We start from the raw sequence: 65,129 nt of genomic DNA on the forward strand, positions 1-65,129 counted from the left end.
GCCTAATGCGTATGAGCTTAAGTACCAAGAATGTTCCAAACGAACAAACCTGTCTTGGAAGAAGCACACCCAGAATGCTCATTAAAAGCAAGGATGGTGGGACTTGGGCTCACACACTTTGGACCTGTTATTAGGAGGGACCAGTCCCTGGAGAAGGACATCACACTTGGTAAAGTAGAGGGTCAGTGAAAAACAGGAAGACCCTCAATGAGATGGACTGACACAGTGGCTGCAACAATGGGCTCAAGCATAACAAGTGTTGTGAGGATGGTGCAGGACTGGGCAGTGTTTCTTTCTGTTGTATGTAGGGTCACTGTGAGTTGGAAGCAACTTGATGGCACCTAACAACAACAACCAAGAATGTAGACGTACGGACAAGAGGCTAGTAGGTCTGGCTCTCACCAGGCATCACTCTAGCACTGCTTTTTGGATAAGAGACCTTTCTCATCATCCGCCTTGTCTTTTGTCTGCAGCGTCTCTTATTTGGGTAGAAGGTCTAGTGCAATGACTTGGATATCTTCCTTTCCTTCCTTGTATGATATCTTTGGTGCCATTTCTTGAATTATGGGGATCGGCTTAATCTATGCCTTGATTCCTTTACTATGTTGACTGATCTCCAAATCTGGAAACTTTGCTGTCGAGTCCTTTGGGGTGAAATGTGCCTTTGTGAAGGACTTTGAAGGGGCTTCAGGTGACAAAGAAGAATTATTGAGGTTAGCACTGCTGCCAGGCTAGGTCTTTGTCAGATCAGATTTTAGCCCTGGTGGTGCAGCGGTTAAGCTTTCGGCTGCTAACCAAAAGTTGGCAGTTCAAATCCACCAGCTGCTTCTTAGAAATCCTAAGTGGTATTTCTACTGTGTCCTATGCGGTCGCTATGAGTTGAAATTGACTCAATGGCAATGAGTTTGTTGTTGTTTTTTTTTTGGTTCAAGTTTGAATATAGGTTTTCCTAAGCTCAGTGGATTGACACAGTGGCTGCAACGATGGGCTCAAGCATTAACGGTTGTGAGGATGGTGCAGGAGCAGCAGTGTTTTGTTCTGTAGTACCTAAGGTCGCTGTGAGTTGGAGCCGACTCTACACCTAACAACAACAAGCCATGTGGACTGAAGCTTTCAGCCGCTGCTCTGGCCCTCTCACCGGCTCTTTCATCTCTGGCTCGCTGGTTGAAAAAACCACTTTTTCCCGAACCCATGATTTCACCTGGTTGCCCCTAACCTCATAGGCTACCTCTTTTTCTTTCCTCCGTGACTCAGGGTCCTCAGCCTCTGGCCCGTTTCCTTCAGTCCTATTCAGTTAGTTATAACCTGGTGAAAAGGATGGCTTTCCTCCAGTGTGACTTGGCTTCTTGTCCCTGAGTCTCGGCCAGCTGTTCTTATAGGTCCTGGAAGCATGTTAGACTTGCAGATATTCTGACCCACCCCAGAACGACTGAATCAGAAGTTCTGGGGCTAGGGCCCAGCTGTCCGTGTTTTAACAAGGAGCCCTGGTGTTGCAGCGGTTTATTAAAGCCCTTGGCTGCTAACTCAAAGGTTGGCGCTTGGAACCCACCAGCCGCTCCTTGGGAGAAAGATATGGCAGTCTGGTCCCCTAAAGATTACAGCCTTGGGAACCTTCTGGGAGCAGTTCTACTTTGTCCTATTGGGTCGTTATGAGTGGGAATCAACTTGACAGCAATGGGTTTGGTTTTCCAGGTGGCTGGGATGAGAACTCAAGCTTTTGAACCTCTGCTCTGGGCTAGTATCTCGGCCCAATCTCACCAGTCGCCTTGTGGGCCCTTATCAGAAGAGCCAGCAGCCTGGACTCCTCTGCCTTTGTTCAGAAGCAGGGCTGTGTTTGCTCAGCAGGTGAACTAAGTGATTGTGTTCCCTGTGCCTAAATGTTTAGGTTATTTGCAAAGCAGTGGTGATTGAGACACCCAGAACTCAAACAATGTTTAAGCCATTCTGTCTTCAAATTTGGAACCCTGGTGGTGCAGTGGTTAAGAGCTTGGCTGCTAACCAAAAGGCTGGCAGTTCGAATCTACCAGCTGCTCCTTGGAAACCCTATGGGTCAGGTCTACTCTGTCTACAGGGTTGCTGTGTGTTCAAGTTATGGCTTCTCGCCCCACTGGGGTACTAAGCTGACTCCTTTCAGGACTGGCCTTGCCAAGGTCTAATAATTACTGTCTAAGTTTCCAAAACTCCTAAACATGCACAGACCCTAACAGAGGAAGAGTGAAAGGCTCATCCCCGCACACATTGCATTAGCCTTTGGTAATAAATCTCCTGTGCTTCCTTTATTGGAATTTCACTTGAAAGAAGGTTTTTTAAAGTTATAGTCTGTTAAGAAGATTTTTTAAAGTTATATTTTTCCTTTTTTAAATTTTTGTTTTCCTACCTTCCTCCCAGTCCCCCCGTCCAAATACAGGCAATTCTTTCTTTATTCTTCACTGGAGTGGGATATTTTAGGTTCGTTTAGGTCTTCCTCATTTTTTAAATAACAGCTCAACTGCTTGCGAAACAATTGGACTTCCCTTTGGCAGAGACCTCGTTCCCGTGGCAGATGGAATTAATTGCTTTCGCTTTTTCAGTAATGGGCTTGAACAAAGGGAGCCCTGGTTGTGCAGTGGTTAAAGCGCTTGGCTGCAACTAACTGAACAGGCTTTGAAGGTTTTCAACAACGTAGTACTTACTTGCAGGTCTTTCCTAAATCGGGCTCATGTGTCCTGCGCCACCTCAACACTGTGTCAGTATTCTCCTGCAGCAACCGGGTGAGAATCTGACCACATCTGATTGAGAGAAAAGAAGGGTTTGTTTTTTTTTTTTCCTTCTTTGAGAAGGTATTGTTTTACCTTATCTTTTCTTTTATGGATACAGGTACTTCTTACTTTGTGCCTTTCTTGGCTTTTATTCCTCACTGGCTCTGCAGTTGGAGTGTTCAGGCTCATTTGTTGTTGTGGGGTGCCATCAAGTCAGTTCTGACACATAGTGACCTCAGGTGACAGAGCAGAACTGCTCCATAGGGTTTTCTTGGCTGTAATCTTTACGAAAGCAGATCTGCACATCTTTCTCCCACAGAGCTGCTAGGTGCCAAGCACATCACAGCCTGCCCCTTTCTCTTACCTGGATCATAGTTCTGGGTACCTCACCACTGCTAAAAAACCCAGTGCCATTGAGTCAATGCCAACTCATAGAGACCCTATAGGACAGAGTAGAACTGCCCCATGGAGTTTCCAAGGAGCACCTGGCAGATGCAAACTGCCAACCCTTTGGTTAGCAGCCGTAGCACTTAACCACTACACCACCAGGGTTTCCGCTCACCACTGGCACTCTCTCTTAATACCTGCTCTTATCCTTCTGTGTTGGCCTCCTCTGTTCACGGATGTGCTGGTCTTTACCTTTCATTCCCAACAGACCGTAAGCTCCTTGGGAACGAAGGCAGTAATCCCTTTTCCCCTTCTATTCCCTGAAACACTTAGCCTGGAGGAGAATCATACGGGCTGCTTGAGTGAATACATCCTTCCCTTTTTCCTTTATGACAGTTTTTAAAGCTGTATTTTTGTAACACTTTAGTCCCTGTGCTGAGTGACAGGTGATACAGGAAAAGCAGATTTGTCTCCTTCCAATGGGAAGCTCAGCATTCCTTTAGGGACTTCTCACTTTTTTAATGAGAGAGCAGGGTACTGCCGGGGGATAGAATAATTTTAAAAACTATAAACTAACATGCAAACATAAAATATTTTTATTACCTTATTGAAGTATCTAGAGTCATCACTATTTTATATATTTACTCCAGTATTTTGATGGCTTAGTACCTGTTCTTATGTAAAATCCTAACTAAAATAGCCAGTGTCTCGGTCATCTAGTGCTGCTGTAACAGAAATACCATAAGTGGATGGCTTCTACAAAGAGAAATTTATTCTCTCACAGTCTAGTAGGTTACAAGTCCAAATTCAGGGTGTCACCTCCAGGGAAAGTCTTTCTCTTTCAGCTCTGGAGGAAGGCCCTTGTCCTCAAACGTCCCCTGGTCGAGGAGTTTCTCAGGTGCTGGGACCCCGTGCCCAAAGGATGCACTCTGCTCCTGGTGCTATTTTCTTGGTGGTATGAGGTCCCCAACTCTCTGCTTGCTTCCCTTTCCTTTTATCTCTTGAGAGATAAAATGTGGTGCAGGCCATACTCCAGGGAAACTCCCTTTACCTTGGATCAGGGAGGTGACCTTACTAAGGGTGGTGTTACAATCCCACCCTAATTCTCTTTAACATAAAATTACAATCACGTAGTGGAGGACAACCACAGAATTCTGGGAATCGTGGCTTAACCAAGTTGACACATAATTTTGGGGGACACAGATTGGTCCATGACAGCCAGTAAACCAACACACATTTTCTACACTCCAAATAGTCCTGTAAGACTTGCTTAAATTAGCAAACTCCTGTTTCTATTGCCAGGCACTCTCTCCAGCCGTCAGACGTAACCTCATGGTTCTTCGGTACATGACCAGGTTTAACGACCCATCTCCGTAGATTTCCAGTTCCCCCTTTGACTGAGAAGGAATGCGTGCGGGCGTTCAGTGTGAAAGGAAAGCCTTGTTGCCTTAGAGCCATCCGGAGGGATCCTTGGCACTGAGGATGGCGTCTGCGTGTTTTTGTTTGTTTATTGTTTCATTTACACGGTTGGCTGTGCCCATCATTGAACAGATATTTACTGAGGGGAGAGCAGTCTGCTTTGTTAGTCCCATTTAGTTTTTTTTTAAATTGTGGTAAAATAACAGATAACATAAACTTTAGCACTTTGACCATTTTAAAGCATACAGTTCAATGGTTTTAATTGCATTCACAAAGTTGTGTAACCAACACCACTATCTAGTTCTAGTTTGTTATCACTCCCAAAGAAATGCTACACCCACTAAGCAGTCACTCTCTGTTCTTTCCACCCCGCCAAAAAAAAAAAAAACCAAACTAAGCCCACTACTGTCGAGCCAATTCCAACTCGTAGAGACCGTGCAGGACAGAGTAGAGCTGCCCCATAGGGTTTCCAAGGTTGTAATCTTTATAAGGAAACCCTGGTGGCATAGTGGTTAAGTATTATGGCTGTTAACCAAGAGGTTGGTGGTTTGAATCCATCAGGTGCTCCTTGGAAGCTCTATGGGGCAGTTCTAGTCTGTCCTGTAGGGTCACTATGAGTTGTAATCGACTCGACGGCAGTGGGTTTTTGGTTTTAACCTTTGCAAAGTAGACTGCCACATCTTTCTTACGTGGAACGGCTGCTGGGTTTGAACTGCCTTATGGATCAGAACAGAATGTTGCCCCGTGTAGTGCTGGAAGATGAGCCTCCTAGGTTGCGAGGCACTTCACAATAGCCGAAGCAATGGACTCAGACACGCCAACCATCACTAGGAGGGCGCATGACTGCGTAATGTTTAGTTCTGTTATACAAAAGGTTGTCATGATTGGAGCCAACTCTTCAGGAACTAACAATGACAACAAACTTGGGTGTAGACGCCAGCCTCCCTGATGACCAGCCGTAACGCCTTCAGGGGGTACCTACCCTCTCCAAGTCTCACTTTCCTCATCTGCAGAATGCTGCTTATTGTGAGAAACAAATGAACGGCCCTCATATAAAGCACTGATCGCCGTGTATCGTTTATATCAAAACATATTTATTATATATTATTGTTGTCAGGTGCTGTCAACTCGGTTCCAACTCATAGCAGCCCTGCGTACAGCAGAACGCTGCCTGCTCCTGTGCCGCGCTCATGATCATTGTTATGCTTGAGCCCATCTTTGCAGCCACCATATCAATCCATCTCCTTGAGGGTCTTTCTCTTTTTCACGGACCCTCTTCTTTACCAAGTATGATGTACTTCTCCAGGGACTGATCCCTCCTGACAACATGCCCAAAGTATATTGTTAACTATTATTAAATTATATATTGACAATTTATAGTATACAATTTATATGTTATGAAATTATGTATTTATAATTTATAATATACAAATCGTATATTATTACATTACATATATTAAATAAACATATTATTTATTACATAATTTATTAGAGTCATTGTTATCATCGGTCATTTCCTGGACGCTGTGCACACCTTGGTATTATTTGCACAGCTGTGCGTACTGTGGGTGTGTGCACATTTTTCTGAGGACTCTTACTGGTTCTCATAACCCCACAATCAAGAATTACTTACCAGGGTCCTTTCCAGCTCTGGGATTCTAGTTTTGAGTGGAAAGAATCTGTGTTGCCTGTGTTTGAGACAGGAAGTTGGATGAGAAGGAATTTGCAGATATGGACCTACTTATGAAATTACCCAGATGTGGATCAAGCAGGGCTAAGGGTTGAAAGAATGGGATTACTGACTTTGGTGATACCACGAAGCAAGATACCGTATCACTCTGTCCTGAAGCAGCCATGTAATACCAGGGGCAAGGCTCCGTCTAAGGCTGCCCTGAAGTCTCTGTGCTTGAGGGTGGAGGACGTCAGCCAACAACGGGGGATGAACGGATGGTGCAGAAGATAGCCTTGGAACCTTCCCTTTCTACTGAAAGGCATCATATACACATATATATTTAAAGAAGACTCTCTTTTTATCAGACATCTACCTTTTTGGTGTTTGTATTGATTTTGTTTCTATCCTTATAAAGTTTTATTAAGTTGGCCTTGAAGTCCTAGGATAATTTTTGTGATAAATAGAAAGCGAGCTGCTGGAAGGCGGCAGTATTGAATCAAATGAAAATATTTTCTGAAATTTAAGAAGGAAAAAAAAAGATCTCTAGCAAATTGTTGATATAAAGCAGCTGCTCATATTGTACTTGCTGCATCCATCAACACAGCTTTGATTAGTGTGTTTTCCCTTTTTTAAAGCCAGGCAAGTGGTTTTCAAATGCTCTTAATTAGGTTTTCCCCCATCTGTGTGCAGACTTTTCTGCCTAACAGGCTTTCCGTAAGCTTAGTTTGCTCGGCAGCCCTGCAGAGGGTCCAGAGGCAAGGGGCCATCGATAACCCAGTCCTGGGGTGTTCCCAAGGTGACCCGTACGCCAGGCTCAGCCAGGGCACACAGCCCGGCATATGGCCATGAGGGCATCAAGTGACTTGTGGAAAGGGAAGAAGACAGGGGAATTCTAAGAAAAAGAAGAACTGGAACTCCAGGAGGGGATTGATGGTGGGAATCAGAAATCCAAAAAGTAAAACAGACTCAATGAATACCCATTATTTCCCCAAAACACCAGAATAAGGTTGATATTCCAAGGATCCCACTGGGTGTGAGCGACCCTGGGTCAGAGGAAGCTGGTTGGGTCAGGAAGACCCTAAAGAGGAGGAATTAATGGAGGTTCCGTGTATGGGGTCAGGCACCCCACAACAATGATGCAGGGAGCACGGCCATCCCCATCTAATAGATGAGGGAACTGAAGTTCAAGACAATTACGGAATTTTGTCTAAAGTCCCTTAACCTGTTGCCCTTAAGTCAATTCTGACTCATAGCGACTCTATAGGATGGAGTAGACCTGCCCCATAGGGTTTCCAGGAGCACCTGGTGGATTCAAACTGCCAACCTTTTGGTCAGCAGCTGTAGCTCTTAACCACTGTGCCACCAAATAAACATGAGTTTCAGGAGTTTAGAACTAAGCCGCCTGTCTCTAACTTCATCCCACATTCTCTGCCTACCTCCTGTGCTCTGTTTTTTCCCATCTAACATGTAATCGCCACCCAGGGCACTGTGTGTTTTGCTTGTTTAATTTGTTTAGTGTTTTTCTCCTAGCACCTCTCAAGGGTAAGGATTTTTCTCTGTTTTATTCCTTGCTCTACCGCTAGATCAGAGCTTAGTATACAGTAGTTAGTCCCTGGGTGCTGAAAATGGTGAACACACTGCTGTCAAACCCAGAGGCACCTCAGAAGAAAGGCCTGGCAATCTACTTCTGAAAAAATCGGCCATTGAAAGCGCTATGGAGCACAGTTCTATTCTGACACACATCGTATTGCCACGAGCTGGTATGACTCCATGGCAACTGGCTTGCAATTAGTATCTGCTGAGTGAATAAACGATAAGCATTTTTGTTTTTTTAAAGAAAGGAGAGCAGTAATTTACAAAGTAAAGCTGCTCTACGACAAAGTCCCGAGGAAGGCTCCCAAAGAACTCAGTAAAAATCTACGGGAGCCGACATGTTTTCCCATTGCTTTTAGTGTTTTAACTGTCCGGATGGCAGACAGTCCCAGAATCACTCAGTTCACATCTCTTTGAAAGGAACTACGCATTTTCTTGGAATTAGGCATCTTGTTTCCTTTAAGAAATTGAAAGAAAAATGATACTGTTAGTTCAGTGGTTTAAATCTAGTCATAATAAACGTCTTACTTGGCATGAACATTAAAAATTAGCTACTTTCAATTGAATCTTTCCCTATGCCTAAGTTATCCTTGGGAGGCCTGCTGGTACAGTGGTTAAGAGCTCGGCTGCTAATCAAAAGGTCACCGGTTCGAATCCACCAGCCGCACCTTGGAAGCCCCATGGGGCAGCTCTCCTCTGCCCGATAGGATCGCTATGAGTTTAAATTGACTTGATGGCAACAAGTTTTTAACTTGTTCCTCAATAATGCCTTCTGAATTCGAATAAGGGGGATTGATGGTCTTTAAGGCATTTTTTAAAGAAGTGGTTGAAACTCGATATGCAAACATTTTCTGGATTTTTGATAAACTTGCTGAGTAAATTCTACAGGCCAGGATGGGGCTAGATGCTCCAGGTAGTCCTTGGCCTCCTCGAAACCCTGCTCTGAAAGCAGCAGTATTTTACTTCAAGTGGAGACAACATTCAGTTAATCGACAAATGTATCGAAGACGTATTTATTGATCAACTACCTTCTAGTTCTAGGTACTTGGGAGGCATCAGTGAAACGAAACAAAGGCCCCTGCCCTCATGGAGTTTACATTCAAACATGTAGTGAGGGAGAGAGTGTGCTCAGAGGGGGATATGGAATACAAATAAAACATCTTCCTGCCTCTTAGGAGACGGCTGCTCCCTGTCTCTCATTTTTAAACCAGGAGGAGCCCTGGTGGCCCAGTGGTAAAGAACTCCACTGCTAGCTGCTAACCAAAAGCTTGGCAGTTTGAATTCACCAGCCGCTCCTTGGAAACCCTATGGGGCAGTTCTACACTGGAGGCCTGGTGGCGCAGTGGTTAAGCATTCAGTTGCTAACCAAAAGGTTAGCAGTTTGAATCTACCAGCTGCTCCTTGGGAACCCAGTGGTCCTAGTCTGTCCTATAAGGCTGCAATGGGTTCGAGGGGAGATGAGAATAAAGTAACGGTGAATAAAACGAGTCACCTTTGGTAATCCTCAGGGGCTAAACTGCATGGAAGAGGCTAAAAAGTTGTAGGTATTCAGAATAAGTATCAGGAAAGAGGACAGGAGAGAGGAGGTGTGACTGAGCGGGGCCTCTCAGGATCCCTAGGTTCAGATACTTTGAAGAGACACCGCAGGGCTTTGCAAGTGAGGGGGACTCCGTGAGCGGGAATCTGGAGAAGCAGTGCTCGTGGTGCGTGCTGTTTAAGCTGGAGTCCCCGGTGCTGCAAACGGTTAATGGACTTGAATGCTGTCTTCATTATCTCGCACTCCTGTAACAGAAATACCACCAGTGGGTGGGTTTCACAAACAGTTAAAAAAAAACAAAACCCTGTTGCCATCGAGTTGAGTACGACACGCAGGGACCCTGCAGGACAGAGTAGAACTGCCCCATAAGGTTTCCAAGGAGCAGCTGGTGGAGTCAACTTGCCAATATTTTGGTTAGCCCATTGAAAAAAATCCATTGCCATTGAGTCGATTCCGACTCACAGAGACCCTATGCGACAGGAGTAGAACTGCCCCATAGGGTTTCCCAGAAGCACCTAGTGGATTTGAACTGCTGACCTTTTGGTTAGCAACCATAGCTCTTAACCACTACGCCACCAGGGTTTCTGAAGCAGTCAAGCTCTTAACCAGGAGACTAGAAGTTCAAATTCAGGTTCCAGGGAAAGGCTCTCTCTCTCTCTCTCTGTCAGCCCTGGAGGAAGGTCCTTTTTGCTTCTGTTCCTTGGTGAGCTTCCTGTGCCTTGGCATCTATTTCTCCCATTTCTGTTTGCTTCTCTATGCTTCATCTGCTCTTTTTGTATCTCAAACGTGATTGTTTTAAAACCCAGCCTACACTGATATGGCCTTTTAGCATAAGAAAGAAAACCCATTCCCAAATGGGATTAGAACCAGAGTAGAAATGTTAGGATTTATAACACTTCTTTTTGGGGGACATAATTCAATCCATAACAGCTTCTCGCTGAAAAGTTAGAGGTTCGAGTCCACCCAAAGGTGCCTTGGAAGAAAGGCCTGGTCTATTAGCCCTTGAAAACCTTATGGAGCACAGTTCTATCCTAACATACCTGGGGTTGCCAGGAGTGGGAATTGACAGCAACTGGTACTGTTGTTATGAAGCAACAGGTAACTGAAATGATCTAAACTGGCTGGTGGATTTGAACAGCTGACCTTTTGGTTAGTAGCCATAGCTCTTCACCACTGCACCACCAGGGCTCTGCAATGTTTACTGCTATACGTGTATGTGAAAAATTATTTTTAAAATGAATCTGAAGGGCAAACACCTAATCATGAAAGTGGTTACCTTTGGGGAAGAAGAAATGAGAATAGGGTAGGGAAAATGAATAAGGAGGTCAAGTTTATCCTTATTAAAAAATATTATCCTCTTATTAAAAAAACACACCTGGATTAGAAATCACAAAACATTAACCTTTGTTAGTTCTTGAAAGTGGAAACAAAGGTGTTGTCTGTTAGCCTCTGTACTTTAAGAAATTCCCAGAAGCAAAGGAACAAACATCCTGTAAGAAGACAGGAGGGTTAAGAGGTACTTGAGGACATCGAGACATGCTGAGTCCAAATAACATGGCCCCACGGAGCCAAGGAGGATGCATCAACACCAGTTCAGTAGAGAAGTGAAAGTGTGTTAAGATTAGAAAAGAAGCCACTGGATTCAGAAATAAGCAAGTCATCAGTGACCTTGGATAGCAGCTAGCTTCTCTAGAGAAGTGGGTGTGAAAGTGAGATTGCAGGGGAAGAAGGAGAAGGTGGATGTGGACAGAAGTTTGGCTTTAAAAGAAAGGAAGTTGAGAAAGAAGATGGTAGCTAGAGGGAGCCCAAACTCAAAACCCATTGCTGTGGAGCCAATTCCAACTCATAGCGGCCTCACACGCTTTCCAAGGTTGCAAATTTCTGCAGAAGCAGACCACTACATCTTTCTCCAGAGGAGCCAAGGGTGGTTTCGAATCGCCAACCTCTTGGTTAACAGTCGAGTGCTGTAACCACTGCACCATCACCAGGGATCCTTCCAGAGGGAGCAGTGGGGTCAAATACAGACTCCCCCCCTCCGCCATGTAGAAAGACATTTCTTTAAAAAATTTCAAAGAGAACCTCCAACTGGCTTTTTTTTTTTTTTCTTTTCAATGTGGTGAGCATAAACTCTTGTGCAAAAAAAAAAAAAAAAAAAAATTAGCTTCAGGCAAATTATTCCAGACTATAGAAAAAAAAAAGGAGCCCCGGGGGCGCAGCCATTGGCACTCTGCTGCTAACCAAAAGGTCAGTGGTTTGAACCCACCAGCTGGTCCGAGGCACAAAGATGTGGCACTCTGTTTCCGTAAAGATTACAGCCTTGGAAGCCCTATGGGGAAGTTCTACTTTGTCCTACAGGGTCGCTATGAGTTGGAACCAAATCCACGGCAAAGCGTTTAGGTTTTTTGGTATTGTTATTTGTTTTGGGTGCCCAGGTAACTCCTAACATTTGTTTAGGGCTTTATGTCTTAGTTATCTAGTGCTCCTATAACAGAAATACCACAAGTAGATAGCTTTAACAAACAGGTTTATTCTCTCACAGTCTAGTAGGCTAGAAGTCCAAATTCAGGGCTTCAGCTTCAGGAGAAAGCTTTCTCTTTGTTGGCTCTGGGGAAAGTCCTTGTCATCAATCTTCCCTTGGTCTAGGAGCTTCTCCATGCAGGAAACAAAGGACACTTTCTGTTCCCAGCACTACTTTCTTGGTGGTACGAGGTCCGCCTGCCTCTCTGCTTGATTCCCTCTTTTATATCTCAAAATAGATTGATTTGAGGCACAACCTAATCTTGTAGATTGAGTCCTGCCTCATTATCATCAAAGAAGTAGGATTTACAACACACAGGAAAATGTCATCAGATGACAAAATAGTGGACAGTCACACAATACAGGGAATCATGGCCTAGCCAAGTTGACACACATTTTTGGGGGACACAATTCAGTCCATGACAATAACTTGACAAGCACTTTCACATACCCTCTCTCATGTGCGCCTCCCACAACCCACGAGCTGGCAGCACTGGTAGGACAATTTGTAGTAGAAGCAAAGTGAGGCCCAGACCTTCAAGGAGCCCTGGTGGCACAGTGGTTAAGTGCTCGGCTGCTAACCAAAAGGTCAGCAGCTGGAATCCACCGGCTGCTTGGAAACCCTATGGGGCAGCTCTACTCTGTCCCACAGGGTCGCTCCGAGCTGGGTTTAGACCTTCATACCTGCTTCCCTCTCTAGGTCTTGAAGAGGTGTTAGTTACACTCGGGTGCCCTGAGTACTCAACATTTGGCCAACAGCTTTGTTCCTCTGGAGGCCGTTGGTGTTGGCCGGAGTTTGAGATATGGTTGCCAGGTTTTGAGTCCTCGATAACTAAGATTCTGCTGCCTCCTTTGTAAAATGAGAACAATTGCTACCTACTCACAACATTGTGGCCATGAGTTAATTTGTTTATACCAAGCATATTTATTTTCTATTTTATGACAGAAACGTGTGGAATGCAGGAGCCAAAACTCACTCATTTTTTTATCCCCACAGGGCTGACACTGTAACTTGCACACAACAGGCCTTCGGTCGGCATTGAATTGAGTTAAGCTCTGTTCAGAGGAAGAGAAGCCTAGAACACAGAGGAAAACGACTGAGCCATTAGTGAGCCTCCCACATCCCCTGAATCTTCACTTCTCCTTAAATCCCAAATTGTTCAGGTCTTAATAGCCTTGTAGTTTATGAAACGCTTTCATGTTTCCACATTTGAGTCTCAGAGCACCTAATTATGTAAGCGATCAGTCCTCTTTCCCTTTCACGGGAAACTGAGAAAATACACAAAATTTGACCTGTTCAGGTTCATAGACCGATGGTTTTCCAAGCGAGGCCAGTGGCCTCAGCAAACAACGCCTACACGTGTTCATGTGTTCAAACTAGAGCAATAAGCTTTATATAACATCTTCTCTAAAATAAATATGAAATGAGACCTAACAGTCATCATTTACCCTAGACCAAAAATGAGAAGGTAAGGGGGGACAAGGAAGCTAGGTTAAGGAAAACAGAACCACCACAATGAAAATGATGAGAACGCTGACTCATTGTGAAAAGTGTAACCAATGTCACTGAAGAGTAGGTACAGAAATTGTTAAATGAGAACATAATTTGCTATGTAAATTTTCTCTAAAATCACAATATTTTTAAAGAATAAAACAAATACTAAATCTCAGATGCTTCATAATTTGAAAGCATCTCCAAGTTGACTCTGTTAGAGAAGGAAGGAGGAAAGATTTTGCTAGTAGTCATTGCAGTTGCAAAAACTTTTAGAAATTTTAAATAGCAATGGCTGTCCACTTTGCTGATTCAAAATGGCATAGCTGGTTTCTTGCAAATTAAAACAAAACAAAACAAAAAAACACTATAAAGTTCCCCTTCAGAGAAAGCTTTCCTTTCTCTCCCAGACTTTTCAATATTTAATATTGAGTCTTTTTTTTCTCTCACAGATGTTCATTTAAGGTAAACTTTTTTTTTAAAAAAAATAATAACCTTGTTTTGTGGCTACAGTGGTACACACAGATAAGTAAACTGACACAAGCTAGGAAAATGCTGGCTAGATTGTAAAAGGAAGATGGTTTTTACCAAAGAAAGAATGAAATAGCAAACGTGGAGGGGGGGTCCCCATTACTTGCTCTGGGACCAGACCCTTCTGTAGTCCCTAATACTTCCCCCCACCTCCCGCCTCTGGTAGCACTCAGAAGGAAAAAAGCATTCCTTTCGGATTTAGGACTCTCCAAAGCAGACCAATGGTTTGGCAGAGGAAGTGGGAAAAGCTAAGTAGATTTCCCAGGAACTTTCATTTTCAGTCCTTAAGCGGTCATAAGCTTTATGCCTGGCCGATTCCGTTTCCTGCCAAGGTTTCCTCGGTGTCCCCCCGGCCAGAAAGCACCGGTCGCGTCACCCGCCGCCCACACCGTCTGCTCCGGGTGCAAAGAAGTTGCCATTCTTGCGAAAGCGCAAACTTGGGTGGGGGGGTGGGACTCAAGGGGTCCTGGCAGCCGGGGGCAGGGGCGCGGCGGGGGGTGGTGGCCCAGGAGGGGTGGGTGCAGGGGGGAGGGGGGCGCCGGCTCCCGGGGAGTAGACCCCAGGGGGGAGACGGCCGGGGAGTAGACCCCCGGGGGGGAGGTGGCCTGAGGCGGGGGTGCCGGTGGCCGGAGGCGGGAGTGCCGGGTGGGGCGGTGGCCGGAGGCGGGGGCACCGGGGGGGCGGTCCGCCGAGTGCCCAGGCCACCCCACGTGGGCTCCGGCCGGCTCTCCCGCTCCTGCCCCTGCGCTCCGAGCGCGCTTCCTCTTCCGTCCTCCGGGCGTCTGGAGGTGAAAGTCCGGGCGCTGCGTGGACCCCTGCTGCCCGACGGCTTGCCGGGCTGCGAGGTCCCGGGTCTCCGGGGTCCCCCGAGTCCGAGGCGCCGAGCCGGGTCGGCGGCGGGGAGGCGTCCCGGGCACCAGCGAGGCGTCGCGTGGTGAGCTGCGCGCCCCGGGGGCGCACGGGCGGGCGCGCGTCGTGGGCAGGGCGCGGACGGACGGGAGGTGCGGAAAGCTTTCCTGCGGGAAAATGAGGAAGCCGGACGTGAAGATCGTGCTCCTGGGGGACATGAACGTGGGGAAGACGTCGCTGCTTCACAGGTACATGGAGCGGCGCTTCCAGGACACGGTCAGCACGGTGGGGGGCGCCTTCTACCTGAAGCAGTGGCGCTCCTACAACATCTCCATTTGGGACACGGCAGGTGAGGCCCGGGCACTCTGTCTCGGCGTTTACCCCCAATGCCCAGATTTCCTCTGGAGAAGGACTGCAGAGGCCAAGGGGCAGGGGGCAGGGAGAGGAGGGCCTTACAGACCCGAAAGACGCGTCCCCAAGGGCAGGGAGTCCCGGGCCTTGAACAGGGTCCGGCCTTTGCTGGGCAGGTGGCTCTGTCTCGAGGTCAGGCCAACAGTCCCTGTGCTCGCGGCTACCCTTGGTCCCTCTGTTTTCCCTCTCGTCCTTGCTTGATAGTTGGGTAAACTCTCTGCCAGTTTAATCAGTAGGTGCGCCTTAGCCACAATCCACGTGAGTCCGGCAAAGCGCGCCTCGCTCCAAAGAGAGAATCTGCTGGTCGTTTGTCTACTCTGCGTTGCCCTTTCGCTCCAGATCACTGCGGTTCTAGCGCAGAGTCTGCTTATTGTAACCAGGAATGTCTCATGCCCCCGACCCCCTCCATCCCTCCTGTATTTTCAGTGAACATGATCTCGTTTGATATCTACAACAGCCTTGAGAGGGAGGCAAAGCAAAGGTTATTCGCTCTTCTTTGCAAAAGAGGAAACTGAGGCACAGAGCCCATTACCCCTGTGAGTTTAGTCAAGACAGTGGGAACTAGAAGGAGTCTCTCTTCTCCTAGATCATATTTGCATTTCCCACTCAATATTTCTCATGTGCTCAATTTTGGCTTCTATAAGTTATGTGGGTTTGGAGTAATTTTCTGTAGAAGCATTTAAGATAGTTAATGGATGATTTTTGGTGCCTGTAGTATTTGCAATTTTTCCAAAAACACAACTTATCAGAGGGTCTTAATTCAAGCTTTCAATTTGTTAACTCTGCAAAATAACACTGGCGTTTACAGTGTTACAGTGTAAATATACTTCCTTCCCCACGAAAAAAGAGTAAGTTTTTGTAAGTAAATAGGGAAACTTGAAATAGTAAATTCGAAAGCCTGAAACTGTAAGGTCTGGTTTCTTTTATGTCAACAACTTAAAAAAGTGATATACCCAGAGGTCCCGTCCAGAATTTTTCCACTGACAACGTGGGTGCAACAGTGTGCTGAATCAACACGGTTATAACTAATTCTCTATTTAAAACGGAATTAATGGAGTTGCCTGACATGAATCCACCCTGTGCCCCCGCTGCTTTCCTTGTTGCTTTGATGGTTGACATCCTGATGAATTGTTTGCCAACAGGCTTCGAAAACTGGTCATCGAGGTAGTAACGTGCCTTTCGCTGCTCTTTACTCCACCTCCAACGCCTTCCCCAGGCTGCTGGGAAAGGTTCTCTAAGATCCTTTATTTTCCCTAACTCTCTGTTGTTGTGGTTGTGCTGTGCCATCGACTGGATTCCAACTCATGATGACCGCACGTGTTACAGAGTAGAACTGCTCCATAGCCTTTTCTTGGCTGTAATCTTTATGGAAGGAGATTGCCAGGTCTTTTCTTCCATGGTGCTGCTGGGTGAGTTCAAACCAACCTCTCGGCGATTAAAACCAAAAACCCAAACCCATTGCCATTGAGTCTACTCCAACTCCGAGTACAAACCCTTTACACCACGCAGGGACCTGGCTAACAGTAGGCGTTTGGTAACGGTAGAGTGTAGGCACTGCCAATCAGATAACAAGAACTCATTGGCTGCCACTTCTGTACCTGTAAAAGCTGCCCTTTTGTTAAATGGCCGGACTTCCCTGCTGCATTTAGTTTACAAGAGGATAATAGAGCATTGGCCCTGGGGGGCCCACACTGAGACCCCGTGCACCGGCCACCATAAGATGCAGGCTTTTACCATAGGTCCTGTTTCTGGAACAGAGGTGAACCTGCTGCCTTAGAACAGGTTTCTCCTGCCTTAGAGGCTGTGAGGTAGCAGTTTAATTTCAACTGGCCATTTTCTACTTGGGTGCCAAGGACTTGATGCAGCCAGAATCTTGATCACCAGAGGGTTTTGTAATACTGCTGATACGATGTCCTAGATATCTTGTCGGGTTCCCAAAGGCAGCGACTCACTTCCTGGTTGCTAGGCGGCTGCGTTCTCCTTTCTGGAATGACAAGTGTGAAGTCAGCAAGGCTCTGATGAGCTGTGGGGGCCCATCAGGCCCCCTTCTCCACATTCTTGACCTCCTGTGTACACATTCTCAGGGCGACCTTGGCTCAGAGTAAACAGTGACTCAGCTCACCTCTGTGCATGGCTCCTCAGAGGCTGTGGGGTTCTGGGGCACTAGAAGGGAAACGGAGCCCTGGTGGCACAGTGGTTAAGAGCTAAGGCTACTAACCAAAAAAGCTTGGCAGTTGGAATCCACCAGGCGCTCCTTGGAAACTCTATGGGAGCAGTTCTCCTCTGTCCTGGAGGGTCAGTATCACTATGAGTTGGGATTCACTTGATAGCAACAGGTTTGAGTTTTTTTGGTAGGAGGGAAACAGTGGTATGAGTACTTACCTTTTCAGTTCAGTGGAAATTCGAAATTTTAACTTTTAGGGGACCCTACTGTGTTTTCACCTTTTGCCCTGCTCTTAAACTTTCTGTCCATTCTGCAAACATTGTTAAGTAGTTTTAGTTCTAGTTCCCACAGCCAAAGCAGAGAGATGAGGACCAAACAGAGGATGAATCTTTTTTTTTTTTTTTAATTGTGGGGAAATGGGTATAACAAAGGAGCCCTGAGTGGCACAAACGGTTAGCACACTTGGCTGCTAGCACATTGCCTTGGAAGGCTGCATGCCCCCTCCTCATTTATTCGTCCTTTGTTCTTCAAAGCTGTAGCCCCTTAGTGTGGGGCTGGCAATTTGAATCCTCCCAGAGGCACCTTAGAAGAAAGGCCTGGCAAACTACGTCTGAAAAACCAACCATGGAAACCCCATGGAGCACAGTTCTGCTCTGACTCACATGAGTTCACCATGCATCAGAGTTGACTCAATGACAACTGGTTACATGTAAGAAGACATTAACCATTCCAACGGTGACCGTTTTTACACGTACAATTCACTGACGTTATTTATCTTCCCCACGTGGCGCTGGATGAATCCTTTTTAATTCCTACTCCTAGTAACACGAGGTGGGAGGGGAGGGTGTGGGTGGGAAGAAGGTATTATGATGTTTAGTAGTAAGAACATAGCACTGGATGAGTTTCTGTTTTACTCTTGGCATATTCTTTCAAAAAACAAAGTACCTGGCTGCTTATACTCTGTATGCTGGAGGGGGGAAAGACATTTGCTAGGCTGACTGAATACGTTACGTTACTCAGTTCTCACAGATCCCTTCAGGCTAAGTATTATTACTTGCATTTTATCGATGGGGAAATAGAGGGTCATAGAAGCTAGGCAGGATTCAGACCTTCATCTATGTGGTTCCAGCCCACCCTCTTTCCGTGATGCCCTTGCCACTCCTGGTCCTTGCTCTTAACTTACTCACTGTCCTTTTGGGCAGACAGATGTCATTTAATCACCGCATTGTGGTGTGACTGCCTGGGATGCCCTAACAGAGTACACCATCACCCTGTTCTTGTCTGGCCTTCCCTCAGTCGGCTTGAACAGCCTAAAGAGATGTTGCCCATTGGTCTGCAGATAAAAACTGTGCACCTGCTATGCGCCAAACACTATTTTAGGGCCTGCTTTCTAGCAGTGAACACCTGGTTGCCACTCCATGGCCTTTGTATTCCAGAGAAGGCGGAGAGACAAACAAGGAAATAATATATCTTCACATCTCATAGTTGCTATGAAGAAAATGCAACAGGAAGATGAGAGCGTGACCACAGTCTTAGAAGGCTTGGTGACGCCTCCTCACTTATTTGTCCTTTGTTCTTCAAAGCTGTGGCCCCTTTAGAGCGGGGACAGTATCTGACTGGTCTTTGCATTTTCGGTGCCTGTTCTTTGAAGATAAGAGGAGGCCCAGGAACGAGGCCGTGGGAGGTGGCACAGAGAAATAGCCCGGAACCCAAATCCGAGAGTCATATTGCCTGCTCAGCCACTGTACTCGTTTGCTATTGGTGCCGTGACGGGTTGAGGTTTTGGGGGATACTGGCATGGGGGAATGCATTTTGCATGTGGGACAGACGTTAGGTCTTGGGGGCCGGAAGGTGGACTGTGGTGGCAGAATAATCCCCCCCGCCCACCAAAGATGTCTTATTTTGCTTAACATTTCTTCCCTCAGTCTGTGTCTTTTCCCTCACATTTTACTATCACAGCAAAAGAAACCAGGCTGCACCTTCGACACTTTGCTTGGAAATCCCTTCAGCTAAATATCCAAGTTCATCCTTTACAAGTTTTGATTTTCGCATAACTTCAGGAAACAGCTCAGCTAAGTGTTCTGCTGCTGTTTCACGACTGTCCCCTTTTCTCCAGTTTCCAGTTCCATGTTCCTCACTTTCATCTGAGCTCTCACTGGCAAGGGAACCCTGATGGCACAGTGGTTAAACGCTCGGCTGCTAACTGAAAGGTTCTCAGTTCAAATCCACCAGCCGGTCCACAGGAGAAAGATGTGGCAGTCAGCCTCCGTAAAGATTGTAGCCTTGGAAACTCTGTGGAGCAGTTGTGCTTTGTCCAGTGGGGTCTCTATGAGCCGCAATCAACTTGATGGCTGTGGGGGTTTCACTGGCAGCATCTTTGATATCCATGATTCTACCAGCAGTCTGTTGATGACATTTAGGTATTCTGTAAGATGGTGTATTTTTTTGCTACTAAGCTTCTTGCTGCCTTTTGAGTCCTTCCTAGCAGAGTTGTTAAAATCTATATTTCTGCTAGTATTCTGTTCAAGGCAATCTAGGCTTTTTCTATAATTCTCCTTAAAATTATGCCAGCCTCTGCCTGTTGCCCAATTCTGTAGCCACGCCCACACTTTCAGGTATTTGTTAATGTATGTCTTAGTCATCTAGTGCTGCTATAACAGAAATACCACAAGCGGATGGCTTTAACAAAGAGAAATTTATTCTCTCACAGTCTAGTAGGCTACAAGTCCAAATTCAGGGCCTCAGCTCCAGGGAGTTGCTTTCTCTCTCTGTCAGCTCCAGAGAAAGGTCCTTCTCCTCAGTCTTCCCCTGAACTAGGAGCTTGTCCACTCAGGAACTCTGGGTCCAAAGGACACGCTCTGCTCTTGGTGCTTCTTTCTTGGTGGTATGAGGTTCACATGTCTCTCTGCTCACTTCTCTATTTTATATCTCAAAAGAGATTGGTTTAAGACACTAATCTTGTAGATCTCATCAGTTTAGCTGCCACTCATCCATCTCATTGCAGCATAGCGATAGAGTTTACAACACATAGGGAAATTATATCAGATGACAATATGGTAGACAGTCATACAATACTGGGAATCATGACCTAGCCAAGTTGACAGATATTTTTGGGGGACACAACTCAATCCATAACACTGTATTACCCCATTCCTAGTACCAAAATCTGTATTAGTTTCCTATTGATGCTGTGACAAGTGGCCATAAGCTTAGTAGCTTAAAAGCAACACAAAGTATCTTACATTTCTAGAGGTTGGAAGTTTTAAATAAGAGGTTCACTGGGCTAAAATCAAGGTGTCAGCAGGGCCGCATTCCTTTCTGAAGGCTCTAGGGGGAGAATCTGTTTTCTTGTTATTTCCAGTTTCTCGAGGCCACCCACACTCCTTGGCTTATAACCCCTTCCTTTATCTTCAGAGTCAGCAATGGCCAGTTGAGTCTGTCTGACAGCACATCACCATGACAACAACTCTTCCCCATTTAAAGGACCCTTGTGATTATTTTGGGCCCACCTGCATAGTCTAGGATAATCTCCTTATTTTAAGGCAGGGCTTCAAACCAGTTTGAACCTGTTCAGTCATGGCCAATGAAGCGAAGCCAGAACAGACCCCAATTTTTACAATTTGGGTGATCCAAAACGAGAAAAATTGTAGGTTGAAGCTCTGGAATGGGAGACTCGGAAGAGGCATAGTGAGCCCTTTTAGGAGCCTGATGCATAAGACTGGATAATTGGCAGGACTGTGGTGAGTGATACACACTCAAAGCAGCGTGGTCGGCCGCCATTTTTGAGCAGGGCAACGCAGTTTCCGGCTCTGCTCAAAATCCCAGTGGGCAAGAGATTTGGTTGCTATGTGATATGTATGCTCCCTTGTTTTCTAAGAGGGAGATTAGGTTTTTAGCAGGGCTTCAACTCATAATTTTTCTCATTCCACTTATCACTTGGATTCACCCAAATTTTAAAAATTCGATTCTGCTCCAGTTTCGCTTCCTCGGCCGTGACTGAACTGGGAAGAGCTGGTTCGAAACCCTGTTTTAAGGTCATCCGATTACCACCCTCAATTCCATCTGCAGCTTTAATTCCCTTTGCTCTGAAACATATTCATAGATTCTAGGCATCAGGATGCTTTTGGGAAGCCATTATCCTGCCTATCACAGCCACTGACTAGATGTGTGACCTTGTGATTGTATCTCATCTCTCCATGCCTCGGCTGCTTCATCTATAAAACGGGTCTAATTGTAGCACCTACCTAAAGCACTGCTGTTAGGAATAAATGAGTTAATATTGTAAAGTGTTTGGAACAGCACCTGGAACTAGGAAGCACTGTGTGTTTGCTAATATCTCTTAGCCCTGGGTGCAGTGATCATATTGCCACCAGTGAGCAGGTCACAGATGGAGAAGAGAGGCTGGGTAAGCCCAAAGAAGAATTCTGTGATGAATGGAGAGGTCAGAGAGAGGAAGGAAAGCGGGAGGAGATGACTGTGGTGAGCAATGACTGAAGAGTTTAAGTAACAGTTGCTGCATGTAATACTGAGATACCCCCAGATGTCTGCAAGGCCCTGTGGTATTTAATTCTTTCCTTTGCATTAAATTAAACTCCAGGGCTGTGTGGAATCAAGCCAGGGATTCAGTGATGACTGGCTTGACTCATGGAAAGCACAGACTGACTTGTTCTTATCATTCCCTTGTTGTGCTCTGCTTGAACTGTGAGAGAAGGCATTCCTCAGTCATGGTCTTAGCTGGGAAGTCTGGATTTTGGTGTGCGCTTCAGGGACACCAGGGTGCTTGGTGCCAGCATTGCCAAGGACCGCAGCCGCCCTCTGGCCTCAGTGTTAGAGGGATACCAATGAAAGACCATGTCTCCTGAGAAGGAGCTGGGATGTGGATGGGTCTGGAACCCATGGGGCATAGAGTGGGGCTGAAAAAAACTGAGGACTCTTTGGTGTGAAGTAGAGAAGACTTGGGGCCCCAATAACTGTTTTCAAAATTTTGAACGGTTGTCATGTGGAAGAGGAGTTTAAGCCTTGTTCTATATCTCACTCCAGATAGTAGAACTAGGCGTGATGAGTGGGTGGAATTTTATTACAGGGAGGCAGATAAGCTCTGTGCACAAGTGGGACCGGGCCGGGCTACCTTCCAGAATAGGGTGCTCCCTGCCATTTGTAGTGTTGCTGCTATTTATAGAGTGCTACCATGTACCAGACTGCAGCAGCTGATAATCCGGTAAGTGGTTCTGTTGTGCACAGGGTAGCTATGAATCAGAACTGACTCGATGGCACCTAACGACAACAGCACCATGGACCAGACTCAGCGCTGAGGGCTTCAGTTTCTGCTCTCATTTCATCCCCACACCCATCCTCCTGGAAGGTGTTACCGTCGTCGCTGAGTCACACATCAGGGAACAGTCTTACAGAAGGGAAGCAACTTGCCCAAAGTCATGCAAATTGTAAATGGTGTCAGTTTAACTCCAAAACCTTGTCAGCCGTGAAATCATTGTGAAATCAAAGTCTGAACGTCTGTTGGTTCCTGACGTCTGTTTGTTCTTCTGTGGATCAAGACCTTCCTTCCCAAAGCCTAAATCCAGTGATTTATGAAGACAAGGTCTTGTTGGGTGGAGGGTCTCAGGCTCTACCGGTCCATCTGTGACTTACGAGACGGGAGCTCTGTGCGAACCCAAGCTGGGCTCTGTAAGGAATGGAGACGCAGCTTTGCTTGGAGCAGACTGTTCTTAAGCGTCTCTGTGAGAGTCATGGTGGTTGGTTTAAGATCTTTCTCTTTATTTGAACAACTTTAGTGTGCAACCCAGAAGTTGCAAGTAAATGATACCTTGGTGCCCACAAAAGGGACAATGTCATTGCCTGTGTCTGTGAAGCCAGCGAGAAGGTCGTGGCAGCCTGAGCCACAGTGCTGTGAGCTGTTGTGCTGCCCGAGAGGGGAACATCAGGCCATGTTAGTGAAGGATTTGGCCGGCGCCAGATGAAGATGCCAGATGGAGGTGGACCATCCAGTTCTGAGGAATGGGAACCTCCCCCACCACTCTTTCTACTCCGCACAAAAGTCACAGTCCTTAACCCCTGTCAAAAACTGAAATGCACAGAGAAATGCCAAAAATTAGTGTCATGGAATATATTTGTTGTGATTAGATACGATTTGAATTGGGTGGCATCAACCAAGTGAGGTAGTCCCCGACTTACAACTGGTTCCTTTCTGACGATTCCGTCCTAAGTCAGTTCTAAGTCAGATACCTAATTTTTTTTAAGTTTTCATTATTTTTGCCTTTTATTATCTGTATTTTTATAAACCCAATTTTATTGGAAACGTTGCATACAAACTTACAGAAGTATCTTAATAGATACCTACATACATAAAAAATATACAAATCATGATAGTTTACACCCACCATGAACAAGAGTTGGATGATGTTGGCATTTTGTCAGTTGTGGCAATAACTCCACTTGTGGAAGGTTCTGGACCATCTGGATTACCCCTGAGAATGCGGATGGCGTTTGTAGTCAGAAAATTAGTGAGAGTTGTCTTTATGGCCCTTTTCTTTTTTTTCTTCACATATTTCATGGTAACATATCACTGCTTCCCGAATCTGCTTCTCAACCTTAGCAAAGTGATCAGGTTTTGGGTCCATGTCATCAAGCAGCTAAAACCCTGGATTTAGTTTAGAAAAAACTCCAGCTAATTCTTTCACTGTAAACTTTTCTGACAACTTCTCTCCTTCCTCTTCCTCATTATTTCATTCTTCTTCAGCATTTCTTTCCTCTTCAAAATGCATTAAGTCCTGGTCTGTCAATTCCCCTCCTCCATGGACTCTGAGCTGCTCCACATTGGTGATACCAGGTTCTAAATTCAGAGTTCTTGCCATATGGATGATTTTCCCACCAATCTCTTCTATCATATTACCCTGATCAAATGCTTGGAGCGTGTTCACATAACTTAGCAATTTTTTCCACATCCCCTGCATGGATTTTCCCATAACTTCCTCCCAGGAAGATGCCGTGTTCCAGATACGCTGACAGTTTGTAAGTGTGGTTTCTCATAACTTGAATGTGTCATAAGTTGGGGACTACCTGTGTTGGGAAGGCCCTCTGAAGAAGGGAGGGGTTCTCTAGGTCACATTGTTATGTTAATTTCCCAGGAGATAGCATCAGAACATGTGCAGGGTGCCAGGATCCTTCAGGGTAAAGTCAGTCACTAAGGATGTGCCCTACATTGTCCAGCCCAACCCTGGAGTTCCTGCCCCTGGAAACTGGCCACTTGTTGATAATTCTCCTAAACAGCCCAGAGACTAAGGCAACACAGTCTCCACTAAGCTGCTTCCTAGGCTGGTGTTTGACCTGAAGGCGACTTTAGGGAAGTTCCTTAAAGGCTCAAGGTTCAAAAGGACACCTAAGCGCAGATGGCCTGACTGAGTCACCCCAACTTCATGAACCCCGAAATCTGGATTTCAGGAGGATTGAATGGTTTGTCACTCCCATCCACTGCAGCTGACCCAAATCCATGTAATGGAATGGATGCCTTAAGTCAGGATGGAAAACGCAGTCCTGTTTTGAATGAGCATGGAGAACGGATAGTACTTTCTTTGGCAGGGTCTCAAAGGGCTGATGGTTTGATACTTTTGACTTTTCTATGAGGAATTCCCTTAAGGTCATGAAGCATAAAATTATCGTCTGAAGACATTAAATATGATTCAGGTATTTGTTAATAACGAATATACTTGGCCTTAACAGGTTGAGTTTCTCCTGAATCAGCACCACACTAAACCAAAAACCAAACCTGTTGCCGTCAAGTCGATTCCGACTCATAGCAACTGTCTTAGTTATCTAGTGCTGTCATCACAGAAATTCCACAAGTGGGTGGCTTTAACAAAGAGAAATTTATTCTCTCACAGTCTAGTAGGTTATAAGTCCAAATTCAGGGCGTTGGCTCCGGGGAAGTCTTTCTCTCTCTGTCGGTTCTGGAGGAAGGTCCTTGTCCTTAATCTTCCCGTGGTCGAGAAGTTTCTCAGGTGCAAGGACCCTGTGTCCAAAGGACGTGCTTTGCTCCTGGTGCGGCTTTCTTGGTGGTATGAGGTCCCCAACTCTCTGCTTGCTTCCCTTTATCTCTTGAGAGAGAAAATGTGGTGTAGGCCACACCCCAGGGAAACTCCATTTACATTGGATCAGGGAGGTGACCTGAGTAAGGGTGTGTTACAATCCCACCCTAATCCTCTCAACATAAAATTACAATCACAAAACGGAGGACAACCACACAATACTGGGAATCATGGCCTAACCAAGTTGATATACACATCTTTGGGGGACATAATTCAATCCATGACAGCGACCCTTTAGGACAGAGTAGAACTACCCTATTGAGTTTCCAAGGAGTGGCTGGTAGAATCAAACTGCCGACCTTTTGGTTAGCAGCCGAATGCTTAACCACTGTGCCACCAGGACTCCAACACCACACTAAAAAACCAAAAACCAAACCCATGGCCGTCAAGTTGATTCTGACCCATACCAACCCAAGAAGAAAGAGTAGAACTGCCCCATAGGGTTTCTAAGGAGCTCCTGGTGGATTCGAATTGCCGACCTTTTGGTTAGTAGCCCAACTGCCATCAGAGCTGCAACCCCACACTAAAAAAAAAAACACTAATGAGCCTTAAATAACTCTTCCCACCCACAGAATTCCTGCGGCACCCCCTCTGGGGGAGCTCTGGATTAAGCCTCCAGCAGATGGAGCTGCTCACAGGGGTCCACAGTCCTTTGAGAAGTCTAAGTACAATGCTGCCTTGTCTGCTCCTGCTGAGTTTCAACAGTCGATTTTCTCCCACCCATCTTAATACCCACGTCAGTGACTGACCCTACATTCATATTTAGGCCATTGTATTTTGGCCAAGAACGCAGATATTTGACTATACAGAAATTCTGCAAGTGAAGCCTTGCACCCAAGGGGGTGCCACTCCAAGGCCTCAGAAGAGATAGATAACCATGAGAGACTGGCCAGAAATGGAGATAGTCTGCACAAAAGGTAGAGCCCAGAGGGTGCAGAGGCTGGATTTCAGCCGGCACTCATTTTATATCAGATGAGACTTCTTAGGGGTTTTCTGAGGTTTTAATATGATGACCCTCAGCCTGACAGTATTTGTGTGACAAGGAACATTTGGCAGTTTACATCTTCTTTCTTTAGATGAGGGGGCTGAGACTGGTCCCCTGGGAACTGACAAGCCACACCCATTAATTCACATATTATCTATGGTTGCTTTCTTGTTAAAACCAACCAAAAAAAAAAAAAAATCCATTGCCATTGAGTTGATTCCAACTCCTAGCAACTCTATAGGACAAAGTACAACTGTCCCATTGGGTTTCCAAAGCTGAAAATCCTTGCAGAAGCAGACTGCCACATCTTTCTCCCAAGGAGCACAGCTGGTGGCTTCAAACCACCGACCTTTCAGTTAGCAGCTGAGCGCATTAACCGCTGCACCACCAGGGCTCCTTCAATAGCAGAGTGGAATTGTTGCCACAGAGACCGTAAGGCCTGCAAAGCCAAACAGATTTATTCCCTGATCCTTTATAGAAAAAGTTTGCTGACCTCTGGTTTAGGCCATATAAATGGAAGACACTTCTGTAAAAGTCCTTTTCATACCCCCTGCTCTGTCAAGTCGATTCCAACTCATAGTGACCCTACAGGGCAGAGTAGAACTGCCCCATAGGGTTTCCAAGGCTGTAAATCCTTGTGGAAGCAGACTACCACATCTTTCTCCCAAGGAGTGGCTGGTGGGTTTGAACTGCTGACCTTTCAGTTAGCAGCCGAGTGCTTACGCACTGTGCTCCCAAGTGTCCATAGTTACAGAGATTTCCAAAGAAATTTAAAATTGAATGATTGAGGGAAACCCATGATTCAGTGAAACTCAGTAGAGAGCTCTCGAGTTTTTACTGCCTGTGTGGACCCTGAACTGGACTTGAATGGGGTTAAGGAGCATGGGTTCAAGATTAAGACATGCTGTCACTGAAAAAAAAAATTATTGGAAAAATGTGAGTCTATGTTTGGGATCTGGAAGCTAAACATGCAAAGTCCGTGTTGTAGTGGGCTCACGTGTTCTATCTCTTCTGAAGACTTGAACAGTGCCCCCTTGGATGCAAGGCTTTACTTGCAGAATTCCTGTGTAGTCAAATATCTGCGTTCTTGGCCAAAAACAATGGCCTAAATATGAATATAGGGTCAGTCACTGACGTGGGTATTAAGATGGGTGGGAGAAAATCGACTGTTGAAACTCAGCAGGAGCAGACAAGGCAGCATTGTACTTAGACTTCTCAAAGGACTGTGGACCCCTGTGAGCAGCTCCATCTGCTGGAGGCTCAGCCCAGAGCTCCCCCAGAGGGGGTGCCGCAGGAATTCTGTGGGTGGGGAGAGTTATTTAAGGCTCATTAGTGTGGGGTTGATGGAGGAGAAGGTTAACTGATAAGGTCAACTATGTATGGGGCAGTTCTACTCTGTCCTGTAGGGTCACTATGAGTCAGAAGTGACTGTATGTATGGCCATGGTTTTTTTTTTTTTTAAATATTTGTTATTAACCAATACCTGAGTCAAATTTAATGTCTTCGGAAGATCATCTTATGCTTCATTATCTCAAGTTCACAGGAGAAATAGAAACGTTATGACGCCTGTTAACATTCAAATTGAGCTTGTCCCTGTTGCTTCGTTAAACGAGGCTTCAGTCCTATGCACGATCCCCGTCAGTGGAAAAGAAATCTTACTGGCACAAGTGTGCACACAGTTAAATTGCTGTGTTTTCTTAGGCTAACAGTTGTATTCCTGTGGTGACTGATTCTCACGGCTTAGCCATCCTGCGGCCACTGGCCTAGCCAGATTCAAGCTTTTATTTCACCCAGTCAGCCCCAGATCCTGGCTTCCCAATGCCTGTCTATTCTGCACATTGCTGAGATGGGTCTTTCTACTGGGCCTCCTGGATCCAGGACACATCCCTGCTCTAAGCCATCCACAGACGTCCACAGATTATCTTTACTGTTTTCCCCTATTATCCAACACAGATGCCTTATATCTTTACCCAAATGCACAGTTTTTAAGTCTTCACATATGCCCTGTCTTTACTCAGTTCCTACCATTGCTTCTTTCTCAAGAACCTCTTCTCTCTTGGCAAGCTTGACTTGAATTTTATCCTGTCTTTCAGTGTCACTTCTTTCGTGAGCATTTCTTGGTCATCTCAGTAGTCATTCCTCCTTCCTCCCAACGGTCCTACAAAATGCCCTTGTTACCCCTTGTTTCATACTGCCTTTTATCTTTATTTTTGTTGCCTCTTTATCTTTTCTCTGATTTACAAACTCTTTGAGGGCAGAATTGGGTTTTATTCATTTTTATATTCTCCATAGAATCTAGCATATCACTTAAGGTATTCTTTTAAACTAAATTTTTGCCAAATGAAATTGTTTAAAGCAGTGGGAAATACAGGCAGTCCCCGGGTTACGAACAAGATCTGCTCCTTAGTGTGTCTTTAAGTCGAATTTGTGGGTAAGTCAGAACAGGCGCATAGGGTTCTTCTTTAGTGCAGGAAAAGGCTCGAAGGCTTTTCAGTGATTTAAAAGCTGCAGGTACAGCAAGCGGAGGTGATTGTCATGAAAAATTTGTTGCGAGTAGGGGTTGGTTTGGAAACCCTGGTGGCGTAGTGGTTAGGTGCTATGGCTTCCAACCATAAGGGTCAGCAGTTGAATCTGCCAGATGCTCCTTGGAAACTCTATGGGGCAGTTCTTCTCTGTCCGATAGGGTCGCTATGAGTTGGAATTGATTCGAAGGCAACTGGTTTTTGGTTTAGGTGTTGGTTTAGTTGTTTCAGAGTGAGGTCAAATTTACATAACATTTAAGGGCAAGTAGGATTTTTTTAGGAGTTTCTGTAAGTCAGAAGCTCCTAACCGAGGGAGTGCCTGTATTGGTCTGTGTCAGTAGCTATACGATGTCCTTCAGATGAACTCTTCAGTAACTACTCCAGCACACCTTCAGGAGAATGGAGGTGGGGCGATGGCTGAGCTGTGTATGTTTTTAGAATGACAATTAACTGGCATTTATACGTACAGCTTTTTTGATTCAAATGGTTTGTGTTAGAAGATTGTCCAGTTTATCAGTCTATGATTTTGTGAAAGAGGCTGAGGGGCTGAGATCGCACTTCTTTCCTGAGAGTTTCTGGTATTCATTCTGATATTCATTGTTGAATGTCTGCTTGTTTCCACAAAAGCCAAAACCCGGGAATCAAGAAGCTCTCTATGTTAGAGAACAGATCTGGCTGAGAAAAGCAGCAACGGACCCGGAATATTCAAAGTTGTGGGCTTGTGAAGAAGCACCACAGTGTGTTACATAGGAATGATCACGGTGTATCTTAGAGAGTTCCAAGACCCCGTTAAATAGGTTAACTGAAAAATCTGTTTCACTTTGCTGGAGCCCTGATTGTATGTTTGGGAAGAAAAGGTTTTTGTTTTGGTAGAGTAAGAAAAGACCTTTCTTAAAGGCTCCTATCTTTATTTATAAATCTACTGCTTCAAGTGGGAGTGGCCGTCTGGAAGGGGAGACGATGGCAGGTGGGAGGATTAGGTTATGTTATCAGGAGGGACCAGTCCTGGAGAAGGACATCATGCTTGGTAAGGTAGAGGGTCAGTGAAAAAGAGGAAGACCCTCAGTCATGAGATGATTGACACAGCGGCTGCAACAATGGGCTCAAACGTAGCAACGATTACGAGGATGGTGCAGGACCGGGCAGTGTTTCTTCTAGTTGTACACAGGGTCACTATGAGTCAGAACTGACTTGACAGTCCCTCAGAGCAACAACAACAACAACAGTCGGGAGGAACTGGGCAAGTCTCCTCTGGGGCTCACACCTCATCAATATACATATACTTCCAACCCACTGTTAGACATTCACTTTTTTCATTTTCTCGTATCTAAAAAAATAACAGTTCTGTTTGTACTTTGTTATAATGTGGTTCCTAGGATTTCTCTTAAAGGAAGATGTTTTCATACCAGCTTCCTTGGAATTTAAGTCAGAGTGGCTGCTTTTTCCCAACATTGTGAGAGCTCAGAAGAGGTGTTGGAACTTTTTGCATGATTCAGGACTGTTTTGAAGAAAAATATAACTTCCTTAGGAACCCTAGGCTGTTACAGCTCAGGAATCCTGCAACAGCTGGGCTTGGTGTTTCTGACTCAGAGATTCTCAGAGAACTTAGTCTTTCTTAGTTTTGTTATTACCCCTCTCCCCCTACAAATAAATATATATAGTCAACCCTCATTATTCAGACATTTTGTATTTGTGAATTCATTCACTAGAATTTATTCGTAACCTCAAAATCAGTACTCATGGTACTTTTGCAGTTATTCACGGACATGTGCAGCATGGCAAAAATTTTTGAGTCACCAACGTGCAATGTTCCCAGCTGAGGTCAAACAAGGTGACCCTCTGCCGTCTTTCAGCTCTCATACTGTAAACAAGTGTCCTTTCCGTGGTTGCTATGAGTCAGAATTGATTTGATGACAATGGGGGTTTTTTTTTTTTCTTGTGATCTATTTGGTGCCACATTTTTGTGCTTTTTTGCTGTTTAAAACAGCTCCGAAGTGTAGCACTGAAGTGTTGTCTAGTGTTCCTAAGTGCAAAAAGATTGTGATGTGCCTTACAGAGGAAAATATGCGTTAGATAATCTTCATTCAGGCATGAGCTACAGCGCTGTTGGCCGTGAGTTCAATGTTAATGAGTCAACAATATATATTAAGCACACCAGTTGTTGTTGAGTCCATTTCAACCAGGGCTTTGGACCACTTCTGCCTGGCTCAGTCATGACTGACAAGTGAAACCCAAGTGGACCCGAATTTTTAAAATGTGGGTGAAGTGGAACAATAAGCAGAACGGGAAAAAATACAGGTCGAAGCCGTTTTGGAAACTTAATCTCCCACCTAGAAGACAAGGGCAGCGTGGTGTTGCCTAGAAACCAAATCTCTTGACTGGCAGAGTAGCAAACAGTGATGCGCCTCTCAGAGATGGCGGCCGATCAACACACTTTGCAGTCCTGGTGATAATTCAGTCTCCCACGTCAGGCTCTTGAAAGGGCTCACTACGCCTCTTCTGAGTCTCCCATTCCAGGGTTTCGACCTGATTTGGGATTTGAACCAGGCAGACCTGCCCCGGGGTGCGCGCACTTAATCACCAAGCCGTACTGTGTCCTTCACAGAAGCGACGTCTGTTCTAAAGCGAAACAGTGTGTGTATGTATCTACCCTCATGTATATATACACAGACACATAAGATACAATATATATGTGTATATACATATACATATATATGTACACAATGTATATACATTGTTGTCGTTATTTGCTGCCTAGTGGCTCTGACTCATGTCGACCTCATATATAACGGAATGAAATGTTGCCTAGTCCGGCACCATTCTCCCAGTTGTTATGTTTGGGCCCATGGTTACAGCCATTGTGTCAATTCGTCTCACCTTCACTGACCCTCCCCTTTAGCGAACATGATTTGCTTTTCCCAAGATGGGTCCCACCTCATGGTGCATCCATGGTGAGTCGAAGTTTCAGACAATATCTGTGATCTGTAGGGTTTTCACTGGCTACAGATGTAGTATATATAGATACATAATATACCTACATGTATACGCATGTATGTATAAGCATACATACATACATGATACACCTACATGTATATTATCATTTCATTCTGATTAGTGTATAATGTATCTGTGATCAGAAAAGATACTGTCACACCCAAAAGTAGTAAATTAAAATGGTTTCAACTTTCAGGCTGTCTGCCTCATAATTAACAAGATCATTATTTCAAAATACTGTTCATTCAAAATTATAAAATTGTATGTGCTTTTATGTATAAAGCTTGTTTTACTTTATGTCTGAGATCTGAGCTTCTCTACATAGCAAGCTAATTCAACATATTACATGACTTGTCCTTGAGAGTAGCCCTGGTGTCACAGTGGTAAAGAGCTTGGCTGCTAACCAAGAGGCTGACGGTTCGAATCTGCCAGCCACTCCTCGGAAATCCTGTGGGGCAGTTCTACTCTGTCGCCTGAGTTGGAATTGACTTGATGGCAACGGGTTTAGTTTTGTCCTTGAGAGAGAGGTCCCAAATCCATTAGTTTCCCTAAACTCTGCCGTGGTGCCTTCTGGATAATCTTGGTAGAAAAAAAGGTGCATTATGAAATGCTTTGTCTTGGCACCGCAGATCTTAAGCCTGGCTTGGTAATGGTCCAGGTTTCTGACGTGTTTGAGCCTGGAGAGGAGGAACACTTGTTATTGTATGGATGCTTCCTACGTCCCACTGTCTACAGGGCTGTCTTCCCATAAGCTGTTTTTTTTTTTAAAGGGAAAGCAGCTCTCCTATTGGTTTTAAAGGAGGCCTGGTGGTGCAGTGGTTGATAGCTCAGCTGCTAGCCGAAAGGTCCGCAGTTCGATATCCACCAGCAGCTTCTTGGAAACTCTATGAGGCAGTTCTGCTCTGTCCTAAAGGGTCGCTATGAGTCAAAATCAACTCTTTGGTTTTTAAAACCCCAAGCCCCGAGAGTGGACGAGCCGTGGGGCTCCAGGGCGCACCCCAGTCCCTGTGGTGCCTCCTCCTCCTCTGCTTCCTTCTTCCCCTCCTCCTGGCTTCATTCACCGCCCAGCAGCCGTGCAGCCACTCAATCCCGGCGCAGGGCATAACCAGCAGCGGCCATTCCTGAGCTGCCGGCTCTGGGTGGCGGTGGCTACACATGATCAGGAAGTGGCTGCCCTTAGAGGGCGGTGGCCAATGCCAGCTGACTCCCGGCACCTGCACACCTGCTCCGCGCGGCCACCCCTCCACCCCTGTGGCTGGATGTGCTCCCATAAGGTTTTCATATAATAGGCTTTACAGGGATTTAATATATAATAGGGTGTTGCATCACATAATGTCCTATTGCACTGGACATCGTGGGTGTTAAGTGACGCATATCTTGGTATTTGTGGTACGAAAGTTAGCTTGTACTGTTCTTAAAAACTCCAGGTCACAGGTCGGTTGCGAATTTGTGTCCTGGGACATCATCTAGTACCGTGTCACAGAACGGGCTTCAGCACCCTGTTACAAGGTTAGGGCAGCCTGTCTGGTATCTGTGTGCCTGAATAAGCAGCGAATAGTGTAATAGAAATAAAACACTAATGTGTAACTGCATCTTTGTAGGTTGTCACTGTCTTTTAGAAACCATTGTCCGGTGGCTTTTCTTGAAAAGACTTGTGCTGCCTAAATGAGCAACTTTTAGAGGTACCTGTCCTTCACTGATGATTGCATTTGGGGTTCAGTAGAATTTCTTTTTGAAATAAATCAGTGGTGGTACTTTTAGGAAATGAGATGAGAGTATTATCCTGTGGAATTCCCTGGGTGATACAAATGGCTAACACGCTTTGCTGCTAACCGAAAGGCTGGAGATTTGCGTCCATCCAGAGGCGCCACGGAAGAAGGGCTGGTGATCTACCCCTGCCAACTCAGCCATTGGAAACCCTGTGGAGCGCAGTTCTACGCCGACACACACTGGGTCGCCATGAGTCGGAGTTAACCCGACAGCAACATTTTTTTTTTTTTTTAATCCTGTACATTCCTGAGTGTTACCTCATCTTAAAATTGTGGTCATCAACTTTATCTAGAGGGCTAATTATAAAATGTAAATAAGATAACTGATGTGAACAGACCTAGCATAGTTCACTGGACTCTCAGTAAGAAATGCTGTCTTCTCTTTCCTTGCACAGAGTAGCTGATCTTCACCTTCATAAAGGGTGATAAGGATCAAATAGCGAAGGCTTGTCAAATAGCTGTGCCTGTCCTATCGGTTTTCTCTGACTTACTAAGGAGTAATTTTTAGAATTATTGCTGGGTATAATTTTGATTGGACACTTGATTTTCACATGCTGAGCAGTATACCTAGTCCCGGCTTCCAAATGAAGCTGGAATGATCCGGTGTGCTCCATGGAGTTGTGGTAAATGGTTTTAATATGTATAGACTGAACGTTCAATATGGGTGAATTTATCTGTTTATTCAACAATTTTGGGGGACACCTGTGAAACAGAGACTGTGCTGAGCTCTGGGAAAAGCAGTGAACAAAGTAGAAAACCTTTGCTGCCCTGATGGGATTTAAAGTCAAATGGGGGAAGACTGACATTAAACAAAGAACATTTATGGTATAAATCATATTTCTGTAGTTGAACGGGGCACCAGACTGGGGAGGGCTGACTGGCCGTGTTAAGGAGCCTACAATTTTATTCTCAGGTTCATAGGAGTAGTAACGAAATAATTGCACAGCAAGGGAAGATATGATTTCATTTCTGTCTTATGACATAAAAGGCTGGGTTGGAGAGTGGTGAGAGTGGAAGCATGGACACCACTTGGAGGCTGTTACTGTGACCCACTGAGAGAGAGGCTTGGACTAGGGTGGGACCAGTAGAGGTGGGAAGAGGAACAGTTATTTTTTTTAATTGGGCTTTAGGTGAAGGTTTACAGAGCAAACTAGTTTCTCACTAAACAATATGCGTATTTTTTGTGGCAACCCCACAACCTGTCAACACCTCTCCCCTTTTCAACCTTAGTTTCCCTATTTCCATTCGTTCAGCTGTCCTGGCCCCTCCTGCCTACTTGTCCTGACTCTTGGGCTGGTGTGCCCCTTTAGTCTTGTATACGTGGTTGAATTATGCGTATTATTGCTTGTTTTATGGGCCTGCCTAATCTCTGGCTGAAGGGTGAACCTCAGGAGTGACTCAGTACTGAGCTAAAAGGGTGTCCGGGGGCCATACTTTCAGAGTTTCTCCAGTCTCTGTCAGACCAGTAAGTCTGTTCTTTTTTTCGAGTTTGAATTTTGTTCTATATTTTTCTCCCCAAATCTGCCAGGCGCTCCTTGGAAACTCTATGGGGCAGTTCTACTCTGTCCTATAGGGTCGCTATGAGTCGGAATCGACTCGATGGCACTGGGTGGGGTTTTGTTTTCTCTCACTCTGTCCAGGATCCTCTATTGTGATCCCTATCAGAGCAGTCAGTGGTGGTAACCAGGCACCATCTCATCATGCTGGATTCAGTCTGGTGGAGGCCGTGGTAGTTGTGGTCTGTTAGTCCTTTGGACTAATCTTTCTCTCGTGTCTTTGGTTTTCTTCATTCTTTGCTCAGCTGGAGTGACATCAATGGAGTGTCTTAGATGGCAGCTCACAAGCTTTTAGGATCTCCAGACACTACTCACCACTGTCAGATGTAGAACATTTTCTTTATAAATTATGTTTTGCCAATTGAGCTAGATGCTGCCTGAGACCATGGAGAAAGAGCGACAGTTTTGAGACACATTTTCACATCGCCTTTTAGTGATGGACGTAATGGAGGCGGTAGTGTTGCTGAATTGGGAGTGAGGGAGAGGAAGTCGTCACATGCAACTCCTAGGTCTCTGGCTTCAGGAAAGGGTGGCATAGTGCTTCTTAATGAGATGAGGAACATAAAAAGAGAAGAAGGTCCTAGGGATGCCCGGGAGACTCATAAATATGGAGGTGTCCGGGGGCATTTGAAACCTAGCAGCAAAGTCTGTTCTGGAAGTTGGCTGGCTGGCTGAAAGACCACATTGTGTGCCAGGTGAAAGGTTTTTGAACTCGTGACACCCGTGTGTAGAAAGCGGAGCCCTTTGAACTTTAAACCCTGGAAATGACTGATGTGTTAGCCATGAAAACTTGTCCTTTTACCTCTATTCTTAAATCCTGGTGGTCCTTAGATTTCCCTCAGGAAGCGGTCAGGTGATAAGACTCCAACATCAGCAAGGACCATGGAGCCACACCTTTTTGAACCAGACCACTGTCGTTTTGGATCCTCGTTGATGTGCCCCTGGGTGGACTCGAACGGCCAACTTTTCTGTTAACCATTCGGTTAACCCAGTGACTCCGGACATTCCTTTGCTGCACGTAAATTTGTTTCTTTTTGACTTCTTTGAATTGGTTGTGACACCTGCCTGGTTTCCTCATTAAATTAAATAAAATCTTTAGTATGTAGTTATTTTTTATATCTGTGTGAGAGTCATGATTTTATCTTTTTTTTTTGAAAATTATCTTTTGACATTTGTCAGGGTGGAATGGCTTTTTAAAAGAACCCATTCTTATCCTGATAGAATTTAGAGGCTTCCCATTGCTGTTTGTTTGGCCATTCCTTACCCAGGTTGTAGTCACACTGCTTTTTAAATTTTTAATTGTGCTCTAGGTGAGAGTTTACAGAGCAAATTAGTTTCCCAAATTAGTGTTTCACGACCTTGGTTTCATCCCCCACAGTGTGTCAGCACTCTCCTCATTTCCACCTGGCTTTCCCCATTTTTTTCGCCCTGATTTTCTACTCCTTCCTGCCTTTTCACCTTCGCTTTGGGGCAAATAATGCCCTTTTGATCTCGTATACTTGATTGTTCTAAGGAGTGTGTTCCTTTCTGGTGTTATTGTTTCTCTTATGTGCTTGTCTGTTGTCTGAGAGGTGGTCTCTGGGAATGGGGAATGGCTTCATTTCCAGGTCAGAAGGGTCTTAGGGGTTCCTCCACTCTCTGTCAGACCAGCAAGCCTGTTTTTTTGTGTGTGTGTGTGTGAATTTGTTCTTTTGCTCTACATTTTTCTCCCACTCTGTCCAGGATCCTCTGTTGTGATTTCAGTCAGAATAGTTGATAGTGGTAGTGGGGCACCATCTAGTTCTTCTGGTCTTGGGGTCATGTAGGCTATAGTTCATGTGGTCCATGAGTCCTTTGGACTAATTGTTCCTCTGACTCTTTGGTCTCCTTCTCTCTCCCTCACTCTGGATGGAAAGAGCCCAGTAGTTGTATCTTAGATGGCTGCTCACAAGTTTTTAAGATCCCAGATGCTACTCACCAAAGTAGGATGCAGAACGTTGACTTTATGTACTATGTTGTACTAATTGATGTAGATGTCCCTTGAGTCTAGGGTCCTCTGTCATCCAGCCTCACACCACTTTTGTTGTCATTAGTTACTTACACTCTTGACAACTCCTTGGAAAATGGGTGAGTGAGCCCTTGAGCCCTTGTTTCAAGATCTGTGAAATGTGGCTACTAATAGTGGGGAGGATGGGATGAAATCATGTGTGTGTGTGCGTGTCTTTGTGTGTGTGTGTCTTTGTGTGTCTCTGTGTGTGTGTGTGTGGGGGGGGCTTGACACTTTGCCTGCCATTTGAGCAAGCTCTCAATTCATGTTAGCTATTAGGACAGTCAGTTCCTAGAGAAAATACTAGCTGACTTGGCTAAAGGAATCAGATTCATTTGATTCAAGGCAAGGATCGAGGAAGCTGAGGCCCAGGAAGGCAAAGTGGTTTGGCCCGGAGAATGCCACGTTAATAAACTGAGATTGAGGAGGCCAGTTCTTCCTTCCTAACCTGGCTGCTTGTCCTAAAAAATGAAATGTCAAAATGAATGGAGCCAGTTGAAACATTTTCCAGGTTTACATTGTAACTGGAGTTCTTATGGCAAAGACCTTGTATTAATGAGTAGATGAGAAGGGTGTTGGATTTGCCGATCTAAGCACCTTTCTGAACTAGCAGCGTCACGGTTGCATTTGTATTGTGTTGGGCTAATAACAGTTTCTGGATTGCTTGAGCACACTTTGTTTGCATTTCTCAAAGCTTGTTGACCTGTCATTTACTTAGCCAGGTACCTTTTCTACAGCAATCGAAAAAAATACATTCCAATCCTAATGAATTTCAAATCTGATTAACTCTGGTTAGTTACCATTTAGCCACAGGCCCCAGCAGATACTGCCTGAAGTCTCTATCGTGGGCAGGTCTTGCCCGTTCTGGCTTTCCTGGGCTGAGAACGACAGGGCCTACTGTGTAGGTGTTAGAAGGTGGAGGGCACCTGGAAGAAGGCAGGAGGATGTAAAATGCCAAGAGATAAAATGAAGTTTTAGCGACAGTTAGTCTCTCATCTTAGGTTGGTGAGGACTGCCGTAGGCTTCTTGAGGCTTTAATTGGCTTTGTTACCCAATTAGGGCCCGTGCCCTGGAGCAGTTGAGCCAGGGAAACATACTCCAAGTCACAAAGAGTGAGAAAGTTTATTAAGGAGCTGCATACATCACCAGGGACCCAGCAGCAACACAGGCTGTCTCTCTGGAGTCCCAAAGAGCAATTTGATATTAGAGCTTATATAGGATTTTGAAGTGTCTTTGTAGTCTGCCTGGCCGGAGGAATTATTCATTACAAGATAGTGACAAAAGACTATCAGACTAAAGAGATACCTGCGGGACATCTCTTAATCAGGCTAAAGATATACATATCAGACACCTGGGCTCTGCTTTTCCTGTGGTGGGGGGTCGTTAAGTCACAGAACAAAACAAAGTCATTTGCATCAGATTAAAACAGGGAACAAAGTCATTAACATTAGGTCAAAACAAAGTCATTGACACAGGTATGGGAAGGAGGAGGCAGGCAGAGGAAGGAGAAAAACTTGCAAGTTCATCATGGCGTTAGTTATGTCAAGCTCTCAGTTGCCCATTTTGAAAAAGGAGAAAACCTGCTGGGGAGTATTGGGGTCACAGCTTTGCTCAACGGCCTGTGGACAGCAGCATCTGAATTGCCGCCCCAGCCCAGACCCCCTGAATCAGAATCCGAAGTTTAACAGGGTCTCCAGGTGACTCACTCGCATGTTAAAGTATGATGAGAAGCCGTGCTTTAGGCTTGCTGCAGCTACCGCGGAAGTAAGAGCTGAGGGTAGACAGAAGCAGGGATCGCCTCGTTAGATTTTTCTGGTGTTCTTATTAAGCACTTTTACCTGCAGTTAAAACAACAACAGAACACTTGTAGTCAAGTCAACTCCATGTGTGTCGGAGTAGAACTTTGCTCCATAGGGTTTTCTATGGCTGATTTTTAAATTAGTAGACTGCCAGGCCTTTCTTGAGCACATTAGCCATCCGCACCACCCAGAGACTCCATACACGCCATACAATACACAGTGTGAAAGCCGGAACCTATGTAAGGTAGAAACCTGTCGGCAAAGGAAAACACAAATATTTTCTACTAATAGCAATAGGAAACTGATTAAGACTGTACCCTGTCAAAGGCGGAAAACTCCCGAGACCAGAAAACAAGGCAGTCCCGTCGAGTTCCGTCCGGCTCTCGCAGGTTTCACCGTGTAATATTTTAAAATTTTACTTGAACATATGGCATTATACTGTTATTTTTAAGTATGATAAGCCAAGTTTCTAATAAAATATTATGAATGATTTGAAAGGGGTTTTTGCCCTGTTAAATGGCATGAAATTATATCTAGCTACTCCCAGGTTGCCCCCCGTAACCCGCAGGAAGGCATCTCTGATTTTACAGTGTCTGTCGGTGGATGATACTCTTTTCTGGGAATTTTGTTAGAACAGAACCAGTCTGTTCAGCCAGAGGGGAATAGACCTTGGAAACATTTGTGAAGCCCTTTGTTTCTTTAGGATTGTTCGGAAGGGGTAACATGTTTCCCTTTGAGCAGAAGTAACGGGAAGAAGACTTGCTCTCTGCCACATAATTCTCAGGGGATTTTATATTAGGAAAAAACCTTCTTCTATTCTGTACAGCGAAGCTATTAGAAATTACTGGGATATTTACTCAATGGGGTACTCCAGATAAGTGGCTATTCTAGATAACTTAGTATTTTGAGAAAACCCTTTTTAGAGTTAAAAGAGCTTTCTTAAGATGGTATTTGCATTTCAGTCTCAACTTTGATACAAGTTCAAACTTGCTTTAAAGAAATCTGATTTCATTTAGCTCCCTGCTTTAATAAGAAGAGAATTTAGCAAATAATTCTGTTTTGTATCTCATAATCTCACTCTAAAAATGAATTATCCCAGGACAGCAGAGTATCTGTAGAAGAGTAAGGAGATTGGGTTGAATATGCCAGTAAGCAGGGCTTTGAACCTAGTGGAACCTGTTGGGTCCAGTTCGAACCCCTGCTTTATAATTTGCCTTTCTAACAAGCTCCCAGGTGATGCTAAAGCTGCGGGTTAGGGACCAGTTCTGAAAACCACTAAAAACCAAGAAATCAAGCTTGCTGCCATTGAATTGATTCTGATTCATAGTGACCCTACAGGACAGAACTCAGCTACTCCATAGGGTTTCCAAGGAGCGGTTGGTAGATTTGAACTGCTGACCTTTTCATTAGCAGCCATAGCTCTTAACCACTTTGCCACCAGGGCAGAGCTCAGAAGACCAAACCCACTGCTGTTGAGTTGATCCTGCCTCAAAGTGACCCTATAGGACAGAGCTCAACTGCTCCATAGGGTTTCCAAGACTGTAATTTTATGGAAGCAGACTGCCACATCTTCTCCCACGGAGCAGCTGGTAAGTTAACAGCTGAGTGCTTAACTACGGCACCACCAGGACTCCTCACTAGCAGAGCCAAACCAAACCTGTTGCTGTCAAGGGAGCAGCTGGTGGATTTGACCTGCCAGGCTTTTGGTTAGCAGCCAAGCCCTTAACCACTACACCACCAGGGCTCCGCTAGTAGAGCAGTGGTTCTCAAAATTCATTATACCTAATCAGCTGGGGATCTGGTTAAGATGTAGATTCTGATTCAGTATATCTGGGATGGAAACAAAACGAGAACAAATTGGTTCAAAGCCCTGGAGAAGTTTTTTTTTTTAAGGTAGATGTAAATTATGTAAATTTACTTTCTTTTGGCTTACCTCTTCTTCTTGATATTAGCATGTTAAAAAAACATTCTTACCATTTGAATTATTTGGATTTTGTTATTGAGTTATTGTTGGTAAGTTCATGTCTGAAAAGAGTGAAGTATTTGAGAGTTAACTCCAGCTATTATTGTTTAACCTCAGCATTTATTTCAGAAGTTCCAGTCAGCAGGTCACAGGTGTAAGATTAACTTGTGTGCAGATCATTATCCCAGTGACTTGTAGGACATGTGATACGTTTTCTTATTTTAGTTCAGCCTTCACATTATCGAATAGGAACAATAGAAATGACATGTAAGCTGATTTGGGTAAAAGTATATTGGTATATATATCTAAATATGAAAATAAATCCAATTTTCTGAGACCCCTTCCCCCCCAAATGTATTGGTATTGAGTTTGTTGGAAGTAAGTTTGGGTTTTTTTATTTTAAAAAAGGAAAAAAAAAATCCTATTTTACAGGCTTGGGTTGAATGACTGCTGTTAATTATTTACCAACTAGTCTAGGGAGTGGTGTGCTGTATCTCAAGAGTATTTAGCCAAGTGTTGTATTGTTGATTTTCCTCTTATTACTAGTGTATGGAGCCCTGGTGGCGCAGTGGTTAAGAGCTCGACTGCTAACCAAAAGGTTGGCAGTTCGAATCCACCAGCTGATCCTTGAAAATCCTATGCGGCTGTTCTCTGTCCTATAGGGTCGCTAGAGTTGGAATCAACTTGATGGCAACAGGTTTTTTTTTTTTCATTTACTAATGTAAACCCTTAAATTTTCTAGACTAGAAGAATAATCAGAAATCCTGGTGGCGTAGTGGTTAAGTGCTATGGCTGCTAACAAAAAGGTCAGCAGTTCAAATCCACCAGGAGCTCCTTGGAAACTCTATGGGGCAGCTCTATTCTGTCCTTCAGGGTCACTATGAGTCGGAACTGACTCGACGGCAACCGGTACGGAACAATAATCAACTTTATTCCATTAAGTATTGCTGTATTCTTGAATGCCTTTTAATGGTCACAGACTATTAAGGACAAAATCAAAGGAACTCTAAATGCCACAACTAAATTTGGATTATTGCGTTTGAATCATTAGCTTATTTTAAGAATGTATCTTATCACTTCCTTTGTTGTTATAGTTGATTAATTTGTCTCAAAGTTTTAGTTCTTCCTCCTGGCAGAAAAAAAAAAATTAATATCATGGGGAAGGATTTTTCTCCTTTTTGTCCAGTTGATGGCTACTGGCTACTGGCTCATGGTCTTTCCTTATACTACCTGGAGACAGAGTTTCATAACTTTTTTTTCTGTAGTGTGACACGTAAATATCATGTGGCTTTCACCTAGCCACATTCAATGGAAAGGACCTGGGCTCAGTGTCCTCACCCATGAGGCGGGTGACACCTTCCGTGGTTTGTGGTAAACAGCAGACTATACACACACAGGCATTGCCCTTGTCTGAGAACAATGAACAAACAGTTCATTCAGAAAGTTGTAGCTTGTCCACACTGGTTCCTGGCTGGGGCGGACACAACTGTTTCCAGAGGAGACAGCTTTACTGAAGGAATTAAAGCTTTTCTTTCATTATACTTATCTGGCCTTTTTGTGTTTGCTCAATTTCTGATAACAGAGGTATAGTAGGAAGTATCCCATTGTTATTTCTTCTAGACTTTGAAGTACTGCATTTTTTCCCCCAACCCATCTTAGAATAGGAATTGAAGTTGATAGTGTCACATTGCAGTAAAAGCAGGGACTCTGGAGTCTGCTTCCCTGAGTTCAAGTCCTGCCTCTGCCATTTATTGCCTATGCAACTACGGCCAGTTTACTTCTCTGTCATCTCTCCCATCCGCAGTGGGGATAACAGTGGTACACCAATGTGTAGGGTTGCTGGAGGTTAAATAGCTGAACATGCAAAGGGTTTATAACAGCGTCTAGACCTGGTAAGTGCTGTGAATGTATTAGCTCTTTTAAGAAGTTACTGATTTTAAGTGCTTGCATATACATCCAAAATGAGCATATGGTGGGCACTGGTCTGTCTGCTTGATGAGGCTTTAGCCTCTTGGGTCTAGGGGATTCTGTTACTGGTTACCTTGAAGTTTATTTGTTCATTACAGGACAGCCATGCTTTTCGCCCCAAGTCCTTTAACAGCTTCTGTCCATGAGATGCAGCGAATCTGTTGTTTCTTTGGCTGTGATAGTTCGTTACCTTCTCTGGGATATCTCTGTCAGTGGTTGCCCCGTCTTCCTTCTTGTATTTCCAAGAAAGGCAATGGCAAGAATTGAACTTTAATGATACATTGCTTATCTTGTAGTTCATCTTAGAGGGACAGAAGCACTTATATTATGGTAGCAGCTCCAGGTCGAGTTAAAAACAGTGAAGCAATTTTAGATGTTTCTGTCCAAGTGAACTTTGTGACTCATGCCTGGTTTTCAGGAAGTAAGCACTTTTACTGACTTTGGCTCTGGACAGGACACGTGACTCTTCTCATCCTCATTTAAGGCTTGGTTATTGGAGTTCAGCGTTGTTTGAACCATTCTTACCAACTTCTCCTTTAATGTGGTTCACCGAAGTTCATAATTATGTAGCTTTTCCTCCTGCTTTTAGAGAGGAGAGAAGGAGGGAGGAGAAGGAAGCAGAAGCTTTTCTTGGGAGTCTGACCCCCTTCACATGAATGCTGGTGAAACTTTATTCTTGTTGGCTCCCTAACTGGTGGGACTTGTGAAAATGGAGGCCAACAGCCTGAAGTCCAGTGGACATGGACTAAATTTATCATTTAACTTCTCGATGGGAAGTGGTGTGTCCTTGCCCTTTGGCTAACTTTCAAGAGAGAAAGGAAAGCCATATCTCTAAGTAATCTGAGAAAACAAAGCTCCCCATGCACCAATTTCCCTCTTTCTGGGACTAACAGAAAAGCTGTGGTCAGATGCTCAGACATACTTACCAAGGGCAGTACTGCTTGGGAAACCTTGTGCTAAGTGTTGCGTGTGGGGTACGTTGCTTTATGGCTGTTCATAAAAAGTTAACTTTCAGCACAAGGCGTTTTATGGAAGGGCCCAAAACTGTAGAACCAGAGGAGTGCAGAGGGAGACTGGAGCATACGATACAGAGTCCAGAGAACTGGGTTCCAATTCCATTACTTATTGGCCTTGAGATCTTAGCCTTGAGATCTTGGAGGCATTTTTCCAAGCCTCCATTTCTAGATCAGTAAAAACAAGAAGAGATAAGACTTCTGAGAGTAGTTGCAGGCTGTTTTATGAATTAGCTCCACTTAAGTGTTAGCTGTTAGCTTTTGTAACTTAACTTGTACTCCTCATTCTTGTAAGAAGTAATTCTGAGAACTGTGCTCTATGCTAAGGGTGAATAGAATCTATGTCAAGCCTGCCCTCTGAGAACATAACAGTCTGCGTCTGCCCTGTTCCAAACGGTAGCTGCATGTGGCTGGTGAACACTTGAAATGTGGCTAGTTCAAGTTGAAATGTGCTCTAAATGCAAAATGCATACCTGATTTCAAAGTGCTAGTCCAAAAAAAGAAGTTAAAATGTCTCAGTATTTTTATATTGATTATATGTTGAGATGATAATATATTTTTAGTATTTTGGGTTAAATAAAATATTAAAATTAATATCACCATTTTAAACATCTTTAATATGGCTACCAGAAAACTTAAAGTTACCTGTGTCACTTTGCATATCTGTTGGATGGTGCTGGCCAGTAGGTAATAATAACAATAAAAAACCAAAAACCCCTTGTCATTGAGTTGGTTCTGCCTATAGCAACACCGGAGACCCTGGTGGCATAGGGGTTAAGTGTTACGGTGGCTAACTGAAGGGTTGGCAGTTCAAATCCACCAGGTGTTCCTTGGAAACTCTATGGGGCGGTTCTACTGTGTCCTATAGGGTTGCTATGAGTTGGAATCGACTCGACAGCACTGGGTTTTTTTTTTTTTTTTTTTTTTATAGCAACCCTATAGGACAGAGTAGACCTGCCCCATAGGGTTTCCAAGGAGCACCTGGTAGATTCAAACTGCTGACATTTGATTAGCAGGTGAGCTTTTAATCACTGCACAACCAAACCAAAAAAACCAAACCCACTGCCGTCGAGTCAATTCCGACTAATAGCGACCCTATAGGACAGAGTAGAACTGCCCCTTAGAGCTTCCAAGGAGCGCCTGGCAGATCCGAACTGCTGACCTTTTTGTTAGCAGACATAGCACTTAACCACTATGCCAAACAACCAGGGCTCCAATAATAACAATAGAAACCATTTAGTGAGCATGGACTGTATCCTTACTTTTCAAAAGGCTTGAGGGCTAAGTGTAAAACCTATTTTATAGTTTAGGAAACTAAAAAATGATGGAGCCAGGGTACCCAAGTGTGTCTGACCTCAAAGCTTGCACTGCTTCCTGTTTGTGATATATAATGGATTCACTTGTTTTTTCGGGTCTTTGTTGTAAGAGGGACCACGGAAGCATCTGACTACTCCACCATCTTGGCCTGGCCTCTGCTTCCTGTTTGTGAATGAGTGAGTGAGTGAATGAATGCATGGGGCTGTGAGTAAGGGCTGATTATTTCAGACACGAGTTGTCAGAGAAGGTGCGATGTCAGCCGGATCACAGAGGTTGAGGAGGATCAGGAGTGGGGGAAAGCATTTTGATGAGAAAATGACAACACGAAGATGCGGGTGAGGAAGGGCTCATTTTGGGGAGTGGTGGAAGGGGCCAATGGTGGGGGCTTTGGATGCCAGACCAGTGACACTGACCTTGTCCTTGAGGTGGTGGAGAGCAGGCAATGCTTTCTTAAGAAATTGTGGTGAAATGTGTATAGCAGGACATTTGCCGTTTCGGCCGTTTTTACGGGTACAGTTCAGTGATGTCAGTTACGTTGTGCAACCGTCGCTGCTATCCATTTCCAACTTTCTCATCATTTTGAGCAGAAACTTAGTACCCCTTAAGCAATACTCCCCATTTCCCCTTTCCATCCACCTCTGGTAACCACCAGTAGACATTGGTCTCTGTACATCTGCCTAGTCCAGAGATTTCATCTAAGTGTGATCACACCTTATATCCTTTTGATTCTGGCTTCTTTTACTCAGCATTGTGTTTTCAAGGCTCATCCATAACGTGGCCTGTGTCAGAACTTCATTACCTCGATGGCTAAATCATGCTGAACTCGTTGTGTACACCACATTTTGTTTATCCGTTCCTATGTTGTTGGGTAAAAGAGCGAGTGATATGGTGACAGAGATGTTTGACGACGAATTTCTCAGCACAGTCCAGAATGCACTGAAGGTGGGGAGGAGCACTGGGCACAGCGCCATGGCAGTGGTCTCTGTGTAGGTTAAGTGAGGGCGTAGCACCGAGGTAGAGAATGAGAATGGAAAGATAGAGAAAGGAGCTGTAGGGTGGGCCAATGAGGGAGGCGGGGGAGGAGGGTCAGAGATGCCTCTGGGATTTGAGCCTGGTTGAGGGGACTGAGTACAGACATAGGGGCTCGGGGAGAGGAGCCGGTGTTGTGACAGTACTGTGGTGGTAGGACGTCCAGCAGGGATTGGCTGGTGACCACGAGCAGCGCCGGACTGCCATGTGGTGAGGGGGCAGGCTGCAGGTTGGGTTCTCATCTGGCTGCAGAGCAGGATTACTGGGATTTATGGTGCTGGCATCCAAGCCCAACCCCCTAGAGATTCAGATTTCCCCGCTCTGAGGCGGAGCCTGGGTACCAGGATTTTTTTAAACGTCCCCTGGATTTTCTGCTGGTCAGCCACAGTTAACCATCACTGACATAGGTGATGGCAGCAGACGGGAAGAGGGGTGGACTTTTCATCGCAGAAGGTTTAGAAGGTGTTTGTTTCCTGAGAGGGCTGTAACAAGTCACTACAGACTTGGCGGCTTAAAACAATATCATTTATTCTCTCACAGCCCTGGAGGCTAGATGTCTGAAATCTGTCCGGGCCGTGCTCTGTCCAGGGGCTCTAGGAGAGAATGCGTTCCTTGCCTCTTCCAGCTTCTGGTGGTTCTCAGTGTTCCTTGACTCTGGTTCTTGGTGTTCCTTGACTTTGAGTCCGTGTTACTCCATTCTCTGCCCCTGTGGTACATCGCCTCCTCCCTTCTGCTTATCTTCTCTCTGTGTCTCTGCTGAGGACACTTGCACTGGATTTAGGGCTCACCACGAGAAACCCTGGTGGTGTAGTAGTTAAGAGCTATGGCTGCTAACCAAAAGGTTGGCAGTTTGAATCCACCAGGTGCCTTGGAAACCCTATGGGGCAGTTCTACTCTGTCAGATAGGGTCGCTAGGAGTCGGAATTGACTCCATGGCAGCGGGTTTGGTTTTGGTTTTGGTTTTAGGATAGTCCAGGACGTTCCGAGATATATATTCTGTTGTTTGTTTTAGAAATTGTGTTTCCTGTATTTATTGTCGAGTTGTTGAAAACCTGGCAGGAAAGGACTTGTAAATTTATGGTAACATACAATTTTTTGGAGTCTGCACTTTATTTTGAAGGCTCAGAAACCCTGGTGGTGCAGTGGTTAAGAGTTTAGCTGCTAACCAAAGGTCAGCAGTTCAAATCCACCAGGCGCTCCTTGGAAACCCTATGAGGCAGTTCTACTCTGTCCTGTGAGGTCACTATGAGTCAGAATTGACTGGACAGCAATGGGTTTTTTATTGTAAGGAAGCCACAGAAAAGTATTCTGCAGGAGATTTTCACCATAGGATCTGTATTTAGAAAAAGAAATAGTAAGGCCAATAAGGAGGGCAGAAAAGGGATCCTTAATGAAGAAGTAAAAAGTATGGGTCAAACTGGTACTTCTAGTTTTTTGGAAAACATCTTTCAAAGCACTTCCTTCCTGTTGCATTCTCTCACTCCTCAGTGGGGAAAAGTAGTTTGGCTAAAGGGTGGGATTTCCTGCTGAACGCAATGCAGGGTGCTAGTTAAGAGTCAGAAAGCGTGACCCAGTTGTGGGGCACTGAGAAATACCAGCAGGGATAGTGTTTGATGGGCTTTGTTGCCTTCTCAGTGCATTGTGGGAAAGGCCTTGATGGGCCAGATTGCCTTCCCAGTGCATTGTTGGAAGTCATCGATGGGCTGTGTTGCCTTCCCAGTACGTTGTGTGTAGTCCTTGATGGGCTTTGTGGCCTTCCCAGTGCATTGTGGGAAAGCCCTGGTGAAGTCCAGCATCATGGAGTCCCTGCCTCCGTGAAACACACCTGGGCCGGCTACTGCGGGCAGCTCCTCTCTGCACTCTCTATTTATGGAGGGAATCAAGACTTCCAGGGAGACAGACTGCTGAGACAGTCCTACACCTCTCTCTGGGGAACCTCAGTTTTAAAATCAGCCATTTTCCTCAGGAGGCATTTTCTCAGAAACAGATGAGTACTTAAAAGATATCTTTAGTGGTGACAGTCTTTCCCTGTTAATTTACTAAAATTGTGTTTGAAAAGTAGGTTCTCAGATCAAGTACCATTGGGGGCACAGAAGTAATCTTGCATACTTGGTTCTTCCCTTTGCACATTCTGGGGGAGGGCAGTTACGTCAGGCTGGGCACAGCACTGGCACCCAGATAGCCCCGGTCATGCCATCCACCTGGGGAGACTTGTGACCCCTTTTTCTTATTGCACTAAAAGAGCCTTAAGAGTCTGCTCTTTGAAGACATTCCTGGGGGTCACTTGTTTTCACCAACGTTCTCTAACCAGGCTCATTACCGGAGAGTTTAAAAATGCATACACAGATGGAAATGGTCAATGTCTTGCTGTGGAGGTGGTTACATGACTGTCAAAACTCACCAAACTGCACAAAATGGAACTAAAGTTATCTTTCTGTAGTATTTCCAGTGCTGTAGCTAGCACCTGAAAGCATTGGAAAAGGTTTTTACTAAAAAAAAAAAAAAAATGAATCTCTCCGAAGGGCTGTATGTTCCAGCCTGCTGTCGACTGAGATACACAAAGCCTCTCTGTGTTGGTGGTTGTATTTCTGCATGTGCTTTGAAGTTTTTAGTTGTTTCCATCTCTGGTTCTGTTCACCTGGGTTTAATTTTTCTTCACCTAGTCATATTGGTGTTTTTATGAGCTTCCTTCCAGTGGGCTCTCAGGACCATGCAGGGCAGATAACTCATTTTAAAAGTACCTCTTCCCTTCAGTGTTTGCGTTGAAATTTCCGGGTTGATCTTCCTTCTCAACTAAAATGAAAATAGGAAGCCTTCTGATTCTCACATTTTACTAACTGCCTTTTTATTTCTCCTTTTCACTGGTAAGGTTGGTGATCTTCAGCTCTGCCTGCGCAGTACATTCACTCCGGGAACTTTTAAAGTAACACTGATACCCAGACCCTGCCTCTAGATCCTAATTCAGATGGCCTGGTGCAGCAGTTAAGCACTCGGCTGCAAACCAAAAGGGTGGCAGTTTGAACCCACCCAACTGCTCCACGGGAGAAGGACCTGGTGATCTGTTCCTGTAAAAATGACATCCAAGAAAACCCTGTGGGGCCGTTCTGCTCTGGGTCGCCATGAGTTGGATTGCTTCCGCGGCACCTGACAGCAGCCATCTATCTCTGCAACTGGAGCTCTTGATGTGGTACCTCAAGAGGAGTGGTTTGCTAATGAAACTCCCAGAAAAGCAAGAAAGAGGTTGGCCTCTGTGTTTTGTTCATTAGAGTTGGAGGGTAGCCAAAAAAAACCAAACCAAACCTGTTGCGGTCGAGTCGATTCCGACTCATAGCGACCCTACAGAACACAGTAGAACTGCCCTGTAGGGTTTCTAAGGACCAGCTGCCAACCTTTTGGTTAGCAGCCGAGCTCTTATTAACCACTGTGCAACCAGGACTGTGTGGCAGGGTAGAGACAGGCTTTTTCTCTGGGCAGAATGAGCTATGTCAAGACACCATAGGCCTCCTTCCTCAGCTTCTGGGGGTGGTTAAAGCGCAGAGTACCTGGATGACCTGGAGTAGGTGTTCTTGAATCTGAGTCCCACCCCTTGCTGTGTGTCTGTGGGCCAGTCCTTTCACCTTTCTTTGCCTGTTTCATCCTCTGTATAATGTGGGAGGGGGACTGCCCACTTCATGTGGTTGCTGGGAAGTCTGCGTGAGTTTAACAAATCCTAAGGCTTCACTATGAGTCGGAATTGACTCAACGGCAACCGGTTTGGAAGTTTTGTTTTTTAAGACTTACCAAAGGAGCCCTGGTGGAGCAGCGGTTAAAGCGTGCAGCCGATAACTGAAAAGTTGGCAGTTCAAACCCACCAGCTGCTCCATGGGAGAAAGGATATGGCAGTCTGCTTCTGTAAAGATTTACAGCCTTGGAAACCCTATGGGGGCAGTTCTACTCTGTCCTTTAGGGTCGCTATGACTTGGAATTGACTCATCAGCAACGGGTTTGGGTAAGACTTACCAGGCTTTCTTCTCATCACTCATTCAGTATTTCCTGTGCCTGATACTGGCATGTGATTATGGAGATTAAGATCTCATTTCCTGTTATAAACTACCAGTTGGTAATCTGGGTTTCAACTCCTTCTTTTACATTGGGAGAATTTAAACTACACACGGTGAATGGAATTAGCTTTCTGGGTGAACTCATACAATTGAGTTTCTTGATCTGTGAATCTGAAACTGGACCTTGGACTCTCTGAAGCCTGTTGGGACCTGGAGCAAGGGGCCCTGTCTGCAGTGGTCAGCTGACCTCCCTCTCTTTAGTTGCCTTTAACGCACCAGTAAACATCCCAGCCAGTTATACTGCTTATCAGTAGATTTGTTCAAAGAAGTCCCTGATCAGATATTGGAGGTCTTATTACAGGTTACGTGTTTTCTTAACTTCTTGTTAGGTGCTATGGAGTCAACTCAGATTCCTAGGACCTTGAGTATAACAGAAACGTTGACCGGTCTTGCACCGCCCTCACGATAGTAGGTATGCTTGAGCCGGCTGTTGCAGCCACTGTGTCAGTCCACTCCTTGAGGGTCTTCTTTTTCGCTGACCCTTTACTTTACCAAATGTGATGTCCTTCTCCAGGGATTGGTCCCTCCTGATAACATGCCCAAAGTAAATGACAAAGTACATGAGATGAAATCTTGCCATCCTTGCTTCTAAGGGGCATTCTGGTCGTACTTCTTCCAAGACAGGTTTGTTCATTCTTCTGGCAGTCCGTGATGTATTTAATATTCTTTGCCAACACCATAATTCAGATTCATCAATTCTTCAGTCTTCCTTTTTCATTGTCCAGCTTTTGCGTGCATATGAGGTGATTGAAAAGACCGTTGGATCAGGCACACCATACCCATCAAAATGACATCTTTGCTTTTTAAGATTTTAAAGAGTTTTTTTGCAGCGGATTTGCCCAGTGCAATACATTGTTTGATTTCTTGACTGCTGGTTCCATGGGCGTTGATTGTGGATCCAAGTAAGATGAAATCCTTGACAACTTCCATCTTTTCTCCATTTATGGTGGTTTTGTGAGGATTTTTGTTTTCTTTATGTTGAGTTGTAATCCACACTGAAGGCTGTAGGCTTTGGTCTTCATCAGTAAGTGCTTCACGTCCTCTTCACTTTCAGCAAGCAAGGTTATGTCATCTGCATATTGTAGGTTGTTAATGAGCCTTCCTGCAATCCTGATGTCGTGTTCTTCTTCATATAATCTAACTTCTTGGGTTACTTCTCAGCATACAGATTAAATAGGTATGGTGAAAGGATACAACCCTGATGCATGCCTTTTATGATTTTAAACCATGTAATATCCCCTTTTTCTGTTCTAATGACTGCCTCTTGAACTTTCTGTAACTACTAGGGATAAATTACAGCCTATGTTTAAATTGTGTTGGATACACAAAGCTTAACAGATCACATCTTGATTTGCTTCACAGACAAGTCATAATTCCTGGATGAGTTCTAACCTAGATACCCAGATGCCCTGGCTAATCACAGTTCCTCCCATTGGTACACAGCTCTGTAGATGGTCCTCAGAAATGAAGAGCTGCCCAGAGGCCACTGCCTGGAGGCTGAAGGAGGGAGTAAGATCAGAGAGGTGGCTGGCACCCTTGCTTCTGCTCCTTCGGATTAAGTACTTTTCTTCTTGGGTCTTGATGATAAGCTATATAGCAGCAGAACCCACACTGGTAGTAGCCCAAGCTTGGGAAACCTGGCTTTATTGACCTAGACCCTTGGCTGCATCGGTTGAACCTGAACCAACTTGTAATTTTTCTCTTTTCCACTGAAGAAGGGAACACGTGCCTCTCAGTCCTGGTTTTGGGTCAACCTGGTGCTCTTGACACTCACAGAATTGGACCACGATGCTGTTTATTTCTCCAAGTATTGATTTGTTTCCAAGTAAACGAAACTGCTAGACTTCCTAGAGAGTCTCAGCTTTGGAACTGGTCTTTAGGAACCCAAGTTGGGGGAGAAAGTCTAGAGAGATAGAAATACCTGCTCCAGCTACAGTGGGAAGGGACTTTTGAGATACCCAGTTCAAACCTATTCATTTAGACAAGGAAATCAACACTTTGAAGGTAGAGTGAACAAATACTTACAGCAAGTTAGTATCAGGTTGGCATCTGAGTGGTACAGATGGTTAAGTGCTTGGTGCTAACTGTAAAGTTGGCAGTTCGAACCTACCCAGAGGCACCTTGGAAGAAAGGCCTGGCAATCTGCTTACAAAAGGTATTAGCCAGGAAAACCCTATGGAGTGCAGATGTACTCTGCATCACATGGGGGTCACCGTGAGTTGAATCGACTTGAAGGCAACTGGTTTGGTATGGTTTGGTTTTTAGGAGCTGGTTGCCTGACTTCATAGCATAGCTCAGTGTGTGTTCACAAAATACTGGAAAACTTATTAGAAAACCTTGGCTCCAGATACGCTGTGCATTTGGCAAAGCAAATGGAAAAAGGTCAAGTCTTATTGACTTACCACTTTATCTTCATTGTTATTATTACTTTCTTTCTGATGCTGGAAAATACCAGGGCTCTCACTTAAATTCAATTAGGCTTAAATTCAGAACTTCTGTTCCCTGTAGGGCTAGTCCATCTAGTTCGTGGACAATATCCTCATTTTTATGCAGCCTGAATATCCTATTAACAATTCTAAGGGCTATAGATTATATTTAAAATAGTATTTAAGAATTTCAAGTATGAAAACTGCTTAATCATCCATTCTTTCATGAGGGTGACTGCCTTTGTTTCCATTGGTTAATGGTTAGATACAGATTATGCGAGTTGAATAGCAGTCCTTATTACTGTATTTCCTGGCTAGCTTTTGGGATTCTTGAGTTCTGACTTTAGTTATTTTTATCTTTCTTTTTTGTATATTATTAACGTTTACTTTTTTAGCTTTTTTAAAAGAAAACCAGGCATTTTTATCTGAGAAGGAGAAGTATTTTAGCCACGGGCATTAACACAGTTCCCCTTTTGTCCTGAGTGAACTATGTAACGGAGGCTTGAAAAAATTCTTCCAGGGTAACTGGAATGCTACTTCTCATTTTCCCTTGGCCGCTCTGTTGTGAAATATGGAGAGTAGGCGCTGATAACATTTTTAGCTGTTGGAAAGCCTCATGATGCTTGGTTTGCTATATATGGCATTAGTATGTCTGAAAGAACTCAGCGGTAATTGCGGAAGAGAATTTTTCTTTCTCTCTCTCCTTTTTTTTTTTTTAACTAAAGCCTGTTATTGCTACGTTGTTTTTAAAAGCTCCTGGATCGTCATCTCAAATAGGGGTACATGAAGAGGTGGAAGAATACTTGGTATCTGCCTGCTGGTATACAGTTTAATTTGGCTGGAAACCGATAATTAGATAAACTGGCCCACAACTAATCCATTATAGGTGTGTCCAAGGGCACAAATGTTGTTCTTCAGCTCTTGGAGTCCAGAGCACAGACTGCTTCCCAACCGAGTGGCCCTGCAGCCTGAACTGAAGCGGTCTCCAGGCTGGCTGTTCCCCGAAGTGGGAGGGAACCCTGATAACAGTTAACCTGCCTCCTAACTCTTTGACCTTCAGAACTGCTGCGGGGGTGCATACCTAAGCCACTCCGCTTGGCTCTTAACTGCAAGGTTGATGGTTCAAACCCACCAGCCTCTGTGAGGGAGAAAAATGTGACAGTCTGCTTCTGTAAAGGTTTACAGCCTTGGAAACCCTATGAGGCAGTTCTACTCTGTCCTATAGGGTCACTGTGAGTCAGAATAGACTCGATGGCAACAGTTTGTCATCAATCTTCTCCTGGTCTAGGAGCTTCTCCGTGTAGGAGCCCTTGGTCCAAAGGATGTGCTCTGCTCCTGGCACTGCTTTCTTGTTGGTACGAGGTCCCCCTGTCTCTCTGCTTGCTTCTTTTTTATATCTCAAAGGAGATTGACTCAGGATACAACCTAATCTTATAGACTGTGTTCTGCCTCATTAACATAACTCTAATCCTGCTTCATTAACATCATAGAGGTTAGCGTTAACACATAGGAAAATCACATCAGATGACAAAATGGTGGACAGTCACACAATACTGGAACTCATGGCCTAGCCAAGTTGACACACCTTTTTTGGGGACACAGTTCAATCCATGACAGGGGTAAGAAAACATCCAGAGACTGGGGAGGCAGAGTCGGCCGTGCAGTATTGCATGTATGGTGTCTTACAGCTTGGGTGTAAGTGGAATTGCTTATTTTCCATAGCTTGCTCTTAAAGAGATGAAGAGATAAGTTTCCTGCTGTGGGTGTGTGCTGTGTAGCCCTAACTCGTTTCTGAGCTTCTCTGAGCAGTTTCACCCCCCTTGAGGCCCCTGTTCTAGGAGGCCCGTGACGGTGGGTTGACATGGCCAGGCCGCTGGACGTGTCTCGTGGGCCTCAGCTACAGTCTTTGAGGCCGAGCACGAGCCTAGCTCTGCAGGAGCTGTGGGCACCTGCGTGAAAATGCAGACTTGCTTGGTGCCAGTTCAGAAGGACTACGCTGCTTAGACGTGCGTAGGCTGGGCCATCAAGATCTGCGGTGGTAGGTATTTTATTTAGAATCTTAAAAAAAAAGTAGGAACCAGCAGCACGACCTTTCATTTGACACAAAAGCAGGACGTAGGGTGCTTTCTTTGCTCTCGTTTGCTTGATTAGTTTTTGTGAACATTGCTTCCAGTTGCAATGGGACTAGACTCTCCTGTAGTAGAAAGGGTTCTGCACTTTGATTCAGGCAGCCTGGGTTCCTCTGCCGACTTCTAACTAGAAGGAGGGACTGTGGGTTAGTCACCTCTTTTTTCTAGTATTGTTTTCTTCCTCTCACCCAGCTGTAGCCACACGTGGGCTTCATGCTTTCCCCAGCCTTTTCCCTGGCAGAGTTGTCCCGTAGCAGTGGTCGATGGGCACCTTCTGAGATGTAACCAAGCATCTTCTTTTCTTTCTTCTCCCCACCAGGGAGGGAGCAGTTCCACGGGCTGGGCTCCATGTACTGCCGAGGAGCAGGAGCCATTATCCTTACCTACGACGTCAGTCACCTGCAGAGCCTGGTGGAGCTGGAGGACAGGTTCCTGGGCCTGACGGACACGGCCAACACCGACTGCCTCTTCGCCATTGTGGGAAACAAGGTGGACCTCACCGAGGACGGGGCCGCCGAGGACCAAGAGAAGGAGGAAGGCAGCTCCGGGGGGGCCGCTGGCAGCTGTGTCTCGGCCAAGGTGCCCAAGCAGGTGAAGCTGGAAGATGCAGTGGCACTTTACAAAAAGATTCTGAAGTACAAAATGCTGGATGAGAAGGACGTGCCAGCTGCTGAGAAAATGTGCTTTGAGACCAGTGCCAAAACTGGGTACAACGTGGACCACCTGTTCGAAACCTTGTTTGATATGGTTGTGCCGATGATTTTACGACAGAGAGCCGAGGGCCCGGTGCAGACTGTGGACATAAGCAGTTATAACAAGCAGCCCAAACCGATGAAGTCTGGGTGCTGTGCCTGACTCTCAGAGGGGCTCCCTGACGTCTGGCTTGCACATATGGTAAGGAGCGTGGGTTGCGCGATGGTCAGAAGGAAGCAGAGAAAATCAGAGGAAGATTTTATCGAGCAATACGTGAAGGAGAATCTGAATGGAAGTGACAGCTGTTCACTAAGAGGAGATCAATGCCAGCAGTCTCCTTAGTCTACCCTGGGTGTGTTAGGTGCTGGAGAATCAAATCAATCATCTATTAAAGCCAGCCTGCAGAACAAGGACCTTGACCTTCTCTCCTAACCCGATGCTCTGTGATGGACTCGCCTGTCCTCTCATTTCCTGGACTCCGACGTCTCTCTTCCTCCTTCGCGCAGATGGGAACTTTGCTGCGTGTATCTGACCTGACAAGGCACGCTCAGCCGCTGTCACGTTATACGATTTTTATGTCTGATGTTCCCAGTCATTTCTCTTCACTGTGATTTATTTTGGGTCCTGCCATTTGGTACTTGTGTTTTTATGCGTTGCCGTGGTGATTCTATACATGTTAATTTATACGAAATCAGGAATAACTGTTTTTATATCTGTTGCTGCAGTGTGAGCTACACACATTATTAAAATGATTTTGGGAAAAATCTTGGTGTTGATGTTTTATTGATTCAGGCTTTCTTCATACCTCCATTGGACTCCTTGTTGGGTAGAGCTCAGGAGATGGCATCAAGCTTGATACTCTTTCTTAAAAAAAAAACTAGACCAAACCCATGGCTGTCGAGTTGATTCTGACTTAAAACAACTCTATAGGACAGAGTAGAACTGCCCCATAAGGTTTCTAAGGAGCAGCTGGTGGATTCAAACTGCCAGCCTTTTGGTTAACAGCCAGACTCTTAACCACTGCCCCACCAGGGCTCCCTCTCTTTAAAAACAACATCAAATCTGTACAAATGCGACAATATTTACATTGGTCCATCTGCCTAATTGTCTTTATGACCTTGAATTCCAGTAATAGTAGCAGAACCGAGAGACCTCTTTCTGCTGAAGTCTGTTCGAGGTCAGTCTTGCAGTACTGGAACTGGGTGGGCTGCTTTGTGGGTGAAAATGCCAAAGCAGAGAAGTTGTGAAACAACCATTTTTGTTTTCTTAGAAGTTCAATTGAAAGGCTAGAGTTGGGGCCCTTTGTTGGGAAAAGATGGCAAAGTTAGGCAAAAGGCTAGTAGACAGAACAGTATTTCCTGGGTTGTTTTACTGGGGTATAGGTAGGGTCGCCATAGAGGAGCCCTGGTGGTGCAGTGGTTAAATGCTTCACTGCTAACCAAAAGGCCGGCAGTTCAAACCCACCAGCTGCTCTGCAGGAGAAACATGTGACAGTCTGCTTCCATAAAAATTTACAGCATTGGAAACCCTATGGGGCAGTTAGTTCTACTGTGTCCTGTAGGGTCGCTGTGAGTCGGAATCGACTCCACGACAGTGAGCTTTTGGGATCACCATGAGTTGGAATCAACTTGATGGCAACAGGTTTTTTTTTTTTTTGGTTTTCAATACTTTTTTGGAATACCCGTGCTCTCCAGTTACTGGGTTGCCAAAGGCCTAACTCTCCTGCTTCTACAAAGGAAGTATTTTTCAGTTCAGTGACTGACAGCCCTGTCTGTAAGATGAACTCTGACGCAGCCTGCTGTTTGGGATGGGAGCTTGTCAATGACTGACAGCCCTGTCTGTGAGATGAACTCAGACGCAGCCTGCTGTTTGGGATGGGAGCTTGTCAGTGACTGACAGCCCTGTCTGTGAGATGAACTCTGACGCAGCCTGCTGTTTGGGATGGGAGCTTGTCAGTGACTGACAGCCCTGTCTGTGAGATGAACTCTGACGCAGCCTGCTGTTTGTGATGGGAGCTTGTCAGTGACTGACAGCCCTGTCTGTGAGATGAACTCTGACGCAGGCTGCTGTTTGTGATGGGAGCTTGTCAGTGACTGACAGCCCTGTCTGTGAGATGAACTCTGACGCAGGCTGCTGTTTGGGATGGGAGCTTGTCAGTGACTGACAGCCCTGTCTGTGAGATGAACTCTGACGCAGCCTGCTGTTTGTGATGGGAGCTTGTCAGTGACTGACAGCCCTGTCTGTGAGATGAACTCTGACGCAGCCTGCTGTTTGGGATGGGAGCTTGTCAGTGACTGACAGCCCTGTCTGTGAGATGAACTCTGACGCAGCCTGCTGTTTGTGATGGGAGCTTGTCAATGACTGACAGCCCTGTCTGTGAGATGAACTCTGACGCAGGCTGCTGTTTGTGATGGGAGCTTGTCAGTGACTGACAGCCCTGTCTGTGAGATGAACTCTGACGCAGGCTGCTGTTTGTGATGGGAGCTTGTCAGTGACTGACAGCCCTGTCTGTGAGATGAACTCTGACGCAGGCTGCTGTTTGTGATGGGAGCTTGTCAGTGACTGACAGCCCTGTCTGTGAGATGAACTCTGACGCAGGCTGCTGTTTGTGATGGGAGCTTGTCAGTGACTGACAGCCCTGTCTGTGAGATGAACTCTGACGCAGCCTGCTGTTTGTGATGGGAGCTTGTCAGTGACTGACAGCCCTGTCTGTGAGATGAACTCTGACGCAGCCTGCTGTTTGTGATGGGAGCTTGTCAGTGACTGACAGCCCTGTCTGTGAGATGAACTCTGACGCAGCCTGCTGTTTGGGATGGGAGCTTGTCAGTGACTGACAGCCCTGTCTGTGAGATGAACTCTGACGCAGGCTGCTGTTTGTGATGGGAGCTTGTCAGTGACTGACAGCCCTGTCTGTGAGATGAACTCTGACGCAGGCTGCTGTTTGGGATGGGAGCTTGTCAGTGACTGACAGCCCTGTCTGTGAGATGAACTCTGACGCAGCCTGCTGTTTGGGATGGGAGCTTGTCAGTGACTGACAGCCCTGTCTGTGAGATGAACTCTGACGCAGCCTGCTGTTTGGGATGGGAGCTTGTCAGTGACTGACAGCCCTGTCTGTGAGATGAACTCTGACGCAGCCTGCTGTTTGGGATGGGAGCTTGTCAGTGACTGACAGCCCTGTCTGTGAGATGAACTCTGACGCAGGCTGCTGTTTGTGATGGGAGCTTGTCAGTGACTGACAGTCCTGTCTGTAAGATGAACTCTGACGCAGCCTGCTGTTTGTGATGGGAGCTTGTCAATGACTGACAGCCCTGTCTGTAAGATGAACTCTGATGCAGCCTGCTGTTTGGGATGGGAGCTTGTCAGTGACTGACAGCCCTTTCTGTGAGATGAACTCTGACGCAGCCTGCTGTTTGGGATGGGAGCTTGTCAGTGACTGACAGCCCTGTCTGTGAGATGAACTCTGACGCAGCCTGCTGTTTGTGATGGGAGCTTGTCAGTGACTGACAGCCCTGTCTGTGAGATGAACTCTGACGCAGGCTGCTGTTGTGATGGGAGCTTGTCAGTGACTGACAGCCCTGTCTGTGAGATGAACTCTGACGCAGGCTGCTGTTTGTGATGGGAGCTTGTCAGTGACTGACAGCCCTGTCTGTGAGATGAACTCTGACGCAGCCTGCTGTTTGTGATGGGAGCTTGTCAGTGACTGACAGCCCTGTCTGTGAGATGAACTCTGACGCAGCCTGCTGTTTGTGATGGGAGCTTGTCAGTGAAGGTGTCCCATTACCGAAGCAGGACCTTGAGATCTAAAACTTTAGTTTTGCAGCAACAGCCCACTGAAAAGTGAAAATGGGTCCCTTTGGCGGATTCCTTTTCACTGATTTGACTTAACTTGCCATAATATGAGAAGAAGTTATATTTATTTTCCTTAGAGTGCTTCTTTGCTGGCGACACATCTAGGAAGTGACATCTACCAAGAAAGACCTTGGAATCATTAAAGGTGATAGAGGGAGAAAAAGAACAGAGTCACAGAAAATTATTTTTTGTGGTTCACGCTTGAAGGCAGAGGTGGGCTAAATGAATTCTCAATGCTCTTTCCTGCCCTAATATTCCTTGATTCTACTTACTATTTGCTGTGAGCACCTGACAGCTTGTTTCCTAAAGTGGCCACATTCTGGGTGATTGGTACCCATGGATGCTATGTTGTTCAACTCCACGTAAGCATTTTCACCCTTTATTCGTTGCTCTAAAAATATGCTTAGTACTGAAGTCACCCCTGAGGTTCACCCTTTAGCCAAAGATTAAACAGGCCCATAAAAAAAAAAAGCAATAAAATACGTGTAGCTCAAATATATATATGAGACTAAATGGGCATGTCAGCACAGGGGCAAGGAAGAGAGGGCAGAAGGAAGGAAGAGAAGGAAAGCTGGATGAATGGGAATGGGGAACCCAAGGTTGAGAACGGGAGAGTGTTGACACTTCGCAGGGTTGGCAACCAATGTCGCAAAACAATATGTGTGTTAACTGTTTAATGAGAAATTAATTTGCTCTATAAACCTTCATCTAAAACACAGTAAAAAAAGTTAAAAAAAAAAAACAACTTCATTGTGGGTTCCTGTCATGGATTGAATTGTGCCCCCCAAAAATGTGTGTCAATTTGGCTAGTCCGTAATCTCCAGTATTGTTTGGTTGTGCACCATTTTGTCATCAGATGTTATTTTCCTGTGTTGTAAATCCTACCTCTATGATGTTAATGAGACGGGATTAGTGGCTATTATTTTAATGAGTCAGGACTCAATCTACAAGATTAGATTGTGTTTTAAGTCAATCTCTTTTGAGATGTAAAAGAGAGAAGCGATTGGAGAGACATGGGGACCTCATATACCACCAAGAAACAAGAGCCGGGAGAATACTGCATCCTTTGGACCTGGGGTCCCTGCGCTGAGAAGCTCCTTGACCGGGGAAGATTGATGACAAGGAGCTTTCCCCAGAGCTGACAGAGAGAGAAAGCCTTCTCCTAGAGCTGGCTTCTAACCTACTGAGTTCGGACTTCTAACGTACTAGGCTGTGAGAGAATAAAATCCTCTTTGTTAAAGCCATCCACTTGGGTATTTCTGTTATAGCAGCACTAGATAACTAAGACAGCCCTTTTACACCAGCATCCCTGGGCCTCGTTAGCTCTTGGCTGGGTATTCAGCCCTACCGTCTCTCCTATACCAGCAGCTTCTACCTGCTCTTTCGTCTGCTGGGGTGAGGGGCTGAGTAATTCAGCAGATGGCCATGAAACAGCGACTCTTGTCAATACTGCCCGGTGCTGTGCCGTTAGGAAAGCTAAAACGGTGCTTGGTGACGTCGGCCCCCTGGCACCTCCATGTTCTGGTTGTGTCTCCAAGTGGATTTCAAATCCCAGCCTTGACTCCTTGCACGTGAGCCAGGTTCTTTGGTCAGAGTCTGCTGGTCTTGATCTCACGTGACCCTGGTTCCTGACCCTTTTCAGCTTTTGAGAAGCTTCAGATTTCTCAGTTGGTGAACACACTATTGGAGCTAATGCAGATTCCTCTGTTCAGTGTCTGTTTGAGCTACCTGTAAAAACATTGCCGTTGAGTTGACTTTGACTCATAGCCACCCTACAGGACAGAGCAGAACTGGTTTCCGAGGCTGTAATCTCTAGGGAAGCAGACTGCCAAATCTTTCCTCTGCTGAGTGGCTGGTAGGTTCGAACCGCTGACCTTTTGGTTAGCAGCAGTTAACCACTGCTCGACCAGGGTGCCCTTCTTTCTCTTTATACAAATGCAGGGATGGTAAGACCAGCTACAGTGCGGGGTTAAAACTTCTGTAAATGGTCTCGAAGCCTGTCTTAGTTAACTAGAGCTGCTATAACAGAAATACTACAAATGGGTGGCTTTAACGAACAGAATCCTATCTTCTCATAGTCTAGGAGGCTAGAAGCCTGCATTCGGGGCGCCAGCTCTCGGAGAAGGCTTTCTCTGCTCTGGGAGAAGGTCCTCGTCCCTTTCAGCTTCTCCTCCTTGGTCCCTTGGTGATCTCCATGTGGCATCAGTCTTTCTCCGTTTGTGCTTCCTTCCCTTTGCGCTTAATCTTCTCTTTTATATCTCAGAAGTGATTGGTTTAAGACACACTACACTCATATGACCTCATTAACACTACAGAGAAATGCCTATTCCCAAGTAGGATGACATCTGCAGGGATAAAAAACCCGTTGCTGTCGAGTTGATTCTGACCCTATAGGACAAAGTAGAACTGCCCCCATGGGGCTTCCAAGGAGTGGCTGGTGGATTCGAACTGCTGACCTTCCGGTTAGCAGCTGAGCTCTTAACCACTGCGCTGCCAGGGCTGCAGATAAAGGTAAGAATTTACAGCACATAGTTTTTGGGGGATACAACTCGATCTGTAACAGAGGCCATTGCTGCAACATTTCTCAGCTGTGCTCCAGAGTGTCCTTGTTGTTGTTCTGACTCATGCAACCCTATAGGACTGAGTAGAACTGACCCATAGGGTGTACTAGGCTGTAATCTTTATGAGAGCAGATCACCAGGTCTTTTCTCCCTAGGAGTGGCTGGTGGGTTTGAACCGCCGACCTTGTGGTTAGCAACTGAGTGCTTAACCATTGCACCACTAAAAAAAAACTAGTGTCCTAAAAAAAAGAAAAAACCCACTGCGGTGGAGTTGATTCTGACTCATAGCTATCCTAAAGGACAGAGTAGAACTGCCCCACAGAGTTTCGGAGGAATGCCTGGCGGATTCGAACTGCCGACCTTTTGGTTAGCAGCCGTAGCTCTTAACCACTACGCCACCAGGGTTTCCAAGTGTCCTTAAATCTGTAGCCGTCAAGTTGATTCCGACGCATAGCAACCTTATAGGACGGAGTAGAACTGCCCCACAGGGTTTCCAAGGAGTGCCTGGGGGATTCGAACTGCCAACCTTTAGGTTAGTAGCCACAGCTCCCAACCACTGTGCCACCAGGGTTTCCAAGCATCCTTAGGAGGATTCCAAAAACCAAAGCAAACCCAGTGCCGTCGAGTTGATTCCGATTAGGAGGATTAAGAAACTTATTTTCTCAATAACATTATGTCATTTGATATTTCCTGGTGTTCTGCACGCGTCATACTTGGCGCTGGCTTCGGGGGCCTTTGGGGCTGGATATGTCGTAATTGGACGTTGTGAGTACTATCTCCCCCTTTTCACGAGCTCCTGGGCCTGGTTTTTCTTTAAAAGTATAACTGTGTCATTTCGGAACTTGGCTTCCTGGCTTGAACAGAGCCGCCTGCTCTGCCAGTAAACTCGGCCAGTAAATCACCTTACGCTAATATTTGTCAGCCACTTCACCTCATGGGTCCACGAGTGTTTCCTTAGAGCAGAGGTTCAGCCTGGAGCTCAACACCTGTGTAATTAACAGATGGGAACATGAGAAATGTAACTGAGCATGTGCCTCGCCTTCGTGCTCCTGGGTGAACTTAGTTATAAAAAAACAAACTACACCTGTTGTCGTCAAGTCGATTCCGACTCATGGTAACCCTTTAGGACAGAGTAGAACTGCCCCATACAGTTTCCAAGGAGCACCTGGTGAATTCAAACTCCTGACCTGTTTAGCAGCCGTAGCTCTTAACCACTATGCCAGCAGCGTTTCCAACTTAGCTATGCAGAGCACTTACTAAACACATTGCCGTCAAGTCGATTCCGACTCATAGAGACCCTATATGACAGAGTAGAACTACCCTATAGGGTTTCCAAGGAGTGGCTGCTGGATTCGAACTGCCAATCTTTTGGTTAGTAGCTGAGCTCTTAACCACTGCACCACCAGGGCTCGACAGCCTTTATTAAAGAAAAAGAAATTTTCTTAAGGGGTGACAAATTGCTTTGAAAAGGGCAAGCCCTTGAATTCAGAGACCCTGCATTCTGAGTGCCAGCTGTGTTGTCTCCTGGAGCATTTGGAGGATCTTGAAGTCAAAATTTACTCCAGCTGTGGGTGGTGGCGCCGGGGATGGTGCTGGCCTTTCTGTGACTAGGCAAGAGGTTGGCCCGTTATCTCCATATCCCTCTTATCTGGCCTTATGTCACACCACCTTTATTTTTTGGTGGTTTCTGTCTGTATCATGAAGTTACCTTCGATCCTTTCCACTTCTCAGAGTTAGAGCTTTTAAACCTGCGTTGCCAGATTGGGCAGAGCCGGGGAGTGAAGTGGAACAACTTGTGTAATGCCGAGCCTGCGCAAACGTGGGTCAGCCTGGAGCTGGTCTCTGTTAGGGATTGAATTGTGTCCCCAGAAAGGTGCGTTGAAGTCCCGACCTGACCCAGTTTGGAAATAAGGTTTTTCTTTTGTTGTATCGGGGGTCCCTGGGTGGCACAGTGGTTAAGTGCTCAGCTGCTAACTGAAGGGTTAGCGGTTTGAAGCTACCCAGAGGCACCTCGTAAGAAAGGCCTGGTGATCCATTTAAGATCACATCCATTGAAAATGGTGTGAAGCTTAGTTCTACTCTGATTCACGGCGTCATCGGTGGAATCAACTCGACAGCAGCTGGTTTGGTTTTTGGTATGTTAAAGATAGAGTGGGTCCTAAGCCCAATCCTTCTGAGCGTTGCCTTATAAAACCAAAAAAACCCAAACCTCTTGCCATCGAGTTGATTCTGACTCATAGCGACCCTATAGGGCAGAGTAGAACTGCCCTATAGGGTTTCCAAGGAATGGCTGGTGGGTTCAAACTGCTGACCTTTTAGTTAGCAGGTGAGCTCTTAACCACTGTGCCACCAGGGCTCTGATGTCTTATAAAGGGGAGTACAGTCACAGAGATACACAGTCACATGGGGGAAGGTGCCACGTGAGGATCCATCCACAAGCCAAGGAGCACCAGGAAGCACCGGGGCGGCTAGAAGCTGAAAGATAGGAGGAAAGGTCTTGTCCTAGAGCCGACACACAGAGAGAGCCTAGCCCTGCTGATGCCCTGAATTCTGACTTCTAGCCTCCAGGAGTGCAGGAAAGTAAAATTTTCTTTCCAAAAGCCACCCGTTTGCAGTATTGTTGTTATGGCCTCACTCGCTCCCCCCCGCAAAAAAAACCAAACAAACCCCTTGCTACCTAGTGGATTCCGACTCATAGCGACCCTATAGGACAGAGTAGAACTGCCCCATAGGGTTTTCAAGGCTGCGATCTTTATGGGAGCAGACTGCCACATCTTTCTCCGGCGGAGTGGCTGGTGGGTTCCAACTGCGCAATTTTGGTTAGCAGCTGAGCACTTAACCACTGTGCCACCAGGACTTCTCATCCTTTTGTGTCTTTTCTGGAAGCTGTAGAGTATTATCTTTCTCACTGGGCCGAGGCCACCTCATTCAAAGGTTTACAGTGCATCTTTACAGTGCTGCTCAGATCAAAGGATTTCATGTGGTCATTCTGTGTCATTCCCTGTTCCTCTCTTCCCTTTG

General features: G+C 45.4%; 1 protein-coding gene across 2 annotated transcripts; it reads left to right on the top strand.

Moving 5' to 3' along the window:
* The first annotated feature begins 14,812 nt into the window (after positions 1–14,812).
* Positions 14,813–56,462, top strand: RAB20 (RAB20, member RAS oncogene family). Of its 2 annotated transcripts, XM_023553198.2 has the most exons (3): positions 14,976–15,084; positions 49,220–49,590; positions 55,325–56,462. In XM_023553198.2, the coding sequence occupies exons 2-3, from the start codon at positions 49,470–49,472 to the stop codon at positions 55,858–55,860; spliced, it is 657 nt and encodes a 218-aa protein (XP_023408966.1). In that variant the 5' UTR covers positions 14,976–15,084; positions 49,220–49,469; the 3' UTR covers positions 55,861–56,462. The 2 variants fall into 2 exon arrangements, with proteins under 2 accessions (XP_003414027.1, XP_023408966.1); XM_003413979.4 differs by lacking the exon at positions 49,220–49,590 and having other exon boundaries at positions 14,813–15,084.
* Positions 56,463–65,129: the final 8,667 nt, after the last annotated feature.

This window comes from Loxodonta africana, chromosome 23 (genome assembly GCF_030014295.1).
Source record: "Loxodonta africana isolate mLoxAfr1 chromosome 23, mLoxAfr1.hap2, whole genome shotgun sequence".
NCBI lineage: Eukaryota > Metazoa > Chordata > Mammalia > Proboscidea > Elephantidae > Loxodonta > Loxodonta africana.

Excerpts from the sequence above, each read along its gene's own strand:
- RAB20 (XM_003413979.4), top strand. The coding sequence starts at position 14,913 with ATGAGGAAGCCGGACGTGAAGATCGTGCTCCTGGGGGACATGAACGTG. Across the intron at positions 15,085-55,324 it reads CTCCATTTGGGACACGGCAG|GGAGGGAGCAGTTCCACGGG; the intron begins GTGAGGCCCGGG and ends TCTCCCCACCAG.